Genomic DNA, 72,089 nt, shown 5'->3' with positions numbered 1-72,089 from the left:
ATTTACATTATGTAATTGATTTGACTAGATTTGGGCCATCCGGAGCCGGATATTCGTGGAAAGAGTATTGTTTCGGATTGAATTGAGCTTGGTTTGAGGTAAGTGGCTTGCCTAACCTTGTGTGTGGGAACTCACCTTAGGATTTGGTACTGTTTGATATATGATCATCGTGTACGTGAGGTGACGAGTACGTACACGAGCTATTTGTGGTAAAACTCTGTTTTTCACTTAGTCATAACCTACTTTCTCCTTATTTGAACTACACTAGCATATGTACTATTCTGTTTATATTAGAAAAGCATGCCTACGTGTTTAAACTGCCTATTTGGACTCTGTGCAACATGTTTAGTGAAATTACTTGCTTTTCCTTTGATTGAACTTAGTTTAAACTGTAGGTTTTCTTGCTGTAACTACTGTTTATATTAGTTGAGCTGCATATTTACTTTGGGACTATGAAACGGTATTCAGGGAGATCCCCCTTGTATTGTATAATTACTTTGGGACTACGGAACGGTATTCCGGGAGATCCCCCAGCACTGCATATTTACTTTGGGACTACAGAAAGATATTTCGGGAGATCCCCCTGCACATTTACATTTGGGACTACGGGACAGTATCCCGGGAAATCCCCTATTTCTATTACTGTGTTTTGAGCGGTTGGCTTTCATTGTATTCTATTCCTGTTAGATTTCCGTATTTATTTTATTGTAATATTTCTTTCTGTCTTATTTCATTATATTTATACCAGTAGGGCCCTGACCTGATCTCGTCACTACTCGACCGAGGTTAGGCTTGACACTTACTGGGTACCGTTGTGGTGTACTCATGCCCTTTCCTGCACATATTTTTGTGTGCAGATCCAGGTTCATCGTACCAGCCTCATCACTAGTTGCAGTCGCTGCTGCTTGTTGGAGACTTCAAAGTACATCTGCCCGCGCCCGCAGATCCTCGGAGTCCTCCTCTATCCCCCTATGTTCATTTCTCTTTCTTTCTTTCTGTAGAGATGATGTATAGAACAATTAAAACTCCTTAGTAGCTGTGACTTGCGACATTCCAGGTTTTGGGAAGAGTGATTATTGTATATGCCGAGTGGCATCGTTTCGTCTTATTAACAATATTTGTTAGATGGTATCTTGTGTTTTCATTACATTTTCCGCAACATTAGGCTTACCTAGTCGTAGAGACTAGGTGCCGTCACGACAGTTTACGGAGGGAGAACTTGGGTCGTGACAAGTTGGTATCAGAGCTCTAGGTTCATAGGAGCCGTGATTCACAAGACAATTTATTAGAGTCTCGCAGATCGGTACAGAAACATCTGTACTTATCTTTGGGAGTCTATGGAACTGTTAGGAAAATTCTGCTTCATTTGATTTCTTGTCGTGCGAGATTATTGACTTCGAAATTCTAAATTTTTGTCTTATATTCTCTCACAGATGGTGATGACACATGCTATTGGAGATGACCAGGCACCCGCGTCCCCTACTAGAGCCGCCAGAGACCGGGGCCGGGGTACAGGCTGAGGACGTACGTATGGTGCAGCCAGAGCTCCTGTGCGAGCTGCTACAGAGGAGCCACCGATAGCTCTAGCCGGAGCACAGGCACCTGATACGCCTACTACTGCTACTCCAGCTCTCTAGGAGACTCTTACACAGCTCATGAGCATGTACAACACTCTAGTTCAGGCAGGGTTGATTCCCTTTGCTGCAGCTACATCTTAGGCCGGGGGAGGAGCACAGACTCCTGTCGCCTGCACTCCAGAGTAGCGATTTCAGGTTGATCAGATTCTAGAGGTTATACCAGTACCACCTATAGCCCCAGTTCAGCCTGAGGGTAGGGTAGCAGTTTCAGAGGACGAGCAGCGTAGGCTTGATAGGTATAAAAAGACGCTGCTCAGGGATTTCTAGAGAAGTGCCACCATATCCTCCGCTCTATGGGCATAGCAGAGTCGAGTGGGGTTTCTTTCACTACCTTCCAGCTTTGAGGAGCAGCTTATCATTGCTGGCGTACTTATGAGTTGGACAATCCGTCTGAGGCAGCTTCCCTTACATGGACTCAGTTCTCTAATATGTTTTTGAGAGAGTATGTCCCTCAGAGCCTCAGGGACACATAGCGCGGGGAGTTTGAGCAGTTACACCAGGGTACCATGACTGTGTCGGAGTATGCAGTCTATTTCAGTGACTTGGCTAGACATGCACCAGCCTTGGTTTCTACAGTTCGAGAGAGGGTTCGCCGGTTTATTGAGGGACTCATTCCCAGCATTAGGACTAGCATGACCCGGGAGTTTGAGATGGATATCTCGTATCAGCAGGTGGTAAGTATTGCTAGGAGAGTAGATGGCATGCTTTCTCGGGATAGGGAGGAGAGAGAGGCCAAGAGGTCTCGAGAATCAGGTCATTATTCTAGTGCTCGTGCCCTAGCTATAGTTCATCATGGTAGGGGTTTTGTGAGTCGCCCCGTTCATTTAGCTCTTCCAGCCGCCAATGGTATTCCAGCTCCTCCTAGACCTCAGGAGCCTTATTATACACCTCCAGTATCTAGTGTTCCTCCTGCATGGGGTGCTATCAGCAATCTGTCTAGTAGATCTGGCCCGAGCCAGTCACAGCCGCCACGCCCTCCCAAAGCTTGTTTTGAGTATGGCGATACTCGCCATATGGTGAGGAATTTCCCCAAACTTAGGAGAGGTGTACCTCCACAGACTTCTCAGCCACAACGTACTCCACCCGGTCCTAAGGCTATGATTACAACACCAACTACCACCCCACTTGCTCAGTCATCCCAAGGTGGAGGTTCGGGTGGTAGAGGTCGCCCTAGAGGGGCAGGCCAGTTCAGATACTATGCCTTTCCTGCTCGTACAGAGGTCGTTGCTTGTGATTTTGTCATTACAGGTATTGTTCCACTCTGTTATAGAGATGTATTGGTTCTATATGATCCAGGCTCCGCTTATTCTTATGTGTCATCTTATTTTGCCCCACATTTGGGCGTAGCTCGGGATTCTTTGAGTTCCCATATTTATGTGTCTACTCGTGTGGGAGATTCTCTTGTTGTGGACCGCATATGTTGGTCATGTTTGATTACTCGTAGTGGTTTTGAGGCCAGAGCTAATTTATTATTGCTCAGTATGGTAGATTTTGATGGTATCTTTGGCATGGACTGGTTGTCGCCCCATTATGTTATTCTTGATTGTCACGCCAAGACCGTGACGCTGGCTATGCTAGGTTTACCGTGATTAGAGTGGAGGGGTACTTTAGATTACACTCCTAGTAGAGTTATTTCATTCCTTAAAGCTCAACGAATGGTTGAGAAAGGGTGTGACGCGTATCTAGCCTATGTGAGAGATGTCAGTATTGATACCCCTACAGTTGATTCAGTCCCAATAGTGAGGGATTTCCCTGATATGTTTCCAGCTGATCTTACATGCATCCCACCCGACAGAGACATTGATTTTGTCATTAATTTGTTGCCGAGCACTCAGCCCATATTTATTCCTCCTTATCGTATGGCCCCTCCTGAGTTGAAGGAGTTGAAGGAACAATTACAAGAATTGCTTCATAAGGGCTTCATTCGGCCCGGTGTATTGCCTTGGGGTGCTCATGTCTTCTTTTTTTTTTTAAGAAAAAGGATGGTTCTATGCGCATGCACATTGATTATTTCTAGTTAAACAAAGTTACAGTAAAGAACCGGTATCCCTTACCTCGTATTAATGACCTATTTGATTAGTTACAAGGTGCCCGAGTGTTTTCTAAGATTGATTTGCATTCAGGTTATCATCAGTTGAAGATTCGGGAGCCAGATATCCCGAAGACTACTTTCAGGACTCAGTATGGTCATTACGAGTTTCTTGTTATGTCATTGGGGATGAATAACGCCCCAACAACATTTATGCATTTGATGCACAATGTATTCTGGCCTTGTCTAGACTCGTTCATCATTGTCTTTATTGATGACATTCTTGTGTATTCCCGAAGTCGAGAATATCATGAGCAACACCTGAGGACAGTGCTTCAGACCTTGAGAGAAAAGAAATTATATGCAAATTTCTCAAAATGTGAGTTCTAGTTAGATTTCATGGCATTCTTAGGTCATGCGGTATCGAGTGAAGGGATCAAGGTGGATCCGAAGAAAGTCGAAGTTGTGCAGAGTTGGCCTAGACCATATTCAGCTATAGAGATTCGGAGCTTCCTAGGTTTGACGGGATATTATCGTCGATTTGTTGAGGGGTTCTCATCTATTGCAGCGCCTATGACCAGGCTGACCTAGAAAGGTGCTCGGTTCAGATGGATAGAGGAGTGTGAGGAGAGCCTTTAGAAGCTCAAGACAGCTTTGACTACATCCCCAGTATTGGTATTGCCTTCAGGTTTGAGGTCTTATACTGTTTATTGTGATGCGTCGCGAGTAGGCCTTGGCGCAGTGTTGATGCAGCACCGTAGGGTGATTGCCTATGCGTCTAGACAGTTGAAGGTTCATGAAAAAAACTATCCTATCCACGACCTTGAGTTAACTGCTATTGTTCATGCCTTGAATATTTGGAGGCACGATTTGTACGGTGTCCCTTGTGAGATCTATACTGATCACCGAAGTTTGCAGCATCTGGTCAAGCAGAAGGATCTTAATTTGCGTCAGAGGAGGTGGTTAGAGCTGCTTAAGGATTATGATATCATCATTTTGTACCACCCGGGGAAGGCCAATATAGTGGCCGATGCTTTGAGTCGCCGAGTAGAGAGTTTGGGGAGTTTAACTTATCTACCAGCAGCAGAGAGGCCCATGGCATTGGATGTTCAGGCCTTAGCCAGCCAGTTTGTGAGATTGGATTTCTAAGCCTAGTCGAGTATTGGCTTTTGTGGTCTCTTGGTATTCTCTTTATGATCGTATCAAGGAGCGTCAGTATGATGACCCCCATCTGCTTGTCCTTAGGGACACGGTCCAGCACGGTGATGCCAAGGAGGTCACTATTGGGGATGATGGTGCATTGAGAATGCAGGGCAGGCTATGTGTGCCTAATGTAGATGGTTTGCGTGAGTTAATTCTTTAGGAGGCTCATAGCTCGCGGTACTCTATTCATCCGGGTGTCGCGAAGATGTATCAGGACTTGAGGCAACATTATTGGTGGCGTAGAATAAAGAAGGATATAGTGGAGTGTGTTGATCGGTGCCTAAATTGCCATAAGGTGAAGTATGAGCATCAACGACCGGGTGGGTTTCTTCAGAAGCGGATCACTATGGATTTCGTTGTTGGACTCCCATGGACTCAGTGGAAGTTTGATGCAGTTTGGGTGATTGTGGATAGAATAACCAAGTCTGCTCATTTCTTTGTTGTGATGACTACCTATTCTTCCGAACAGTTGGCTTGAGTTTATATCCGTGAGATTGCCAGACTTTATGGCGTGTCGGTATCTATCATCTCTGACCAGGGTATGCAGTTTACATCACGGTTTTGGAGAGCCGTACAACATGAGTTGAGTACTCGGGTGGAGTTGAGCACAACATTTTACCCTCAGACGAACGGGCAGTCCGAGCGCACTATTTAGATTCTTGAGGATATGATCTGTGCGTATGTGATGGAGTTTGGGGGGGGGGTATTGGGATCAGTTCTTTACCCTTGTGGAGTTTGCCTACAACAATAATTATTAGTCCAACATTTAGATGGCACTTTATGAGGCTCTATATGGTAGGCGGTGTCGGTCCCCAGTGGGTTGGTTCGAGTTGGGCGAGGCCAGATTATTGGGTACTGACTTGGTTCATGATACCTTGGAGAAGGATAAGGTGATTCAGGATAGACTTCGCACAGCCCAGTCCAGACAGAAGAGTTATGCAGACCAGAAGGTTCGCGATGTGGCATTCATGGTCGGAGAACGGGTCTTGCTCCGGGTTTTGCCTATGAAAGACATTATGAGGTTCAGAAAGAAGGGCAAGCTGAGCCCAAGGTTTATTGGTTCTTTTGAGGTGTTGCGCCGTGTTAGGGAGGTTGCTTATGAGCTTGCCTTACCTCCCAGCCTAGCAGGAGTCTATCCGGTATTTCATGTTTCGATGCTCCGGAAGTATCACAACGATCCATCTCACGTGTTGGATTTTAGTTCAGTCCAGTTGGACAAGGATCTATCCTATGTTGAGGAGCCAGTGGCTATTATGGACAGGTAGGTTCGAAAGATGAGGTAAAAGAACATTGCATCAGTAAAGGTTCAGTGGCGGGGTCAGCCGGTCGAGGAGGCAACTTGGGAGACCGAACAGGATATGCGCAACCATTATCCTCATCTTTTCATCACTTCAGGTATGTCTCTATACTCGTTCGAGGATGAATGATTGTATTAAGAGAGGGGGGATGTAACGACCTGGCCGGTCGTCTTGAGAGTTAGAGCCCCGATCCCCCAGTAACTGCTTTCCCCGAATCTATTTCTGCTATTGTAACTTTTCGGGAAGATTTATTTGAGTTGCGGAGTGTTTTGGGATACTTAGTCCCTAAATGGGAGCTTAAGTCTTAGAATTTGGGCTGTAGTCGAAACTATGTGAAGACGGCTCCGGAATGGAATTCCGTCAATTCTGTTAGCTCCGCTGGGTGAATTTGGGCTTAGGGGCATGTCTGGATTGTGTTTTGGGGGTCCGTAGCTCATTTAGGCTTGAAATGATGAAAGTTGAATTTTTGGAGTTTCGGACTAGTGGTAGAATTTTTGATATCGAGGTTAGAATCCGATTTCGGAAATTGGAGTAGGTCCATAGTGTTGAATATGACTTGTGTGCAAAATTTGGGGTCAATCGGACGTGGGTTGGTTGGTTTTGGCATCGGTTGTAGAATTTTGAAATTTCAAGTTCTTTAAGTTTGAATTGGAGGGCGATTCGTGATTTTAGCGTTGTTTGATATGATTTGAGGGCTCGACTAAGTTCTTATGGTATTTTAGGATTGGTTGGTATGTTTGGTTGAGGTCCTGGGGGCCTCGGGGGTGTTTCGGATGTTCAACGGATCATTTTGGACTTTGGAGAGATAGCAGATTTTTGTTGGTTTTTGTTTGTTCTTCGCGTCCGCGAAGAGGAGCTCGCATTCGCGAAGAAAAGCTGGGTCAGGAAGAAAAATTGTTCTTAGCATTCACAAAGGGGAGCTCACATTCGCGAAGGTTGGCTAGTGGAAGCATCGTGAACGCAAGGAGTTGAACGCGTTCGCGAAGAGGAAAGGTGGAATAGCTGGAGCCCAAGGATTTCTTCTACGTGTTCGCGTAGAGGACAACGCGTTCGCGAGAGGGTACTCGCGTTTGCGGAAGAGGAAAATTTGAGCAGTGATTTTTGTGCTTCGCGAATGCGAGGCTTTGACCGCGTTCGCAAAGAAGGGCGTGCATGGGCAGAATTTAAAGTTCAAAAATGAGGGTTTGAGTTCATAACAAAAAATTTGATTGAGGGCTCGGTAGAAGGTGAAATTTGGAGAGATTTTCGGAAGAAGTTTTTGGGTAATGATTCCTAACTCCTTTATGATTAAATCCCACTAATCTATGCTTGATTTCATCAATTAATTTCGGATTTGGGGTGAAAAATTGAGAAAAATTTAGGCCGAATTTTGGGGTTTTGATCGAGATTTTGATATTTTAAGTAAATTTGGTAGGGTTAGACTCGTGAGTGAATGTGCGTTCATAATTTGTGACTTTTACCCGATTGCGAGACGTAGGCCCAAGGAGGCTTTTTGGGTATTTTTCTATTTTCTCGCCTTAGCTTTGATTTCATTAGCTAAATTAGTTGCTTGTATCTATATTTACATTATGTAATTGATTTGGCTAGATTTGGGCCATCTAGAGCCGGATATTTGTTGAAATAGCATTGTTTCGGATTGAATTGAGCTTGGTTCGAGGTAAGTGTCTTGCCTAACCTTGTGTGGGGGAACTCCCCTTAGGATTTGGTACTATTTTATATATGAGCGCCGTGTACGTGAGGTGATGAGTACATACACAGACTATTTGTGGTAAAACTCCATTTTTCACTTAGTCATTACCTGCTTTCTCCTTGTTAGAACTACACTAGCATATGTACTATCCTGTTTAGATTAGAAAAGCATGCCTACGTGTTTAAACTGCCTATTCGAACTCTGTGCAGCATGTTTAGTGAAATTACCTGCTTTTCCTTTGATTGAACTTAGTCTAAACTGTAGGTTTCTTGCTGTAACTGCTGTTTATATTGGTTGAGCTGCATATTTACTTTGGGACTATGGAACGGTATTCCGGGAGATCCCCAACACTGCATATTTACTTTGGAACTACGGAACGGTATTACGGGAGATCCCCCTGCACATTTACATTTGGGACTACGAGACGGTATTCCGGGAGATCCCCTGTTGCTATTACTATGTCTTGAGTTGTTGGCTTTCATTGTATTCTATTCCTGTTAGATTTCCGTATTTATTTTATTGTAATATTTCTTTCTGTCTTATTTCATTATATTTATACCAGTAGGGCCCTGACATGATCTCGTCACTACTCGACCGAGGTTAGGCTTGACACTTACTGGGTACCGTTGTAGTGTACTCATGCCCTTTCCTGCATATATTTTTCGTGTGCAGATCCAGGTTCATTGTACTAGCTTCATCACTAGTTGCATTCGTTGCTGCTCGTTGGAGACTTCAAGGTACATCTGCCCACGCCCGCAGATCCTCGGAGTCCCCCTCTATCCCCCTATGTTCATTTCTCTTTCATTCTATAGAGATGATGTATAAAACAATTAAAACTTCTTAGTAGCTGTGACTTGCGACATTCCGGGTTTTGGGAAGAGTGATTATTGTATATGCTGAATGACATCGTTTCTGCTTATTAACTATATTTGTTAGCTGGTATCTTGTGTTTTCATTTAATTTTCCACAATATTAGGCTTACCTAGTCGTAGAGACTAGGTGCCGTCATGACAGTTTACGGAGGGAGAACTTGGATCGTGATAATAAGGTCTGGGTGTTGAAATGCATGCGGTGAGATAAGGTGGTCTTGATACGCGTGGCTAGTAGGGGAACTATTAGAAGCCATGCGGTGTGATAAGGTGGGCTAAATCGTGGGGTGCTATTTCGGGAAAATTAATTTTCAAAACTAAATGTAAAGGCCCCCGCGGTGATATAAAGAAAGACTATGATTTACTTTTATGATTTGGGACTACGAGGAGGTACCTCGGGAATGCTCCTGTTGATCTTTCTCTATTTTGTTGTATTTTGTTTGGTTGTGGTTTTTCCTTAACATGTAAAATTCTTGTTTTCCTTTCGTGTTGTATTAGCTGCATTGATCCCGTATTGTTATCTTTCCGTAAATTCTTTATTGCTTCACTTCTTTGTAATTATCATTATACCATTATATCTTCTGTCTTGTTTTTATTATCTCCAGTAGATCCTTGACCTGATCTCGTCACTACTCTACCGAGGTTACGCTTGACACTTACTGGGTACCGTTGTGGTTTATTCATACTACGCTTCTGCACATATTTTGTGCATATCCAGGTACATCTTATCAGTCCCGGTATTAGCGCGCTGAGTTGCTTCATTTGTAGACTTCAAGGTATACCTGTCAGCGTCCGCAGGCCTCGGAGTCCCCTTCTACCCTGTTCTTCCTTGTTTCTATACATTTTTTTATAGAGAGTGATGTATAGGATTATTCGGTTTTGTAAACTTGTGACTTATATCTCACCAGGTTTTGGGGATTGTATGTATTGGGTTTTCAGTTTTAGTTATGATATTGTTGGTGTTTTGAAATTCTAAGCTTTTATCTACTGTTTCCACATATTGTTTAGGCTTACCCAATCTTAGAGATTAGGTATCGTCACGACATCCTACGGAGGGAAATTGGAGTCGTGACAGAAGCATATTATATTACCCGCATGACGACTGTTATCGTCGCAAGGTGATTGGAGAAGTTATTGTGGTGATTACTGATTATTGTTCCTGTTAAGCCAAAGGTTCCTTATGCTAAAGGAGAATAGGCCGTTCCTTCGACCACATTGAATGCCGGGCCACTCGACATTCATTGAAGATAAAAATACATAGAACCCATATGAAGTTTTATCATTAGCGGATTGTATCCATTGAGCAAATATAAGTTCAATCTAGATTTGCTTCTCCGTAAGTGTATATTGTATGCCCTGGTTAGAGGGTGGTGAGTCTACTTTTATTCCGTTACACTGCGCCAAAAAAGGTCCAAAATTGATAACGACAAAGGAATTGAAACGATAACTTGAACAATTGCACGACTTTCCCAAAATACAAGAAAAACAAAAACACACTTACTGTATGAAGATCACACATAGAAATATGGCACTAGACTTACTGAGTTACTAAACTACTGGGGAAGCAAACTCTAGGAGCTCTTTGTTACACTCAAATATTAACATATCAGCTTCTGTCAAAGTGATTAGCACATTTATCCCGTCTCCATTTGGAGAATCCAAGAAAATGAAGTTGTTCTTCATTGGATTTCTTGCAAGTGTCACTCTTATGGGCTCACCCCTCCAAAATCAATCTTATATACTCCTAAATTGCACAAGCTGATGCACATATAAAAATCAAATTTATTCTTCTCTGATTTGTTTGCACGCTCTTTGACATTTTCAAATACATGTGAGGCTAGCTGATTTGGATCCTTCGACTTGTCTTGAAGATATTGCTTAGCTTTTCGTAGTTGAGCAACGAAGTGGGGCAATTGTATCTCATCTTCCGTCGTTGTTATTGAGCCAAAGAAATAACAAGCGTTTCCAATGGTATTTTGGGGCAGTGGTGGACGAAAATTCATTAAATGGCACAGTAAAGATGGTTGGCACACGCCTAAATTCGTTATTGATACTGCCGCTACACATTTGTGAAAGAGTTCTATGGCAACTTCAACACGAGTTGGATTCTGCCATCTTGAATCCATTGCAACAATATCCTTGAGTCTGTCCAAACTAGAGGATGAGAAATGGTACATTCTTGACATGCGTTCTTGAGTTTCACGCACAATATCAGGCATAACCGGGGGAAGATTATTCATTGTATTGAAGAGAGGAATGGCACATGACAGTCATGTGAGTTAGTGTAGTTAGTTGGATAGTTAGTTATAACTAATTATAGGATTGGTTGTTAGATAGTTAGTGGAGGCAATAAGGTTTATTAGTGTAGTTATTAGGCATAGTGTATATAAATCAAACACATGTCATTGTATTCATTTTTTACAACACAGATTACTGAAATAATTTCAGCTCATATGCTCTCTAATGAAGTCTTCATTCTAGAACCTTCTGGTTCATCTTCTTCTCACCTTCAATCGAGCAGTTCTTCGATCATCATCATAGTATCAGAGTACGAGAGCTAGATGCATGCTCGCGGTGGTTGATATCTTCTATTTTTTGCAGAGTTATTTTGTTGCTGATTGTTCAAGCTTTTCCTCGATCGGTTAACCTAGTTTTGTTTTTTGATTTGCAATTGGCGAATCTGTAATTCTTTGAATCAAAGAGTTAATTCAACTGAATTTGTTAGCTATGGTGATTGGAGAAGAAACTTCAACTGTAATAAGCACAGGAACAAGCATAGATCATTATCATCCTTTGTATCTGCAGCCTTGTGATACTCCAGGTAGTTCCTTTATCTCTATTCAACTAACTGGATCTGAAAATTACGCATTGTGGAGTAGATATATGAAAATAGGTCTAATTGGTAAGTGTAAGCTAGGCTTTGTTGATGGCCGATGTATTAAGGATAAATTTGATCAATCCTTGCATGAGTTTTAGGAGAAATGTAATGCGATATTTCTATCATGGATTATGAATGCTGTGAGCAAAGAATTGCTTAGCGGAATTGTGTATAAATCTAGTGCTCACAAAGTCTGGACTGATTTGAAGGATAAATATGATAAGGTAGATGGATCTCGCATCTTCTTCCTGCACAAAGATATTGCTACTTTGTCGCAGGGAATTTCCTCAGTGTCTGCATATTTCTCCAAGTTGACAGACCTCTGGGAGGAATATGATGCCTTGCCCTAGGTGTGATTGCCCAGAATCTAAGAACTATTTTGAACATTTTGAGTACCAAAGGCTGTTGCAGTTCCTAATGGGGTTGAATGAAAAATATAGCCAACCTCGGAGTCAGATTTTGATGATGAGTCATGTTCCCACAGTTAATAAAGCTTATTCCATGATAGTTTTTGAAGAAAGCCAAAGAGTTTTAGGAAAGTTTTCTCAGACTGTAGACATAGGAGATGGGACAACATTGTTCACCAACAAAGGATTGAACTCAGGAAATAACTATAAGCCTAGGAGAGGGAATCTATTTTGTAAGTACTGCAATTATAAAGGGAACACAAGAGATACATGCTTCAAACTGCATGGATACCCAGCTGATTTTAAAATGAGGAAGAAAGCAACAGGTTTCCCTTAAAGACCTATGGCTAATGCAACTACACAAGAGGGACAACAATCAATGATGAAGTAGATGACTAATACAACTTCACAGGAAGGACAACAAGTGATGAACACACCTACTACAAATCTAGCACAAGGAATGCCAATCATGTTTACTCAGGAGCAATATGATCAAATCTTGAAGCTGATCAATAAAGACACAAGTGAAAATACAAGCTTTGCAGGTACAACAAAGATTCTTGTTACAAATGAAACAGTTAAAAATGAGAATTGGATAGTAGACTCTGGCGCAACCAATCATATTGTTCACACCAGAGAGTTGCTTGACAAGATAAACATAGACATTCTAGGCAATGCACCAAAGGTATACTTACCTGATAGGACCTCACTTGATGTTGAATGTACTGGAGAGAGTAGAATTGGTGAAAACAATGTTGTTAGGAATGTTTTGTATGTTCCAAATTTTAAATATAACTTGTTATCGTTATTCAAACTTACAAGGGACTTAAGATGCTTTATCTCATTTTATCCTGACTTTTGGATTATGCAGGACCTTTACAGTGGGAAGGTAAAGGGGATTGGTAAGGAACTGGAAGGTTTGTATAACTTGCAGCATCAGAAACTTGAAGCCAATGCTGCAAATGTACATCTTCAGGATCATTCAGTGCAAGAGGAGGATTTGAAAGTATGGCATGGAAGGCTTGGGCATGCTCCAGATAGAGTAGTGAAACAGATTCCAAACATGAAGTTCAAGGCTAGTAGAGATGGAATAAAGGAATGCACAATCTGTCATTTGGCTAGACAAGGCAGATTGCCTTTCCCTAAGAGTACAAGTAGATCAAATAAACCTTTTCAATTGATTCATGTAGATGTTTGGGGTCCATATAGAGTGCAAGCTCATAATGGACATAGATTTTTCCTTACTATAGTAGATGACTGCAGTAGAATGATATGGATTTACTTACTGAGGCTCAAGAGTAATGTGGTTGTATGTTTGAGACAATTTAACCTTAATAAAGACCCAATCTGATGTGAATGTGAAATATTAAGAAGTGATAATGGATCTGAGTTTTTAATTCTAAATGCAATAGCTTGTTTCAGTCTTGTGGAATGCCCCACTAGAGTTCCTGTGTTCACACCCCACAACAAAATGGGATAATGGAAAAGAAACAAAGATGCATACTGGAAGTGGCTAGAGCCATTAGGTTGCAAGGTTTTTTGCCTCTCAAATTCTAGGAGAAGTGTGTGCAGGCAGTTGCCTATGTAATAAACAGGTTACCTTTATCAGTGTTGTTAGGAAAATCATCCTTTGAGATGCTGTATGGAAGAGTGCCATCTCTACAGCACATGAGAACCATATGGTGTCTATGTTTTGCTAAGACAGTAGGAGAAGGAGACTAGTTAGCAGCCAGATCAGTTGGAGCTTTGCTGATGGGATATTCATCATCCCAGAAGGGCTACAGATTGTATAACATGTTAACTAACTCTTTCTTTGTAAGCAGCGATGTCAAATTTGTGGAGAATATCTTCCTATTCCAATTGCTTAAGGAAGGAAAGTTGCAACTATTTCCTAATGGTGTACTAGACTCTCCAGTTACTACTGATGCAGAACCATCTCAAGGTGAAAATGTCCCATAACAAACAAGCTCACTAGATGATGACACATCACTCTTAGCAATACCACCTGATGCAGATAACCATGTTGCTGATGCACAACCTTCATCACCACATCCTTTGTCCTTTGAGGACATACAAACTCAGCAATCACCTTTTTCAGAACAAGATACATTTGCTCCTGTAGAATACCAGCTGAGAAAATCAGCCAGAGTGCTAAAGAGCCTTTGTGGATGCAAGATTATGTCTGTAATGGTTCCTTAACAAGATCAGATGGCAAGCAGGTTTGTAAGTACACAATGCAGAACTATTTGACTCATACAGGATTATTAGCTAAGTATCAGTCTTATTTGTCCAAAATCACCAGCCTTAGGGAGCCTATGAATTATGTGGAAGGTGCATCAGACCCAAAATGGATTGATGCTATGAACCAAGAGTTAAATTCACTCAAGGACAATGGGACCTAGACTTTGGTAGACTTTCCAGCAGGGAAGACTCCTATTGGATGTAAGTGGGTGTTCAAGATAAAGTATAAGGCGAATATGGAGATTGAAAGATACAAGGCATGACTAGTAGCTAAAGGATACAATCAAATAGAAGGCCTAGACTATCAGAAAACATTTTCTCCTGTAGTCAAGATGGTGACAATAAGAGTAATCATAGCTTTGGCTGCAGCTAACAGCTGCAATCTACATTATATGGATGTCTATAATGCATTCCTACAAGGAGACCTCACTGAATAAGTCTATATGTCTACCTCAGGGATTTTCCAGCCAGGGGGAGAAATTTTGCAAGCTACATAAATCCCTGTATAGCTTCAAGCAGGCTTCAAGACAATAGAACCTAAAACTAACTGCGGCATTGCTCAATTCAGGCTTTGTGCAGAGTCACTTTGATTATTCCTTGATCACAAAGAAGCAAGGGACAAAACTAGCAATTATATTAGTATATGTAGATGATCTTCTCATAACTGGGAATGATCAAGGACTGATTTCTGAGGCAAAGACCATGTTGTAGGGTAACTTCAAGATCAAGGACTTAGGGGAATTGAAGTTCTTCCTTGGGATTGAGATAGCAAGATCCAAGGAAGGAATACTAATGAATCAAAGGAAGTTTACAATAGAGCTAATCACCGATCTTGGATTAGCAGGGTCAAAACTAGTGACCAGACCAATGGAATGCAACCAAAGATTCACTACTGTAGAGTATGATCAAGATATGAACTAGAAAGAAGATGAGAAGCTGGCAGACTCAGGACCATATAAGAGATTAGTTGGAAAGCTACTATATCTTACCATGATTAGACTAGATATATGCTATGCAGTTCATGTATTAAGTCAGTTCATGCACTGTCCAAAGAAATCCCACATGGAAGCTGTTATAAATGTTATCAAAGGAGCTCCAAATTTGGGGTTGATGATAATCTCTAAACAGTCCACTAAGTTGACAGCTTTTTGTTATGCTGATTGGGCATCATGTCCAGTTTCCAGGAGATCAGTAACAGGATATGCGATGAAATTGGAAAATTCATTAGTGTCATGGAAGTCCAAGAAACAATGTACAATCTCAAGGAGATCAGTAGAGGCAAAGTACAAGATCATGGCAATAGGAGTTGCAGAGATTTCATGGTTGGCAGGACTTTGTAAAGAGCTGGGTACATAGGTTGAACTGTCAGTGGAGCTACATTGTGACAGCAAAACAGCAATTCAAATTGCTGCAAATCTCATATTTCACGAGTGTACAAAGCACATAGAGATAGACCTACACTTCATATGAGAGAGGATTCAACAAGGGATTGTCAAAACCAAGTATGTGATGTCTAAGGACCAAGAAGCGGATTTATTCACAAAGGCATTAGGAAGATCACAACACGAGTACTTAATGAGAAAGCTAGAAGTGCTCAATCTATTTGCACAACCTAGCTTGAGGGGGAGTATTGAAGAGAGGAATGGCACATGACAGTCACGTGAGTTAGTGTAGTTAGTTGGATAGTTAGTTATAACTAATTATGAGATTGGTTGTTAGATACTTAGTTGAGGCAGTAAGATTGATTAGTGTAGTTGTTAGGCATAATGTATATAAATCAAACATATGTCATTGTATTCTTTTTTTATAACACAGATTACTGAAATAATTTCTGCTCATATGTTCTTTAATGAAGTCTTCATTCTAGAACCTTCTAGTTCATCTTCTTCTCACTTTCAATCGAGCAATTCTTCGATCTTCATCATTGCCATTGGTGGGAAGAAAGAATGTGCATCAAATTGAGTAGATGGTTCGAAATCAAACTCAAGTCGAGCAGTAGTAGCCCAATCCTTAAGGAATTTCAAGAGACTATATCCATCAGCAATCTTGTGTGATAGGCTTTACACTGATTGTTATTCCACCACAATCAAAATGGCTTAACTGAATCACCAGTGGACATTGACCAAAGAAGAAAAAACACACTTAACCTATATCAACTCAGCTTCCTCTACCTATACCAAATATGAGCCCTCCTCCTATGCCTCCTCGTCCTTCCATGCCAGCTTCACAGTTACCTGACTTTTTCAAAGTCCCTCCCCCATATAACTCGCTTCAGTATTACTCCATGCCATCTCATGGTGGCTCAGCTTCGACCACCATTAATTTTATACCCACGCCTCATTTTCCAGCTTCTTCCCCACGTGATCCTGCTAGTCAGTTCAGTGGCTCACCACCAATTGCATCTCTGAGCTATCATAGTAGCCAACATGGTGGTTCATCTTTTGTGCCTCATACATCACCTACTCAATTATCATCTCCATCATCATCCACTACTAGTATATATAACTTGGATATTGGAGGCTCTCACGCAGATGCATCCTCATCTACCAGTACTTCTATGGTCGCTGGTACCGTGAGACAGTATACTGGAGGGACTGTACAGTACGATCATCTTCATCGGCTGATTATTGTTCCCCATGGCGACAGGTGAGTTTTCCTTCAATTTCCTTTAAAAAGCTTTCAATAAAATTTTGCATATAACGAATGTAATGATATTTTATATGTTAAACTAAATGCAGGTTTTTGCCATCATTTCAGGCCGCGCATATGGTGAATGGAATCTATGAAGTTATTTTTTCATGAGTCGTGGAATTCCTGGAGATAGATACCATACCAGATCAGAATGAATATGTGGCAACAATTTAATGTAATAATAAACTAATTTTTATTAATACTTATCCTCATTCGTCTAATATTATTTATTCAATTTTGCAGGTTAGGTGCGTATGGAAGCCAGCACTTGAAAATCTGGTGAATGAGAACTTTGCGAAGAAAGCACAGAAGCGGATAATAGATCTGCATCATGTTGCTAGGAAAAGTGGCAACATGCCTGATTGGATACATGAAGATGTCTAGAATCAGCTCTTGGTGAAGTGGAACACCCTGAGTGGAAGAGGAAGAGTGAACATGCAAAGTTAGACAGAGCTTCTACTAAGGGTGGAGCATTGCATACTGGAGGTTCTATTAGTTTTGCAGCCCATCATTTGAGAATGGTAATTTCATTATAAATTATTCTTAGTTTTACAAGTATGCAAATTGAATATATATATATATATATATATATATATACACACACACATATATATATCTCTAATGACTTCTTAATTTTTAGGAAAAGGAATGTGGGGAGATATGACTTATGCTGAGGTCTTTGCGGAGACCCACAAGAAGAAGAAGAAGGACGACGCAAGAGAAGGATGGATCGAACCGCGTGCTTCAAAGACATTTGTATGATCCCAACACCAACACTATATTATTTTTCCTTCTTGGTTTATTTTATTTATATAACGTATATTATTTTTATTTCAGGACAAGTATCATATTGATCTTGATGTATGGCGACAAACTCAGCCTGAAGGAACTCAGTCGGCCCCCGAGGATATGACTGCAATTTGGACACAGGCGGCTGGTGGCGTGAATAAAGGTATAAATATTATGTAATTATCTATTTTGGTACTAATTTGAAAGTTGTTTGTTTGTTTTCTTACTTCTTTTATTTCTCGTGAAAATAGTAAATAAAGATCGAGTCTGCGGGATTGGAGTATAGCCATCCTCCAGCTGTCCGCCAACAACATTATTCAGTGGGGCATCGGTTTCCCAAGAAGACATGGAAGCTATGTGTCACAACTCCTTTTTACCTACACCCCCCGGAAGGGAGTATAAAGGAGTTTTTTCCAACTAAAGGACAATCGAAACGGGATTACTTATTAAAGATTAAGAGTCGCCACTTGGGATAATTTTATGGTGTCCCAAGTCATCGGTTTCAAATCCCGAATTGAGGAAAAATTGACTCTGTATTACAGTCTGCGAACACAGAAATCCGGGTAAGGAATTCTGTTAACCCGAGAGAAGGTGTTAGGCATTCCCGAATTCCGTGGTTCTAGCACGGTCGCTCAACTGTTATTATTGGCCTACTTACTTGATTTTAATACATGTTTTAGCCTATGGTGCAATTTTAACTTTTATAACCGCTTTATTTAATTAATTAAAGGAACATTATAATGTCATTTAAAATATGTTTCAAACCACGTCACATTAATGTACCCGCAGTCCGCAACACACTTTATCTAACGTTGAGATTCGAATTTGGGTCACATAAATGCGCACCCGAGTTTAGGGAAGTAATCTTCAAATAGAGCTCCTACAGCAACTACGCACTTTCAAGTTTGCGAGGGCCATGGAAAATTCAACTAAATGGCACACCTCGATTCCTAAAGGGAAAAGCATTTAACTACAGATGGTCATAGTTAACACTAAATTCGAAATTGAGTGTCGCAACTACGTCATGGGAACCATACCTATAGTCACGATTTATTCATTTGCGCTCCTAAAGTTTGCCTACACAACGCCGGCCAAAACCTGCTACTAACGGATCGAGCAAGTAAAATAAAATAATTAAAATGACAAATGCAATATTTCCATCATCCTTTTAACTACCCAAATCAATTCGAACCCGTATATCAAGCAACATAATGCCACGTCAATGTTCCAAAGGTGTAAGGATTTGTCCCTAATTAAAAGTCCTTAAAATAGCTTAATCAAGCAGATAGATATGTGCTATCATCGAATTTCAAGAAATTAACTTAATTTAATGAACTAATTCGTTTCAGTCACAGTATGCAACTAACAATGAAAAAGTCATTCAACATTCTTAACCATAAGAGATAAAGCAACAAACAGAACACTTTAGAAAGAACAAGGTTAAAGATAGACCTTAAAATGATGGCCTTTTTGATTACAATAATACTGTGTGAATAGGAACTAAAGCCGAAACTTGGCCAGAAAACCCCGTCGGCAACCTTAGACTACGACCTTCGGCGAACTCGGAACTCACCAGAAAACTCGAATTAAACCAAATAATGAAATCAACGGATTGAAATAGTGACTAGCGATTTGGATCTACTTCATACCATTTAGTGTGCTTTGTAGATGAGTTTCATAATCCTATCCGAAAATGGCATAGCTAATGGAAAACGGAAGAAGCAGTAACGACAGTCGGGGTGAAAACAGCAAACCAAGGAAGATCAACAGATTTGAGAGTGAAACAACCAAAGGACGTATTGAACGAGGAGGTCACATTGTTGTTCCGGAGGGGTCCGCTACTGCTCGTCGTTCTCAGAGATCGAGAGAGATTGGAGGGTCCGTTCTCGCTGGTTTTGTGTATGAGGCGACGACGGGAGGGTCTTCGGTCGTTTGGGATCGATGGCTGATGATGAAGGATGAGGTCAGGGGGCGGGGGGTCTGTGAAGAAGATGATCCGAAGGGGGGAGGAGTCCTGTATTCGCTGCGCAACTTTTTCTGTGTATATGCGTTCTTTTTCCACTTTTTGATTTTTTAAGCATTAATTTATAGGTAGAGTCTAGGTTTAGGTGTATTTTAGTGTATTTTGCCCATTAGTGCCTGGGTCTTTTGTGTTAAGTCCTTTGGGTCTTCTTTATTTGTTTTTTTTGTTCCAAAAAAGAGTGTAGAAGGGTCCCTAGGCTTAATGTACTAATCCAAGTTGGGCCAAAAACTGGGCTCTAAAACTCTTAAAATTGTGATCCAACACCTTAATTGACTCCTTTTAAAATAAGATAAAAATACTACACAATCCAAAGCTAATCCTAATTAATTAACTAAACATGAAACTATTTTTGTTTTTTCGAAATTATATAAATATAAAAATAAGGTACCATTTTTATATTTTTTTTAAAATTGTTTTTATGAAAAATACATAAACTAAAATATTTTTTGTGATTTTCATTTTTTTTGTAACAAAATAAAGTAAAAGAGTCAAAATAAGTTGAAATAGCTATATTAGGCCTAAACTAAATATTTACACGTTAAAATATACAAAATCCTGGGGAGGGTCAAAAATCACATGTCTACAGTTGCCCCTCTTTGACTGGAAACGCGAAGAGTTTTCAAACAAAGACTGACTAGACAGGTTTTTGACTCGACCCTTATTTGGAGAGACTAAAACTAAGAGAAAGGAGAATGTGACCGAGCCCTGGTGTCTAAGCTTCCTACATATCCTTGGCTATAAAGGAATCAGGTCAGTGTAGTTCGGAAAGTGAGTGAGATGATGGAGTATGCTGAGGTGAAGAGCCAGTCGAGGTGTCATTCCACCGAGGTTCCGATCCATAGTCCTGTTATTACATCAAAAATCAAAACATGAAAAAGACTAGCTAAATCTGTCAACTACGAGTTACAAGATTCCTATCTGTATGTCTTCTGAAGCTTGATCTTGAGTCTTGAATGGTTTTCATGCGGACCTTATATTTGAACCTTGACGCTTGCTAGTTGCAGGTGCTAGCTCGTTCTTCTACAGCTTTTTGGATCAAGACCAGACATGTAGTGCTTGTGACTTCCACCATGTCTTAAGCAGTTCACATCTTCCATCAACTTCTGCATTTGGATTCACTTCTTGCCTTTCTCTCTTTTTTTCTTTATTGTGACTAACTTCTATTGATCACCTTGGACTGTTGACTCACATTCTTGCCGTGAGATTCTTTGGTTGCTAACTTGAATTACAATCTGAGATGCTTTTCCTTTTCTTCAGATGGACGCCTGATTGTTGAACTCAAACTGTATTCCCTTGCTCTCCAAGTGGGCGCCTGACTGCTGAACTTGAATTATATTCCCATGCTTTCTAAGCGGTCTCCTGATTGCTAGACTTGAACGTATTCCCTGCTCTCCAGGCGGGCTCCTGACTGCTGACTTGAAATGTATCCCCTGCTCTCCAGCCGGGCTCCTGATTGCTGAACTTGAAATGTATTCCTTGCTCTCCAGGCGGGCTCCTGACTGCTGAACTTGAAATGTATTCCCTGCTCTCCAAGCAGGCTCCTGACTTCAACAAAATAGACAAAACAAAGAAAATTTTCTGCCCCTGTTTGGGTATCTGGGCACACATGTAACTGTAAAACGGATCATATTACCAAATATCAATAAGATCTTGAAAGCTAAAACTTGAATTGTACTCCCTTGTTCTCCAGGCGGGCTCCTTACTGCTGACTTGAAATGCATTCCCTGCTCTTCAGGCGGGCTCCAGACTGCTGACTTGAAATGTATTCCCTACTCTCCAGGCGGGCTCCTGACTGCTAACTTGAAATGTATTCTCTGCTCTCCAGGCGGGCTCCTAACTGTTGAACTGAAATGTATTCCCTGCTCTCTAGGCGGGCCTGACTGCTGACTTGGAATGTATTCCCTGCTCTCCAGGCGGGCTCCTGAATGTTGACTTGAAATGTATTCCCTGCTCTCCAGGCGGGCTCCTGACTGCTGACTTGAAATGTATTCCCTGCTCTCCATGCGGGCTCCTGACTTCAACAAAATAGACAAAAACAAAGAAAATTTTTCTGCCCCAGTTTGGGTATCTGGGCACATATGCAAGTGTTAAACAAACCACATTACCAAATATCAATAAGAGCTTGAAAACTAAAACTTGAGTTATACTCCCTTGTTCTCCAGGTGGGCTCCTGATTGCTGACTTGAAATGTATTCCCTGCTCTCCAGGAGGGCGCCTGGCTAAACTTGAATGTATTCCCTGCTCTCCAGGCGGGCTCCTGACTGCTAGACTTGAATGTATTCCCTGCTCTCCATGTGGGCTCCTGACTGCTAGACTTGAATGTATTCCCTGCTCTCCAGGCGGGCTCCTGACCACTAGACTTGAACTGCTTCTCCCTATTCTCCAAGTGGGTACCTGATTTCAATAAAATATAGACAAAACAAAGAAAATTTTTTGCCCCAGTTTGGTAACTGGGCACATATGTGAGTGTTAAACTGAATCATATTACCAAATATTACTAAAATTTGAAAGCTAGGTCCCATTATCCAGGGGGGTCCTGACAACTCTTAATTAAACGACAATTTTAAATCTAAGTTATATCTTCTAAAGGTGTGACTTATGCTAAGTTTTGCTATCCAAGCAAGTTTTAAAACTACATCTCATTATCCAGGAGGGTCCTGAAACTCAAAATCAAGTCTTGTCCTAAAAAATAACACTTTTATGACTGAATTATACTACCCTACGACAGAATTTACGATACATCTTGTGATCTAATGAAAATCTTAAAACTAGGTCCTATTATTCAGGGGGGAATCCTGAAAACTCCTAATTGAATTCTATCTTAAACATGCAAACTTTGAAACCAACTTACCTTCCTCTATGTTATTCATGATTGTTTTGAATTTTAACTAAGCCACATTTTCCAGGAAGGTCCTAAGAGTTTATGGTCAAACCTGTCTGGTGCTTGCTTTTCCTTGCGGAGGGTTTCTCCGAAACAAACGAAATTTTCTGCCCCTGTTTCAATCAAAGAAAAATATTGTCAGTTTAAAATGTAGTGGTTGGTTTGTGGCCTTGACTTTGAGGGCGATTGCTCCTTCACTTTCCATGATAATTGATTTCCACTCGAGGACTTTGCTTGCTTATGTAATAACCACTTTCTCTGTCATCCTTATCACAGAAAATACCCCTTCTCCGTTCAAACCCAATTCCCTTTATCTGTTGCATTGCTCATGAACTGACATTTACCAACCTTTGTGTTTTACCGAAAATACCTTTGATCCGTCCACCTAACACCCTCCATCTGTTGCATCGTGCTCTTGTGTTGACATGAATTCCAAAGCACGTTAATTGCCATCCACTTAGTGCGCATGTTGTTCCTTCCTGACTTAAATCACTAGCCTTGGCCTTGAAGTCTATTGTTCCCTCACTTGTCACGATAACTTTGATTTCTGCTTGGAATACCTTGCTTGTCACTGGTTAAACACTTTCTTTGTTGATCTCATCATAGAGAATACCTTTGACCCGTTCACCCAACATCCTCGATCTGTTGCACTGTTCACGAATTGAAATATACCAAACCTTTGTATTTCTCATGGACTCCAAAACATGTTGATTGCTACCAACTCAGTGCGCTTGTTGTTCTTTCCTAACTTATGCCATTTTGATGTGCTGTCCAGATCCCGTTTTGTGCAATTGGAAAGCTGGTGACAAATTTTGAAGTCATTTCTCACTTATTTTGACCAAATGGACTCAAGAAGAAGAAGTAAACAAGACAAAAGGAATAGAGTAAAGGACAAAGGAAAGAGATGATTCCTAACAAGAAAACTACAAAGTAGAAACCTATCAGATGTGGATACCAACTCTAATGACCATGACATGCACATGTTGATTAAGTGGCCTAATCTGTCAAACAAGTCTGATGTTCAACTCTTGTTATACCCCTGAACTGTGAAACTAGACTTCAGTGCTCCGATTATCCAATCTGATTCACAGTCCTTATTCGACTTGTAGTGCCCGAAGGATTTTCACCATCAAGCCTCTCTCATTCTATTCTTTCTCTCAACTTACCGTCACCTTACGGTGCCCGTGAGGGTTTTCACCAATAAGACTCTCTCATTTTTGGATTTCTCTCAACTCTCGTCGCCCTACGGTGCCCGTGAGGGTTTTCACCAATAAGACTCTCTCATTTTCATTATTTTTCTGCTTGGACCAGAGTGTTTCCCCTGATATGAATTACCTCTCCTTGCTTGTCTTGGCATCTCTCGAAGACTGATCAGAAGGTTTTTCTTTGGACCGTAACATGGTCTTTTGGATAGGGTTAAAAAGAAAGGATATCAAAGGCTAAAAACAATTCACATGGGTTCAAAATTACAACTTTCGGAATCAGATTTCTTACAACAACCACAACTTCTGCCCCAGTTTCTTGCTTGGGAACTTTTGGATTGTTATATTGATGAGACCGAACCGTGAGGCTGCCTACGTATTCTTAAAAGGAATCAGGTCGAATGTAGTTCATGACATAGGAATTAATTTGTTGTTGTGATTTTCTCTTTTCTCTTTCTTTTCTTTCTCTTTTTTTTCTTTCTTTTTCTCTTTTTGTTGTTTTCTTCTTCTTTTTTTTCATTCTTTTTTTTTCCTTTTTTTTCCTTTTTTTCTTTTTTTTTTGATTTTCATTTTTCTTCTCTCCCTTTTTGTTCTTTTCTTTTCTCCTTTTCCTTTACTTATCTTTCACGCTTGTGTTTCTAATCTTTGCTACTGATTCCGAAAGAGGGGTATGAAAGAAAATAAACAAGGCTCAAAGGGGTAACAAAGGATAAGGTGTTTAGATAGCAGAACAAAATGCCTTCGTCATTCCAATCTTCAAAACATGCCAAGTACAAGCAACACAATTAAACAAACTAAGGAAAACATTCGTAACATCTTTTGATTGCGCCAGACTTGATGACCATATCCACATATTCGCCTTCTACATCTGTTATATACAAAGCACCATTGGACAACACTCTCACTCTCACTACCACGAACGGCCCCCTACAAATTTGGGGCAATCTTGCCGTTATCTTCACCCGATGCAGCATGATGCATTTCGATAGTGTATTTTTATGTTCTATCTGCCCTAGTTTCACACAATTCGGGCTTGAAGTGATCTCAAAATGCCTTCACTTATTTCCCTCAAATGTCCCTACATCATCAACATTGTTTTGTTGCTTCGTGACTAAACTAATTTTTAAAACCAGGTTGAGAATTACGCGTGCATGTCATGTCACTAGAGTCAATCAGGAAAAGAACTATAAAAAGAAAAGGGAACTAAATGAAAATGACTAGAAATTACAGAAAACAAAAAATTGCATTAGACAGATGGTGAAAGGGTTTGAACAACAAAACAAACAAACTAAACTGGGGTCACAAACCTAGAACAAACCTAGACAACACTAGACGGGCTACTATGACTAAACAAACTAGGCAAAATAAAAGGATAGAAGGGTTTGAGTCACAAGACAATATCTGGATTACAACCCTGAAATAACCCGGACAACAGAAATGACAACAAAATAAGCCACCAAAACTCCTTCCTGACTAACCAAGAAATGAGCGTCTTTCCAATTGTCAAGCTCGACATCTTAGCCATTGAATTCCGCATCAACATTATTAGGACCCTCACAAACCTCCATCACATTGTTCTTAATAAATTGCTTTTGGGTTCCTTTGCTGGATCGTTCTTCCTTGTTTGTTCTTTAAGGATTTTTCTATGCCTTTCAGCCTCCTGGGTATCCCATCTCGCCCTTTTCTTCCTGTGAACTCTTCATTTGCAACATGAGGCCCATCCCGCGGACCCTGCTTGTATGAGTTGGGAACCTTGTGGGCAACCTCTGAGGGGTAATATTGGGCATCATGAGCTTTGAGTGGGTATTCATTGTTGTGGATGGTGGATAAGACCGGATGGAAATTTTTGGGAAAGGTAATTGGAAGATGAGTGATGGAGCTACTAGGGTGGTGGGGAAAGCCATGATAAGCGGGTGGATCTGGAGCGTATGAGGGATCATCTGGCACTGTGACCGGTGTTTGGGTAAGGGTAGCATTTAGGAAGCTAGGTGGTGGCGGGGTGGTGCCTTCCCAGTCATCCAGGCTTGATACATGTCCGCCATGTGTTGTCTTAACATCCTCACCTCTTCAACCAACCCATTGTCCTGTTCAACCAATTGCTTTTGGGCACCTGTATCAACCAACTCATTTTTGTTGTTATCTGCCATTGCCTTTTGACTTTATGTTGTGGAGAGGAGTTACTACTTCGAGGACCACAAACCAACCACCTTTCTGCTATGAAGATATCAAAAGGAACAAAATGGGGTCATCCCGTTAGCGTTAGGGCATTTAACACCAAAAATATCACATTGCGTGCAATGTACCTTGCAACAATTAATGGTTCTAGAATGACTTCGAGGGTCATAAGGTCACTTGGCATCATCCCAATCTGTCCATTTGAATCTTCTCTTTTCTTTTCTTTCCTCGCACTTCTTAGCTCGCTCATTTTCTTTCCCCTTTTCTTTCTGATTGTCGCTCTTTTCTTCCTTCTCAATTCTCACCTCCCATAATTTCACCATCTCTTTCTCTCTTTTTTTTTCTTTTTTTTTTCTTTTAAAAAATAAAAAAAAGGTTCGATCGAACCCTATGTAGGTTGTCTACGTATCATGACGCCGCATGAATCCGATCTTTACGTAGTTCGGGAAGATCAAGAATACAGGAAACAAACTGACATTCTCTGTTTCTTTTCTTTTTACCTTAATGACTACTCTGCTGAGAAAAGAGAAATAAATGAAGAAAATCTTTTTTTTTTGAATTTTCTAAACTTAATGTTCTATAACCTATTTTAAACTCAAGCATAACGGATTTTTTTTCTTTTATTTGAAACAAATACTCTATTAAGGAAAAACTCTAGAAGAGAAAGATATTTTTGATTCCTTTTTTTTAGAAAGAAAATCTAAAGAGTAAACCACAGAAAAATATTTAGAATTTTCATTTGATATTCTGATGCAAGGTTTCGAAACAAGCAATGAAAAAGATAAAACAAAATATTTTTGGATTTCAATTTTGATTGCCTAAAGAAAAATTTATAATGATAAACAAAGGATAAAGTATGTTTTTTTTCTATGTACAATATCCTAAAGTTCTAATGAAAATAAAAAGAAATTGTTTTTCATTTTTCACTAATTTCCCCAAGAAATACCTCAAAAGAAAATCTTTTTGGATTTTGGAATTAATACCTTAAAGAAAGATCTTAAAGAAGTACTAAAAGAAAATTCTCTTTTTTTTTGAATTTTGGTCCTAATATAGTAGAGGAAATATAAAAACAATTCATTTTAAGTCCTAGATATTAATTGCCTAAAGGAAAAACAATCTCAAAGGAGAATTGTTTTTATTTCTTATAACAAAAACGTAAAATTTCTTCTTTTTTTTCCTGGATTTTCGACTTGTAACACATTTCCACATACAAAATAAGAAATACAATAACAAAAGACTCAGCAAACTTAACCTAACTATTACAAACTCTAACATCACCTAAAAGACTAAATACTACTATACATGACTAGAAAATAAAACAAAAATAATTGACTCAAAAACATAAAATGGCTCCTCGAGCAGCTCCTGAATGCAGTGATCCTGGGGTATCTGTCATGCTCAAACTCCAGTAAGTAGATACATATATGTATGAGAAAACTTAAACTAGCACTATGTGAGACAATAACATTCCATTAGATACATGCACATGATTGAGGCTATTTTTGTAAAATGGCTTATTTGGCCAAAAGGTGGCTAGAAGTGCAAAATTTAGATATGACCCTACAAAGCCAAGAACCTAAGATTTACTAGGAAGACCGGACCCTATGTGGGTTGCCTACGTCTCATGTCCCGAAAGAAGAGAATCAAGTATGCGTAGTTCGGGCAGATAGGATACGGGCGAGAAATAAAAATAACAACTAATTTAGAGAAAATATGTTTTTTTTTCTCTCTTTTTTTTTCTGAAAAATGATGAAAAATGTAAACTCTTTTTTTTTATTTTCTTTTTCCCCTTTTTTGATTTTTGATTTTTGAGAAATGATGAAAAAGTACAAAAATCTTTTGAATTTTCCAAGCTCTTTTTTTTCTCTTAACAAAATGTAACAGAAAACATAATTAGGCCTCACTCGCTTTATCTTCACACTTCACCCTTTTTTTTTTCTTTCTTCCTTCTTTTTTCATTGTTTTTTTTCCATTTCTTCATTTACCCTCAGCTATCATTGGTCCGCCAAATGACCCTTTTACCCTTGAATAAATGCAACATGTAGCACATAAGATGCATCAGGATGGTCTTTTATTTTTTGGGTATACCTGTCCTAGACGGACCCAACTCCTGTGTTGAGTCCCCTAAATCAAGTGCACATGATGCAAACAAGCGTTGCTACTAGGGATCTGGCATAAAACTGAGTTATTCTAGGCTCAAAACCTGGGTATTTGTTCTAGACTTGTGTACTCGAGCGGACAACTCGAGCCGAGGAGGGGCCTACGTACCGGGAACCAAAAGGCCATCCGGCTTAGTAGCTTGTCCGAGCCTCTTTCTTATTTCAAGATATGACACTAACAGAATAAGGAGTCTCAACCAACGAGTACATCCTCGAAGATGAGAAAAGAAGGGTTTCGTAGCAGTTTATATACAGTTCAGATAATATCAAAGCGGTAAAAAGCAACACTTAGCACATTAGGCCCAAACATGTGAATAAAATCAGATAATAAATAATGCCAAATACAACAATTATTTTAAGCTCGAATTCTAAACCCTGAACGAGAGATTCTGGGTTCAATCCCCAGCAGAGTCGCCAGAGCTGTCACACCTCCTTTTTACCTACACCCCCGGAAGGGAGTATAAAGGAGTTTTTTCCAACTAAAGGACAATCGAAACGTGATTACTTATTAAAGATTCAGATTTGCCACTTGGGATAATTTTATGGTGTCCCAAGTCATCGGTTTCAAATTCCGAATCGAGGAAAAATTGACTCTATATTACAGTCCGCGAACACAGAAATCTGGGTAAGGAATTCTGTTAACCCGAGAGAAGGTATTAGGCATTCCCGAATTCCGTGGTTCTAGCATGGTCGCTCAACTATTATTATTCGCCTACTTACTTGATTTTAATACATGTTTTAGCCTATGGTGCAATTTTAACTTTTATAACTGCTTTATTTAATTAATTAAAGGAAGATTATAACGTCATTTAAAATATGTTTCAAATCACGTCACATAAATGCACCTGCAGTCCACAACACACTTTATCTAACGTTGAGATTCGAATTTGGGTCAAATAAATGCGAACCCGAGTTTAGGGAAGTAATCTTCAAATAACGCTCATAAAGTAACTACGCACTTTCAAGTTTGTGAGGGCCATGGAAAAGTCAACTAAATGGCACACCTCGATTCCTAAAGGGAAAAGCATTTAACTACAGATGGTCATAGTTAACACTAAATTCGAAATTGAGTGTCGCAACTACGTCACGAAAACCGTACCCGTAGTCACGATTTATTCATTTACGCTCCTAAAGTTTGCCTACACAACTTCGGCCTAAACATGCTACTAACGGATCGAGCAAGTAAAATAAAATAATTAAAATGACAAATGCAATATTTCCATCATCCTTTTAACTACCCAAATCAATTCGAACCCCTATATCAAGCAACATAATGCCACGTCAATGTTCCAAAGGTGTAAGGATTTGTCCCTAATTAAAGGTCCTTAAAATAGCTTAATCAAGCAGATAGATATGTGCTATCATCGAATTTCAAGAAATTAACTTAATTTAACGAACTAATTCGTTTCAGTCACAGTATGCAACTAACAATGAAAAAGTCATTCAACATTCTTAACCATATGAGATAAAGCAACAAACAGAACACTTTAGAAAAAACAAGGTTAAAGATGGACCTTAAAATGATGGCCTTTCCGATTGCAATAACACTGTGTGAATAGGAACTAAACCCGGAACTTGGCCGGAAAACCCCATCGGCAACCTCAGATTACGACCTTCGGCGAACTCGGAACTCGCCAGAAAACTCGAATTAAACCAAATAATGAAATCAACGGATTGCAACAGTGACTAGCGATTTGGATCTGCTCCATACCATTTAGTGTGCTTTGTAGCTGAGTTTCATAATCCTATCCGAAAGTGGCATAGCTAATGGCAAACGGAAGAAGAAGTAACGACAGTGGGGGTGAAAACAGCAAACCAAGGAAGATCAACAGATCTGAGAGTGAAACAGCCAAAGGACGTATTGAACGAGGAGGTCACACTGTTGTTCCGTCTATGTGTGTGTGCGTGAGGGTGAAGCTCGCCGGATATGGGGTCGTTGGCGGAGTGGACAGCGGCGAGGTGAGACGAGGTGAGGGAGTTGGGAGAAGGTCGGGCTGTTTTCGAATTTCCGGCGATGGGAGGGGTCCGCTACTGCTCGTCGTTCTTAGAGATCGAGAGAGATTGGAGGGTCCGTTCTCGCTGGTTTTGTGTAGGAGGCGATGACGGGAGGGTCTTCGGTCGTTTGGTATCGGTGGATGATGATGAAGGATGAGGTCAAGGGGGCGGGGGGTCTGTGAAGAAGACGATCCGAAAGGGGGAGGAGTCCTGTATTTGCTGCGCAGCTTTTTCTATGTATATGCGTTCTTTTTCCACTTTTAGATTTTTTTAAGCATTAATTTATAGTTAGAGTCTAGGTTTAGGTATATTTTTGTGTATTTTGCCCATTAGTCCCTGAGTCTTTTGTGTTAAGTCCTTAGGGTCTTCTTTATTTGTTTTTTTTTTCCAAAGAAGAGTCTAGAAGGGTCTCTAGGCTTAATGGACTAATCCAAATTGGGCCAAGAACTGGGCTCTAAACCTCTTAAAATTATGATCTAACACCTTAATTGACTCATTTTAAAATAAGATAAAAATACTACACAATCCAAAGCTAATCCTAATTAATTAAACTAAACATGAAACTATTTTTGTGTTTTCAAAATTATATAAAGATAAAAATAAGGTACCATTTTTATTATTTTTTTAAAAAAATTTATGAAAAATAAATAAACTAAAATATTTTTTGTGATTTTCATTTTTCTTGTAACAAAATAAAGTAAAAGAGTCAAAATTAGTTGAAATAGCTATATTAGGCCTAAACTAAATATTTACACGCTAAAATATATAAAATCCTAGGGAGGGTCAAAAATCACATGTCTACACTTTGCATTAAAAAGTGGATCAAATGTCGCAAGAAATTCAAGCAACTTAGGCTTTGATCCAAATATTATTTTAAAAAATAAAGTAAGAAAGAAGATGCAATAGAGTACTCTGAGTCCGAGGATGAGACTGATTCTGAATAGACCATTTGAATATTTTAGAGTTGAAGTTAGAGACATGTTTGATAGTTGGTTGTTTCATTAGTTGGTTGAATTGTTATAAATGTTATTGTTCATTTTGTAGTAAATATTGAATTTTTTATTGTTATATTAGGTTTTTGGTTAAATGTTAGGTGGTTGGTTGGTTGTTTTATTTGGCAGGTGTGTAATTAGAAATATAGCATGATTCTGCTTAAAAATGCCTAGATTTGCGACTGAATCAGTCGCAAATTTCACCAAGAATTACCCATATTTACGACTGATTCAGTCGCAACTTGAAAATTTCTAACAAAATTTGATAAAAATTTGCGACTAAATCCGTCGCAAATGCAGAATTTCTGAATTTTTTAATTAATTAATAATTCAATATGTACCACTGTTTCAGTCAGAATAATTAATTAAAAATTAATTTTATTTTTAAATTTTCCGACGGAATCGGTCGAGACTTTTAATTTGTATTTATTTTTTTATTTCTGGTCAGCGACTAAATCAGTCGCAAATTTTAGCGACCGAATCAGTCGCAAATTTTAGCGACTGATTCGGTCGCAAATCGCTTAAATTCAAATGTCCCCGTATTTTTCAATTGGCGATTGAATCCATCGCAAAATTTTGACTGATTCTGTCGCAAATATATTGTGACCACGTATTTTCAGACTAACACTTTCAATCGGAAATCCGTCAGAAAAACACAATTTTCGACTAATTTGACGGTCGCAAATTTACTGTTTTTTAGTAGTGAGGAGGGCTTGATCATCTTTCTGGAAAGAATCATTGATTCAACCATATCTAATTTATTTCAGATCTTAATTTGTTTTGTACAAATACAATAGGTCCTTTTTTGAAGAGCCCCTTGTACTTCCACACTTATGTACAAATCATTATGTCTTGCTTTTGCTTGGAATTAATTTTTTTAAGTTACAGAAGAAAAGAAGGATCCAGGTGAATCCCATATTACGTAATAATTAAATTTTTTTCAACGTGATCGATAGTGGCGTAGATATGTGTATTGTTTAAATGAAACAGATTGACAATCTTGATAGCATTATATATTGTAAGGGAAAGAGTTCCATTAATAATGAATGATGTGCGAGAAAGAGAGGACAGGGCCAAGTCAACATGGAAACTCCAATCTCAATTCACATGGATCATAATTAATGAACTTGAAATTGTCTCTTTATAAATTTGAACATACATATATCTGCGTCAGTATCAGAATTACTACTCCTAATTCGTTTTTACTTGTTCACTATTTTAAAAATACATTTTCACTTTTACTTATTCATTTTAGCAAATCAAGAGAAAGACAATTTTTTTTTTCTTGTTTTACCCTTATCATTAACTATTAATTTTCAAAATTATTTCCCAATACTCTTTAAAATATTATCATTATAAGGGATTATAAGGTAAAGTAGATATTACAATTATTATTTGTTAAGGGGCGTGAAAAATCTAAGGTGGATAAGTAAAAGTGATCGGTGAGAGTATTAATGTTGGGATTCACCCATATCCTTTTTTTCCTGCTGTAACTGAAAAATTAAATTCAAAGTCAAAATAACATATGGATTTCAAAGGCAACATTAATCCAGAAGTAACCAGTAGATGCAACTCATTTTAAAAATTATAATATAGAAAGAGTGGGTGTAGAACTACTAGAGAACGTGCAGTTCGTTTTCTCCGGGTAATAAATTAATTATTCTGCTGAGCTAATTAGATGGTTACAACCCTACTTAATTATTTATCTAATGCTCTCTGTATATACATAAATGTGGAAGTGCAAGAGGCTCTTCGAAAAACACCTATTGTACAGAACAAATTAAGAGCTGAAATAAATTAGATATGGTTGAATCAACGATTCTTTACAGAAAGATGATCAAGCCCTCCTCCCCGACCCCTTCTTCCCTTAGTCGTCACAGTCTTTATTTCATTGATCAAATAGCCACTTCTGCATACGTTCCAATTGCCAACTTCTACTCCAAACCTGCAAATAACATAAGCCAAATTCTTGAAAACTCCCTTTCAAAAGTATTGTCCTCTTATTATCCCTTTGCCGGAACAATCATGGATATTAAATATGTCGACTGCAACGACACAGGTGCTGAGTTTCTCAATGTGCGAATCAGTTGTCCAATGTCTGAAGTTCTCGACCACACCTATAATGATGCTATAAATATTGTCTTCCCACCTGATTTGCCTTGGACTAGTTCCTTTGGCCGAATTCCACTGGTGGTTCAATTAAGCCATTTCGATTCTGGTGGAATAGCAGTCAGTGTATGCCTTTCACACAAGATTGCTGATGGATATAGCCTCTGTAAGTTCCTTAAGGATTGGGCTGCTACAGTTCGACATGAGTTGGATTTCGAACCATCTACTCAATTTGATGTACATTCTTTCTTCCCACCAATCGATGATCTTCCAGTTGTACCCGATATTGTTCGTGAACCTCAACGACGCGTGTCAAGAATCTACCATTTCTAATCCTCTAGTTTGGACAGACTCAAGGATATTGTTGCAATGAATTCACATGTGCAGAATCCAACTCGTGTTGAAGTTGCCACAGCACTGCTTCATAAATGTGGAGCGGCAATATCATGGCGAATTTAGGCATGTTCCAACCATCTATATTGTTACATATATGAATTTTCGCCCCTCATTGCCCTTAAACACCATTGGAAATGTCTTGTGTTTCTTTAGCTCACTAGCATTGAAGGAAGATGAGATACAATTGCCCCAATTTGTTGCTCAACTAAGAAAAGCTAAAACACATCTTCAAGAAAAGTTGAACGATCCAAATCAGCTCGCCTCACATGTTCTTGAAAGAATCAAAGGGACAACAAATAAATCAGAGAAGAATAAAGTTGATTTTTATATGTGCAGCACTGGTGCAATTTTGGGTTATATAACATTGATTTTGGGTGGGGTAAGCCGGTAAGAGTGACCCTAGCAACAAATTCGATGAAGAATCACTTCATTTTCTTGGATTCTCCCAATGGAAAAGGGATAGATGCACTAATCACCTTGACAGAAGCTGATATGTTAATATTTGAGAGTAACAAAGAGCTCCTAGAGTTTGCTTCTCCGGTTGTTCTGCCACAGGAATGAGTTAAAGGCCATTTCCCCAAGCTATATATTATGCGTGATCTACTTAACTAATTATTGTTGTTTGTAAACTTTAATTTCTTATTTTGGGAGAAGTTGTATAATTATTTCATATATCTATTTCAATTTACTTTTGCCTTCTCTTTTGCATGAAGCAAGCAATAACACTGACGAACCTTTTTAGTTTGGCGTAGTATAACGGGATTTTATGTTTTAATGAATGTAATTTCGAAAAAAGTTGAATATATATATATATATGGAAACACCAAAAATTTACACCATTTTTTCATTTAGACAGTTCAAGTTTAATTTTTAATATGGTAATCAGAATAAGCAATTTACTAAAAAAAACTTATGAGAACTGCTTCATCTAAAAAACGCTAATCACACATTTTTTTTTTAAAAAAAGACAGTAAATATATAACTAACTTGAAAAGAAAGAAAAATAAAGAAAGAATCTGCAACCAGAAGTGTCTAGACAAGAGCAAGTAACGAAGGATGATACATTTTTGCTTTGTCGTTTACAAATTGATAATTTTTCTTTCACTCGGTAGAAGAGGAAAAGAAAGAATAAAAATTAAGACTAAGAATTAAGGAAATCTTTTGGCTTTTAAGTTTTTTTGATTTTTTAAAATTTAATAACAAGATGGCTTTTGTGTCTTTTCCTGGTATTAAATTAAGGACTTATTTAGCAATTTTTATTCTAGTTTAGAGAGAACTTGCTCATGTCCCAAAGAAAAAACTCGTTCAACACCCAGGTGTACGCCCAGAACACTTGGACTTACGCTTCGCGTTCGCCCCTCTACGTTTTTACAACGCCCGCCCTAAGGTTAGCCCCGGTAATCGCCCCAGAAACGCCTTTTAAAATACTGGATTGGATTGATAGCAAGCTTCAATTCTGGGTAAAGTATAAATTAATGCTAATGAATCCAAAGGGTCATCAAACCATTTTAACAAATTATAAAATGGGCACAGGTAAAAAGAAAAACATTAAAATACAATACGTACAACACAAATTTATTTGTTAACAAATTCAACAAGAAAAACATGACAACTGATCACACCCGTGTTAACTCCAAGAATCAGGTCATTCAATGCTTTCCAAGATGATCCACCTTGTTTTACAGCATTAGTGGCAGCTTCCCTAATTCCTTCACTTTGTTCCTTACCTCTTTACCTTTCACTCCTTCCATCAACTCCCTTGTCGGCTTTTCCAAACCTTCCCAATTCACAAACCCTCTCACTGACTCATCGCATGTCTCAACTCTTATCCCAATCTTGATTTCCTCCACTACCAGTCTAGCGTTTAGATGTTGTTCCCCATCATAGGCCATGCTAGTATTGGAACATTTGCGCATATGCTCTCTATTATCGAGTTCCAACCACAATGGCTTAAAAACCCTTGAACGCTCTCGTGACTCAGGATTTCGATTTGATCAACCCACTCTGTCACCACCAGTCCCCTATTCTTCACTCTATCTTTAAAATCAAACCCTACTCTATCGTTAACTTCATCAGCTATAGTATTTCTCCTGACAACCCACAAGAAATTGACTTGGGATTTCTCCAACTCAATTTTAATTTCCTTGAATTGTTCAGGTGATATCTGTGCTTGGGTCCCGAATGCCACGTACAAAACTAGCTTCCCTTGTTGTAGCATTTCGTCAAGCCATTTCATGATGTGCGAAGCTGGTTTCACTAATTGTGCTTTTTGTTGCTCACAAGATGGTCCAATGCACCATGCTAGGACTACATCTAGTATTAAAGTAGTCTACATAAATAGATTCGAGCTCATAAAAGTTGTTAAAAAGAACACCATAACTTTTCGAGGTAGCAATGATTGACTCCATAACAAACTGGAAAAAGGGGCCCTTTTGTTCACGCTCTCTGAGGGGTGAATCAAAATCTTTTCGGGTGAGTTTAATCTAGGGGAAGTCAGGGACTGTAAAAGGCTCATTGTCGGACAATTCTATCCGAAGAAGTGCACAGGAGGAACGTCCCATGCACGTGGAAAATGGGCTCATTGTATGATAGGAGAGCCTTGGGATATCAAATTTGTTTGCAGAGTCTAAAGTCCAGCTGAGAGCTCTATCAGTAATCATGAAAGTAATAGGCGGAATAAGAGACATTAACGCCATTTCAAAATGTGGTTTCATGGACTTAGTCGCGTTGGCAAAGGGAGGAAAACGGGACATGGATGGAAGTTTGAAGTGCTAGTTTATATGAGTCCACCGAACTATGTAGTACCTGCTTCTATATGAGTTTCCACTGAGAATTCTAATGAAACAGTAAGTAAGAGAGACACGGGATTCTTACGTGGAAAAATCCTACTCAAGGGGACAAAAACCACGACCTACACTTGTAGGCTTTCAACTTCAATAACTTGTAATTACACTATTACAAGCCACTTTGTAATGACTCCATTACAAAGATTTCAACTTAACTAACTTGTGCTACACTTACCACAAGCCATTTTGTCACTCACTAGTTACAAAGACTTTGACTTATGACTAACTCTAGTTACAACACAATCTCAGAAAGTTTATGATTTTGAGTTTCCTAAAGCACCGCTTCTAAGAAAGTAAGATAGGAGTTACAATGAAGAACAAATAACAAGATTACAACTCAACTACGGATACACATAGACTCATTATGAAACTGATCATTTAGTGGAGTTATCTTCTTGTTCTTGATGCACCAGTGACTTCAATACTTGATCAACTCTTTAGTGCTAGAGAGAATATCACTAAATGCTCAAGTTAATATCTGGTGCCTTGCACCATGTTGTTATACTACAATGACATCACAAGGATGATGTCAATTCTTGGTTGGTACAAATCTCTTCCCAATGGGAAGTGACCGCTGCACTGTCTGCTGCACTGTCACGTGTACAGTAGCAGACAGTCACTTCTTGTAATTGCTTTCCAGATGTATAGTTGACTTGTACATCTGTCACAGAACACCAAGGGATCAGGTTCCTGTCTTGTTCCTTTTTGCTCTTTATTTGCATCAGTTCATAGTTCAGGCTGGACTTTGTTCATTTGTTCAGACTTGTCAGGTTCCCTTATCTAGTTCTTAACATTATGTTTGTTAGATCATCAAAACATAAGGTAAGGACATTAAAAGATCATCAATTTCCCCCTTTTTGATGATGACAAACTTAGGCACAAATAATGTTTATTAGAGCGAAAATGACCAGATGAGGTAACAGGAACTTCACAAGTTCCCCTTAGCGAAAATGACCAGATGAGGTAACAGGAACTTCACAAGTTCCCCCTGACCTTTTGCTTTTGATTCCCCCTTAATCAGATCCCCCTGTCTCAATCAATGTTCATTGGCATTTTTAATACTAGGCTATATTATACTACTATACTTCCCCCTTTTTGCATCATTAAAAATACACAAACAGGCAAGCCAACTCATGCCACATTTGTGCCCACAACATGACAGAAAAGAGAAGACAAAGGAAAACAGCATTGTAGAAGCAAAAAAGAAGAGCTGTTTCATTGATATAAACAATAGACAGAGCAAAACAGGAGCAGTAATGGTGAAGTCCAACATGCCATCAGCAAAAAGACCAACATAAATAGAAACAGCAGCCACAAAACATCATAACAAAAGATAACTAGTCACTGAGAGATTTCTAAGGGGCACTAGAAGAGAGAGACTTGGAGAGAGAGGCAGCAAGAGTTTTGAGAACCAGATCCAGATGGGCATTTGCAGACAACTGCTCTTCAAGCAGTTTTGCATGAAGCTCAACATTTTCTTTTGTCAAGCGGGCAACTTATTCATTTGTGGGTTTAACGGAACCAGGTCCTCTACCAGCTTGACTGAGCTGAGTTTCCAGTATGGCATTCAGAGCCCTCAATCCCCTGATCTCTTATGAAGCAGCATTTTGAGCATTGATTAGCTGAGAAATGATCGAGATGCTTCCACCAACCTTTTTTACGCACTCACATTCTTCCAGAGTGGTTTTGGAGAAGGTTTGCTTGTGTGTGCCCACTTTGGGATTATCCAAAGGAACCTTGTTGAACTCAAACCCTCGAGTGAGGAGAAAACCATATGGGAGCCCATGATTGCCACCCTTAAAATTTGCCACCTTTTGCATATGGTCTATCATGATTGCTGGTAGATTGATCGGGACAAACTCATCAAGAGCCTCCATTAAGACCAGATCAGACTTTGTAGTGATAGACCGCCTCTCAACACGAAGTAAAAACACCTTATTGACCAGCTCAAAAAGAAGCTGATACTCAGGAAGTAGTACCTTCTTAAGCACCTGTTCCCCCTGTTGAACTGCTTGCTCTTTCATGATAGTTCTCCTAAAGTTAGCACTACATACACCCTTGACTGAGGATGTTCCTTCACATGGAATTTTGAGAACCTTCCCCAATGCTGAAGCATCAAGCACAATGTCTACTCCATTTACCAACACACAAATATAATCCCCCTCAATAGTAAAAAGAGATGCGTAGAAATTTTGGATTGCATCTTTGTACACCTTAGGCATATCCTCCTGAAACAAATGCTTCCATTGCTGAAATTCTACCATCTCCAAAACTTGCCTCATACCTGCCATCTATGAGATCACCGGATCAAAAATATGACCCCACAAGACTTTCTGAGTTCTCAATCTCTCCTGCCAGGGACCACTATCACTAGGTATGACCTTCAGAGAACCAGGTTCTATTACAGTTTCCCTTTTTCGTTTTGTAGATCTTTCAATAGAATTCCCTTTCCAACTTACAAACCCTACAATATCTCCTACACTCTTTTCAGACTTACTGCTACCCTTCACAAATGTTCCATTTTGTTTTTCAATGGCTTCATCGGAAGCTTCATCCACAAAATTATGGGTTTTTGTAAATTGTTTTACTGAGGAACTAGGTTCCTCTAGAGCATCTTTGTCAACCTCACCCATTGGAATGATTTTGTCAGTCACAAACTCCCCTTGTTTCATCAACCTTTCTTCTTTGTCTTAACACTCATTTTTCCTTTCTGCAAGGTAGACTCAAAAGCCTCTCTCTACTGCAACCTAGTAGTGGGTGATTTGGGAGAGGAATCTAAGGGCTTAGGATAAATAGGAGGTTCTTGAGTTAATTTAACTAGAAAAGAGTCAGGTCCTCCAACAGGTTTTTCTGTGACTATTTCATGGACTGGAGACTCGAAGAGTATCGTAGTTCTTTCATCGCGTAGGAATGAAGTTTCTTCCCCCTGATACTCAGACAAGAGATAGGCTCTTTCATTCAAAATACTCTTAGCAATGATAGCCATGATATTGTGCGCTGCTTCCTTTTCAGTTGACTCTATGAGAGCCACTGAGTCTAAAATGGAGGAGCTCAGATACTAATCAAGGTCATCCTAAGAGACCTCTGACACCTGAGAGGTAACACTTCCTGAGTGTTCTTTGGTGAGGTCAGAAGAAGGAGGAGACATGGGGTTTTCAACACATGGAATGAAGATAGAGTTTGACGGAGAAAAAAAACAATAGGAAAAGTGGAAGAGTGAATTTTTGGAGATGACTTTAAAGAAGATAGGGAAGTGGGAGTGGTGTTAATGGTGGGAGAAGGAAGCGTTTGTTCGATAGCCATTGTAAGAGTATTTGGTAGGGAAGGTGAGTGAGAGAGAAGTTAGGAGAGGATCAAATAGTTACAAAAGAGATGAAGGTTCATGACTTGCTGTGAGGGAAAAGGAGAGCTTTATGGAAAGAAGGGCTAATGATGATGAGGAGGAGAGAGAGAGAGAAACAAGTTCTGAAGGGTCTTGAAAACGGAGGTAGGTTTGTGGGAAAACTTTATCGTGCAAAGAAGGTGAAGGGATTTGAAAGACAAGACATGACATGCAGACTTTGAAAAGTCAGATGATGTGACAGTTGAATTAATTTTGTTAACCTTTTAAGAAGGCATGCAAAGACAACATATTACTACTAACCTGTGGTACAGGAACCTGATTCCTGAATGTTTCTTGAAAAAGATTTTAACAGCTCTTCTTTTGCAGTTCGTCATTGTACTTTTAGCTTCTATGATCGTCATGTGTGTTTACCTACAACTGTATCGATGTGAGTTAGTCTTGGTCAGAAAATACTTTAGTTAGTTTTACCTGAAGGAGATTTTCATAGCCAAATGATGAGGTATCAGGTTCTCAATTTAGCTTTAATAGACCCAGCTTCACCCTCTTTCCTTCAAAGTGATTCCTCACTCAGCTGTTGAGAGAACCGTTGTGTTGTATTTCCTTGCACCCCATAAGATTAAGCATGATACAATAGAAGGAGTCATTACAGATGTGTTTTTCCTATCAACAAAATAACCTGCATAGTCAGCATCAACATACCAAATGAGACTGCAACTGTCACCTGAGGGGTAATACATGACCAGGTCCTGTGTTCCTTTAAGGTATCTCAGAATTCTTTTGGCCGCCTTCAAGAGAAATTCCTTGGGATTTGATTTTGAGTTCTATCTGGGATGGAAATACAGAAAGGACTAGGGATTTTCGGCTTTTTATCTTGTATGAATCCAAAATCAAGGGGGGGGGGGTGATTATGTTATCGAGTGGATGGGAGCTATTGTGTTTCCAAATGAGGACTGAGGTTTGATTGGTAGAGGAACTGGGTAGTTTAAGTGGATTTTCCTGCACTCCTTGTTCTGCTACTTGTGGAGTCTTTTGCACTATAACTCCTGCTTCAGTTGATAATAATTGAAGTACCAGGTTGGCTCCAACTCTGTCTCTTTCATCTGACTCATCATATTCCCTTGCCATTGAAACTTTAGATATTTCACGAGAGCCAAAAGTGGTTTGTCATCTTGAGCATCACCGTTTCCTCCTTTGTTAGAAGAAGGAGTCTTGTCGAATAGCTCATGACCACTTTCTTCCACACATTGTGTCCTTTTGTTGCAGACTTTGTAGACTTTGCCTTTTAGAGGGATATCTCAGAAGGATTCCTTCACCATTTTTGCATCAGACTTCCTAAGTTGGTCCTTCCCATTGTTGAGATCATACAGCTTGCATCCAAAGATTCTCAGATGAATTATCTTTTGGATTTCTTCCGCTGAGTAGCTCAAGGAGGGTTTTGTTAAAGGGGGGACCTGATCGTACACCTGTTCACCAAGTAGTAAGCAGTGTTTATTGCTTCTGCCCAGAATTTTGGCGATTCCACTGTCAATGAGCATTGTCCGTGCCATCTCTTCCAGAGTTTTGTTCTTTCTTTCAACAATACCATTTTGCTGTGGAGTCCTTGGTGCTTAGAGGTTGTGAGTGATCTCATTTTTACTACAAAACTTCTCAGGCTTTGCGTTGTCAAATTGTAACACCCCGTAAATTCGGCTTAGGTATGAATGAGCTAAAGGAGTAGTAAGGATATATTTTGAACATGTGAAGTCCCATCGGGATGATTATGGGTGAAAATAGTTGTTTCAAAATCAAGATGGAAAGTGAGGTGCATAAGATTTGACAAAATCGACTAAGTTTTGCAGAAGGTCTGTCTTCCAGCAGGGTTTAGTGAAAGTGTGTAAGAAATTGGGAAAAATGCAAAGCATGAAAGTTGTAGGAATTTGAAATAGCTTTCCAAAGATATATTTTGGAGCCCATATGGAACTCTGTGCAAAACGTTATGCCCGTTTTACAGAATGGTGTGCAACCACCATGGTCCTGCTGCGTTTTTACCGCGACCGCGGTGGTGAGGCAATGTCCCAACGATTTACCATGGTCGGTACCACGGTCGCACCAACCGGGATGCGGTGGACGACTTGGGAAGTCGTTGTTTTAGCCCTATTTCGTCCTCCACAGACCTAAAACAAGAAAACTTGCTCTAGAAAGTAAAGCTCTCAAAACCTAACTCCTTAAGGGTCCCTCCACCACCCAAGGTAAGTTTTAATGGTGATTCTAACTTAGTTTCAATTTTCCAACATCTTATTAACATGGGTAAACCCTGCATATCATTAGATATTCGATTGGGACATCATTGTTGAGAGAAGGAAGCCTAAAACTCGAATTCAAAGGGTTTGAACTTCAAAAAGGTAATGTCTTCACCCTCTAATTGATTCTAGCATTGGTTTAATGATTATAAACCCTAGTTCATGAGATATGAGTTGATGGGTTTGATAGAAAAGCATGAACGATTATTGGGTTGGGGTGTTGAGTGTTGATTATTGGTTAAGGGTGTTGCTTACCTTATGGGTGATGAAGAATAATGTTGATATAATCATTTGAGACTTTAGAATTTATCTAGGAACAAGAGAATGGGTTGTTGGGTGTAGAGACACCATTAATAAGGACTATGAAGCTTTATTTTCACCAAGTGTTTGATAAAATGCTTAAGTGACCAAAACATGAGCACCATAACTAATATGGAATTCCTTTGACTTGTATTTCTATAGATTAAAATTGAAAGGGTTGACAAATGTTGTATTACGCTCAAGGGAAGGAAGTTAAGGTATGTAAGACTAACTCTTTACGTTTGGGAAAGTCTATGATTCTCCCTACGTCCCATTCATTATGACCATTACCAGTTTCCTTAGAAAGTAACTATGCCTTAGTTCCTTGAATAGTAGTAGAACTTCCATTCTCTAGATGGCATAGTCTCATAATCATTCGATATTCTATGAGTTTCAGTTATGACAAATCAATTTCTTATGAATACTCATCTCAGTCTAATCGTATTCATTTTTACAGTATCATGTAACTTGGTATGGCTCATTATTTCAGTATCATGTACTGCAATATGATTCTCAGTTCCTGGTTTTAAATTCCTAAATGTTGAATACCTGTATTTGGGCCTGAGGCCTTAGTTTATTCTTTACGCATTTTTGGGCCTGAGGCCGTAGCTATGTATATTTATACTTGGGCCTGAGGTCGTAGCTTGTGCACACACATACACACACACACACACACACACACACACACACACACATATATATATATATATATATATATATATTAGGCCTAAGGCCGTAGTTTATCAGATAAACAAGTTGTTCATCGTTCAGAAGAGGGAGTATTTATCCTTACTTCCTTGTTCAGTTATAAGTTTATTAGTTAGCAATTCAGTTTCAGTATTTACAATTCTTTTGTTCAGCTATTTTACATACCAGTACAATTCAAATGTATGTCTCTTTTGCTCGGGGCTTGCATCTCGCAATGCAAGTAACGATTTTCAGGTTGACGATTCTTCTTGCTAGGACATCTTGTATCAGCTATTGGTGAGACCCAGCCTTTCGGGGCCTTATCTCTATTTTATTTTACTCATTATAGTATTTCAATTAATAAGGTATACCAGGGACCTTGTCCCGGTAGACAGTTAGCATTTTCAGTATTCTTTAGAGGCTTCGTAGACTATAACCCAGTCAGTCAGATATTAGCAGGCCTTCATGTGTTAGCCTTGTCGGCTACTTGTTTATACTTGTAGACCTATCAGTATTTTCCGCATCTATGACATTTCAGTCAGACTCTTTAGTAGATTATCATGTTTTACATTTACCTCTAGCTCATAGTTATACCACATGTTGATCCATCCATGCAGTTGGTTCGCTCGGTCACATGCAGTCAGGCACCGAGTGTCGTGTTATGCCCAGACCATGGTTCGGGGCGTGACAAAGCTTGGTATCAGAGCCCTAAGTTCAAGAGTCCTAGGGAGTCTATGAAGCCATGTCCAGTGGGGTCTCTTTTATGTGCGTGTACGTGCCACACATGTAAATAGTTGACTACCAAGACATCTAGGATTGTTCCATTTCTTTCATACTCTAGATCGTGCAGTTAGAGCTATGCTTTCAGGAATCTTTTTAACCCGTGTGAATTGCGTATTTCAGAAAAATGCCTGCAAAAAGAAAGTACACTAGGAGGGCCTCAGCTACTAGACAGGGGGCCACAACTAATGCTGCTCAGGAGGAGGACACTCCGGCCCAGGGGGTTGCACTAGGCTTAGTGCCAAGTGCTTCAGACATGGATGTCAGGGGAGCTATCCAGTTGCTCACCCAGATTGTTGCTACTCAGGCTCAAAGGCAGGGAACAAGTGATGTTCATGAGTCGGGTAGTTCCAGGTCTAGGGAATTCCTCAACATGAAACCTCCCGTCTTCACAGGGTCCAAAAAGGATGAGGATCCGCAAAACTTCATTGATGAGGTTCAGAAGATATTTCGAGTGATGCATGCTACAGACATTGAGGCAGCAGAGCTTGCTGCGTACCAGCTGAAGGATGTTTCCAACACTTGGTATGAAAGAGTCTTGAGGGGAGGATGGGAATCCTGCGACTTGGAAGGAGTTTGCGGATGCGTTCCTTGAGCACTTTCTACCCATTGAGGTCTTGGAAGCTAAGGCTTTGGAGTTTGAGAGACTCAGACAAAATGATATGAGTGTGAATGAGTACTACCTCAAGTTCGTCTCTCTGGACAAGTATGCTCCGGAAATGGTACGTGATATGAGGGCCAGAGTTAGGCAATTTGTGTTGGGGCTTTCAGATGATTTGTTTGTTGATGCTAATATAGCTGCTCAGAATAATGACATGACCATCACTAAGATTGTTGCATTTGTTCAAGGGAACGAAGACAGGTTGAAAGAAGAAGAGCGACTACAGAAAGAGAAGGACATGGAATTCAGTAAGAGAGCTAAGTCTGCAGGAAATTTCAGCCATGGGGAATCTCAAGCAGGAGAATTAGGACCCGCTCCATCTTCAGCTAGTGCACCGGTTTAGAGGTCCATTTTTAACAAGAAAAACCAAAATTTCAGAGCAGCAGGCTCACAGACACAGACTAGTGTAGGCTACAGAGGCCTTGAGTACCCTACTTGCAACACATGTGGTAAGAAGAATCCAGGGTTGTGTCGTTTAGGCACAAATGGTTGCTTTAGGTGCGGTCAGTAGGGCCACTTTTTGAGGGATTATCCATCAACAAAGTAGAATAATAGAGGCAATGTAGCTCGATCCACTAATTCAGCAGCCCCTCATAACTCTCAGGCCCAACAAGGGCGCAGTGCAACAAAGTCTAGTAATGCAGGCGGTGGTTGAAACCGCTTGTATGCACTAGCAGACCATCAGGATACCGAGGCTCGTGTGGAGATATTGTCACAGGTATGCTAACAATATTCACTTTTGATGTCTATGCTCTTATAGATCCGGGATCCACCCTATCTTATGTAACCCCATATATTGCTAAGAAATTTAGGATAGAACCAGAAAAGTTGTGTGAACCCTTTGAAGTGTCCACTCCAGTTGGAGAATTAGTTATAGCAAGGTGTATTTATAGGGGATGTCCAGTCAAAGTGCATCATCATCTTACTGTAGCATACTTAGTAGAATTGGGGATGGTAGACTTCGATGTGATCATGGGCATGGATTGGTTAGAGTCATGTTATGCCACAGTGGGTTGTAGAACCAAAATAGTAAGTTTTTAATTTCCCGGTGAACCAGTCTTATAATGGAAGGGTGATGCAGTAACACTTTGGGGTAGGTTTATTTCCTATCTTAAAGCCAGAAAGATGATCTCCAAGGGATATATCTATCACCTGGTTCGAGTTAAGGATGCAAATGCTTATATCCCCACTCTCCAGTCAGTACCAATTGTAAATGAGTTTCCAGAAGTGTTTCCTAAAGATCTCTCTAGAGTCCCTCCCGATTGTCACACCTCCTTTTCCTACCCCGAGGGGTATAAGAGAGTTTTTCCAATTAATGTGACAATCGAAACGGGATTTATTTCAATTAAAGATTCAGAGTCGCCACTTGGGATAATTTATGGCGTCCCAAGTCACCGGTTCGAATCCCGAATCGAGGAAAATATTGACTCTATTTATAGTCTGCGAACACAGAAATTCGGGTAAGGAATTTTATTAACCCGGGAGAAGGTGTTAGGCACTCCCGAGTTCCGTGGTTCTTGCACGGTCGCTTTGATCATACTTGGCTTATTAAAATTGTTTAATTACTCATTTTTGAACCTATGTGCATTTACCTTTTTACCACTTTTAATTAAGAAATTAACCTGAAACGAGTCACGCGTACGTGTACTCATTTTGGGTTAATTTCTTAATTAAAAGCGGTAAAAAGGTAAATGAACATAGGTTTCTAAAATGAGTAATTAAACAATTTTAATAAGCCAAGTATGATAAAAGCGACCGTGCTAGAACCATGAAACTTGGGAGTGCCTAACACCTTCTCCCAGGTTAATAGAATTCCTTACCCGGATTTCTGTATTCGCAGACTGTAAACAGAGTCAATATTTTCCTCAATTCGGGATTCGAACTAGTGACTTGGGACGCCACAAATTATCTCAAGTGGTGACTCTGAATCTTTAATTGAAATAAATCCCATTTCGATTGTCACTTTAATTGGAAAAACTCCCTTATACCTCCCGGGGTAGGAAAAAGGAGATGTGACAGCTCTGGTGACTCTGCTGGGGATCGAACCCAGAATCTCTGGTTTAGGGTTCAAGAATTCGAGCTTGTTAATGATTTTTACTTAGCTTCATTTATCGTTGATATTACTGTATTTCGTGAAACTTTTGTGCTAATCGTTGTCTATTTATCGCTTTATTATTGTTTGAATTATATATAAATGTTTTCTTATGCCACCTCTCCGAGTCTTCTGAAAATGGTGCACACGTTCGCGTGGCCTGCTTTTTCTGTAGAAATTATACCAAATAGAATGAGGCTTGGCAAGCGACAAGGCCGGGTAGACTTCAGTGCTCTCGGTACGTCGCCCCCTCTTCGGCCCAAGTTGTCCGCTCGGGTACCCCCAACTCTAGACCAAAACCCTAGGATTTAACCCTAGAAAAACATAGCTTCATGCCGGATCCCTAGTAGGAAAGTTTATTTGCATCATGTTCATTTGACTTAGGGGACTCAACACAGGGGTTGGGTCCATCTAGGACAGGTGTGCCCGAAATAACAGACTATCCTGAAGCATTCTATGTGCTATGTGAGCATTTACTTGTTTCGGCTTGCATGCTGACGGCTAAGGAAAATAAAGCAAAGAGAAAACCAAGAGTGATATAGGGAAGAAATAAAGCCCAGTTCTAAAAACCCGGTATTTGAAACATCCCGAAACTCTGCCAAATTTTTTCGAAAAGAGTTATTCCAAGACGAGTCAAACAATGTGTTCTTCCAAATGTGTCAAAACTGACCGAACTACGCATGTCTGATTCTCACCGGATGTGGGATACGTAGGCAACCTGCATAAGGTTTGGCCTTATTTTTGAAAAAAAAACAAGAAAAAGAGAGTCAGTAGTCAAGTGAATACAGTCTGGATTTTTGGTCAAAATAAGCTGATCTAGCTTCGGCAATGTCTTAGACCGTTCTTGCCGAGATAGCCTTAGAGTATTTTTCAGTTGTCGAAAGGCTATCTTCTTAAAAGAACGGTCGAGTTTGTGAAGTGTCATAAAATAATCCTCCCCCGCCTCAAAATTCATGTGAAATTGGGAAGGGGCCACATTTGCAAAAACAGTCATTTGGATAAAATTGGCATATAGGGGAAGAAATCATGGTCCTTTGATTTGTTTTTTTTCTTCGGAAACCTGTTTACAAAAAGTTCCCCTAGATTCAACCCTAACCTTAACCTTCCAAAGGAACAAATGAATACCATCCAGGATCTGCCAGAAGTGGTCAGGGAACAGGCTCAGCTGCACTTGCGTATGTGGTGGAATGATCTAGATGAAGATGGTCAGAAATGGGTGTAAAAGCAATTGGGTGCCCTTATAAATATTTTTGAGATTAAACCACGGGAAGATCTGATCAAGGCTTTAGTAACTTTCTGGGATCCTGTCCACAATATCTTTCGTTTCTCGGACTTTGATATCACCCCTACTTTGGAGGAAATGGCCGGGTACATTGAGTTTGGACGGGCTTTGAGGAAGCAACAACTTATATTCCCAAAGGCTCCGTTGGTGCACAAGTTCCTTGACCTCCTGAATATTAGTAAGCAGACTAATAAAGGCCGCGTGAGCAACGTGTGTTGTGCTTTCCATTTCTTATACCTCAGGTTTGGGTACTCTACTAGTTTTGAAACGCATGAAAAGGGTCTGAGTAGGAAACAAGACAAGGGCCTTTGGCAAATTCATCGCCGGTTCGCATTTATTTTGGCATTCTTGGGGATCATGGTTTTTCCAAATGAGAAGGGACGGTGGATATTCGTATGGCTAGAATTGCACAAATCCTCACTACCAAAGAAGATCATACACTTGCCTCGTTCGTGCTGACAGATATTTATCGGGCACTGAATTTATGCAAAACAGGGGCTCAATTCTTTGAAGGTTGTAATATCCTTCTGCAAATGTGGGTGATCGAGCACCTTCGCCATCATCCCAGATTCATGAGTTATGGTTCGAGCCCAGGTAACTTCATCACTAGCTACGAAGAGAGGGTAAAGGATTACAACGCACTAGAAGGGTTTGCAGCATGGGTCTCCCACTTGAAAGTTCTCAACGCAGGTCAGATCGAGTGGACTATAGGATGGCTCCCGAGGACAGAAGCCATATATATGACTGCTACCAAGGGCTACCTGAGGTTAATGCACCGCAGAGGGTCTTGAGGCAATTGGGAAGGTATCAGATTGTTCCCGAAGATGAAGAACTAAGAACCCAGGTCATAGAGTTACATCCAGAAGCTACATTGCCCGAGGCTGTAGTTCAGCAGGATTGGAATAGCTGTCGGTATATAAAAAATGGCACTCAGGTACCGGACATCGCCAAGGGGGAAGTAGATCCAAACTATGCTGCTTGGTTTGATAAAATGTCTTGTGTAAATAACGAGCCAGAGCCCAAGAGGACCGCCAAAAGGCCTCATGTTCAAGCCTTTGATGATAAAATTCGGGAAAGATTAACCTGGGGGGAGAATGAAAAGGAATATAAGGCCACCATCCATGATCTACAAGAAGAGTTGAGAAAAGTCACCTTCAACAATGATTTACAGGCACATGAGGCCGAGGGTAAGAGGAGAAGATTGGTGCGAGAAAATGAATCTCTCAGAGCCCAGGTTCGACAGTTGAAAACTAAAGCCGAGAACCCCAGGCCGAAGCAGGAAAGATGAAAGGCTCATTTATAACCTTACTCAAAAGGTACGTGACTATGAAGACGACCTGCAGAAAGCTGAGTTTGAACTAGCAAAAGCACAAGCAAGGTTGGATAAAAGTGCCGAAAGGCGTGCAACTTTCATTCAACAGATGAAAGAAAAATATGAAAGAGGGGTCACAGGTTGGTAAAAGGCAATTGGCAACCTCGAGGGTGAAATGGCTAAACAAGCCAAAAATTTTAAGGGTGAAAGAGAACATTGTTACGCCTTGATGGCGCGGTTGGAAGAGGACTTGCGGCACTTGCAAAAACAAAACCACACTGCCACTCAGGTCTTAGAGGCTAGATCCTGTCAGATTGGCCGTCTGTTGCAAGAGAAGGGCATTATGAGAGAGAGAGTTCGAAGGATTGTTGACTACATTACTATGAAGTGCAGTGCGTGTAAGGACATGACGAGGTCCATGTTTTTCGCCACTGTAATGATCTTCGTTCGTCAGATGATGGGGTAGCTCTATTGGCTTCAAGATGACATGGCAAGTAGGCCCGCTGCAAGACTGGTTGGTGTTCCTAAGGCAGGGTTGGAGGGACTGATGTATTCGTGATTTTTACTTGAGTCTGTCATTTGTTTTCGAGTCTGTACTTTCTTTTTTTGATAGCTTATTTTAGAGTCTGTAGTTCATCCTTTCATCAGAGTCTGTTAGTTTCTTTTGAGTCTATTAGTGTTGAGTCTTTGTAATCAAAGCGTTTGCTTTTTATGAAAATTGAAAATCCCAAAATATTTTGTTATTTATTTTACATTTATCTCTCCCAGAACTACGCTTGGTCTGATTCATGCGGGGTCATAATACGTAGGCAATCTCCATAGGATTTGACCATAACCCAAAAGAAAGAAAAGAGTGATAAGTAAAAAGATAAAGAAAATAAAAGGAGAGAAAAAATAAGTGCGAAAGGAAAAGGAAGACAGAAAAAGAAACCGTGAGAAGGAAACAATGACAAAACAAGAGAGGAAAATGAGAGAGTAAAGGAAATCAAGCAAAGGAAGGAAAAGAAAGAAAAAGATAAAAAAGAGAGAAAAGAAAAAAAGAAGAGAAAAAGAGAGATAAAAGAGAAGTTGCAAATGGAAATAATGAAAAGCCCAAATGACGCAAGCAACCGATCAAATGCATAATAGAAACGGTTAACTGCTTAGGTGCATTCACTCCTCAAATGTGTGGTTGCCTATCTTTTGAAGCCCTAATCGCTAACAAGTTTGTTATTGATGAGATTCAGTCAGGCAGGTGGTTAGTTTGATTGGCATTCTGGCAACTCACTCCCACAACACCCGGTCCAAAAACAAGTTGAACATGGCCAACCAGGAACTTGAGGCAAGTATTGTCTATCCGTCAAAAGAGGTTGAGGAATCAGAGGTTAATCTGAAAGATGAGTTGTATAAGCTGAAGCAGCAGATGGCTGAAATGTACCAAGCATGGGCAAAAGGGCACCCACCGCCAGTTTACCTGCCAACCCTACTTTTATCCCACCATTGGCTCAAACCCAGGAACCTCCCACTGTGAACTCATCTCCAGCCTTTCCCCTCTACCAACAGTGCTATGGCACCACTTCCTGTACATCACAAGCTCCACCACCCGAACAAGTCCCGCACCCTCCTCCACTAATTACTCTTGTTTTTATGGCATCTCCACCTGCTGCATTACACCAATCCTCCTGTGACCCTCTGTTCCAGACTCACGACAACCACTATTACCCCCCGGAGCCCACATTCAAGGTTCCCGAACCCTATTCCTACACTCCTCATTTTGACCTCCCTGCGGAAACTGAAAAACCATCTAAAAATCCCGAACAGGAGGAGATGTTCAGGAAAGTTAAAAGCTTGGAACAGTCATTCAGGGACATGCGGGGGTTGGGAGGTCAAGTAAGTGTGGCTTACAAAGATCTATGTCTATTTCCAGATGTGCAATTGCCGGCAGGGTTTAAGATGCCTAAGTTTGATTTGTATGATGGGCACGATGATCTAGTGGCTCATTTGAGAGGTTTTTGTAGAAAAATGAGGGGAGCTGGCAGGAAAGACGAGCTGCTAATGGCATATTTCAGTCAGAGTCTGAGTGGATCAGCGCTAGAATGGTATACTCAGCAGGATCACAGAAGATGGTACACATGAGATGATCTAGCCCAGGCATTTGCTTGCCACTTCCAGTACAATATTGAGATTATTCTGGATCGTCTGTCTTTGACAAAACTTGAGAAAAAGCACAATGAAAGTTTCAGGGAATATGGTTTTAGGTGGAGAGAACAGGCAGCAAGGGTTGACCCTCCAATGAAAGAAAGTGAAATGGTGGATTATTTTCTGCAGGCCTTAGAACCTACTTACTACGGTCATCTGGTATCAGCTGTAGGCAAGTCCTTAAATGAAGTAGTAAAGATGGGCAGTATGGTAGAAGAAGGGCTAAAGACAAACAAAATCATGAGTTACTCGGCTATTAAGGCAACCACCCAGGCCATTCAAAATGGAAATGGGGGAGCAATTGGAAAGAAGAAGAAATAGGATGTAGCAACGATTGATTCAGGAGCTTGGTTCGGACCCAGGGGTCCATCACATTACTATAACTAGCCTCAACCCCACCACCGAACCTACCCTCATACCCCATATATCCCACCACAACACTAACCCACCACCAGTCCCCCATTTTTCTGTCCACCATGCCCAAACATATAGCCAACCTCCGGCCCACGCACAATGGCGTGCGCCCGGTCCCACAAAATACATACCCAGCTCCACAAAATGCCTATCCACCCCCAAGAGCATACCGAAACCCTCCTGTATCAGGTTTCCCGCCCAACCAAGCATTTAAGAACGAGAGGTTACAGAAGAAGAAAACCTTCACTCCATTGGGAGAATCCTATACCAGTTTGTTCTACAGGTTGAGACAATTGGGTATGCTAAGTACGATCGAGCAAAACTGCCAAATCCTCCTCCGAGGATTCTTGATCACTCTGTGAGTTGCGAATATTGTTCTGGTACTCCGGGGCATGACACAGAGAAATGCTGCCAACTGAAAACAGCTATTCAAGAGCTCATTGATACTAATCGGATTGAGGTCCAAGCTTCGAAGGCACCTAATATCAACCATAACCTATTGACGGCCCATTATGAGACAAATATGATTGAGATAGTGCATAAGGAAGGGGGGCCTAAGAAGCCTTCACAAACTGTCATGATGATTCGGTCTAGTAAAGCCAGTCTATTTGAAAAGTCAACAAATGAGAAGTCTGTGATAAAGTTGAATGGGGTAAATAGTGAACCATCTGTGGTGGTCAAGAAGGGGTCCTCAAGTGACGTTGCAGGGAAACATGAAAGAGCGAAAGTGGTTGTGCCAGGAGTGGCGAATAAACCTGTGGTAATTGTGGAGGGTGCCCGCATAGAGCCTGTCATTATCAAGCTGGTAACTCAATCACCGATATTCAACAGCAGGGCAGTCCCGTGGAATTATGAACAAGTGACAGTGACTTACAGAGGGAAAGAAGTTAAAGAAGAAGTTTGTGAGACCCATGGTTTGACTCGATCGGGGAGATGCTTTGCCCCCAATGAATTGAGAAAAGCTAAAAGCTCCAAAGACAACCCAGTGCTAGTGAAAAAAGTTGTGACCGAAGAAGAAGAAGAGGAATTCTTGAGAAAGATGAGAGTGCAGGACTATTCCATTGTGGAGCAATTGATGAAGACACTGGCTCAGATTTCACTATTGTCATTATTGATCCATTCAGACGAGCACCGTCGGGCTTTGATGAAGATCCTGAATGAGGCCCACGTTCCTGACAAAATCTCAGTAAACCACTTGGAAAAGATAGCTAACAAGATATTTGAGGTAAACAGAGTCACTTTTTCTGATGATGAGTTGCTTATGGAGGGTACTGAGCACAATAGAGCCCTTTATCTTACGTTGAAATGCGAAGATGTCGTGGTTACTCGGGTACTGGTCGACAATGGTTCTAGTGCAAACATTTGTCTTCTCTCCACTCTGAACAAATTGAAGGTGGACGATGAAAGAATTCACAAGAACAGTATTTGCGTTCGGGGATTCGACGGTGGAGGGAAAGATTCAGTGGGGGATATAGTGCTTGAGCTTACAATAGGGACAGTTGAATTTACCATGGAATTCCAGGTGCTCGATGTGGCTGTTTCTTACAATCTGGTTTTAGGTCGACCGTGGATTCATGCTGCCAAAGAGGTCCCGTCTACTCTGCATCAAATGGTCAAGTTTGAATGGGATAGACAGGAAATTGTTGTGCACGGCGAAGACAATTTGTGTGTTCTCAGTGATGCCATTGTTCAATTCATAGAGTTTGAAGACGATAAGGGGCCATGGGTTTATCAGGTTTTTGACACGGTATCGGTAGAGAAAATTCCAGAAGGGAAGTGCATTCCAACTCCGAGGGTAGATGCTGCATCAGTCATGGTAGCCGTTGAAATGTTGAAAAATGGTTTTGTACCGGGCAAAGGTTTGGGTGCATCTCTGCAAGGTATCGTACAACCGGTGTCCCTCTCTAAAAACTTGGATACATTTGGCGTGGGGTTCAAGCCCACAGATTCGGACATAAAAAGAGCCAAAAAGTTGAAACAGAGGGCATGGGTCCTCCCAAAGCCCATCCCACGTCTCTCCAGTTCATTTGTCAGGCCCGACACCAAGAAACGCCCAGCAACAACAATTCCCAGTTCTGTGGTTAGTCCTGCTAAGTAGTTGCTTGAAAGGTTTGAGAAATTATTCGACGAGGTGAACATGGTGGAAGCTGGAGAGGGTTCTAGCAAGGCAGATGTGAAATTTGTCCGTTCCAGTGCAAAGATTAACAATTGGGAAGCTACTCCTCTCCCCACCAAGAAGGAGTTTTGGTAGTTTGCTTTGATTTTCTTTCAGTTTATCTGGATTATTCCAAGGTTTTAATTCAAATTCTGTCCGTTTGGATGTATAAACCTTGTTATCTTTCAATTTCCATAAAATGCAATTTCCCTTTTTCATCATTTCTGATAGTTTTATTTTTGCTTTTCTTTTCTTTCTTGTACAGTTCTTTTTATGCTGGTTTCAATAACATGACATGCATGAGGAATCTTCGGCCCAGTCTTAAAGCCAATCTAATTCTGAAATAGTAATTCAAGAAATAGAGTGTGATGATGAATCGGAATACGACAAGGATGAGGCTTTTGAAGAGATTAGTAAAGAACTAAGTCATTTTGAAGAAAAACCCAAGCCTAACCTGAGTGATACAGAAGCAATCAATTTAGGGGACCCAGATAATATCAGAGAAACTAAGATAAGTGTCCATCTTGAACCTCAACTCAGGGAGGAGATAATTAAAGTGTTACTTGAGTACAAAGACGTCTTTTCATGGTCATATAACGACATGCCGGGTTTAAGCACTGACTTGGTGGTTCACAAATTTCCCACTGACCCGGCATTCCCTTCTGTCAAGCAGAAGCTGAGGAAATTTAAAACTGATATGAGTGTGAAGATCAAAGAGGAGGTCACCAAGCAGTTCGATGCAAAAGTCATTTGGGTCACTCGGTATTCCACTTGGTTAGCCAATGTAGTACCTATGCCAAAGAAAGATGGCAAGACTAAGGTGTATGTTTATTACCGTGATCTCAACAAGGTAAGCCCCAAGGACAACTTTCCACTACCAAATATCCACATTCTGATTGACAGTTGTGCTAAACATGAGATTGGGTCCTTTGTGGATTGCTATGTGGGCTATCATCATATCCTAATGGATGAGGAAGATGCAGAGAAGACAACATTCATCACGCCATGGGGAACATACTACTACAGGGTCATGCCTTTCGGTTTGAAAAATGCTGGGGCAATTTACATGAGGGAAATGACAACTATATTCCACGACATGATACATAAGGAGATCGAGGTTTATGTGGATGATGTGATCATAAAGTCTAGAAAGCGATCTGACCATGTCAAGGATTTGAGAAAGTTCTTCCAAAGGCTTCACAGGTACAATCTTAAGCTCAATCCTGCAAAATGCGCATTTGGTGTACCATATGGGAAATTGTTAGGATTCGTAGTCAGTCGTCGAGGTATTGAATTGGACCCGTCAAAGATCAAAGCTATCCAAGAACTGCCACTCCCACGGAACAAAACTGAGGTGATGAGTTTATTAAGGAGGTTGAATTACATCAGCAGGTTTATTGCTCAGCTTACAACTACTTGTGAGCCTATCTTCAAACTATTGAAGAAGGATACTGCAGTCAAATGGACAGATGGGTGTCAAGAAGCATTTAATAAGATAAAGGGGTACTTGTCAAATCCACCCGTGTTGGTGCCACCAGAACTAGGAAGACCTTTGATTCTATATTTGACGGTCCTGGACAATTCATTTGGTTGTGTGTTGGGTCAGCATGGCATCACTGGCAGAAAGGAGCAGGCCATTTATTATCTCAGCAAGAAGTTCACTTGAGAGGACATGTTGCGCCCTAACTTGGGTAGCACAAAAGTTGAAGCACTATTTGTCATCTTACACTACTTACCTCATCTCTCGTTTGGATCCGTTAAAGTATATCTTTCAGAAGCCTATGCCTACAGGGAGGCTCGCAAAGTGGCAGATCTTGCTCACATAATTTGACATCGTTTATGTGACCAGGACCGCGATGAAAACCCAGGCATTGGCCGATCATTTGGCTGAAAACCCAGTGGATGAAGAATATGAGCCTTTGAAGACTTACTTCCCTGATGCAAAGGTAATGCATATTGATGAGTTGGAACAAGTTGGAGAGCCAGGCTGGAAACTTTTCTTTGATGGAGCTGCTAACATGAAAGGCGTTGGGATAGGAGATGTATTGATTTCTGAAACAGGACATCACTACCCTGTTACGGCTCAGCTTCGTTTCTACTGTACTAACAACATGGCTGAATAGGACACATGCATTTTGGGTTTGAGGTTGGCTACAGACATAGGTTTCCAGAAAGTCTTGGTCTTGGGAGACTTGGACCTTCTGGTGCACTAGATCCAATGGGAATGGGAAACAAAGGATTTAAAACTCATACCGTACCAGCAATGTTTGCATAATCTTTATCAGCGGTTTCGATCAGTAGATTTAAGGCATATTCCAAGGATCCATAATGAGGTTGTCGATGCTTTGGCTACTCTGGTGTCAATGTTACATCACCCAAATAAGGCTTATGTTGACCCTTTGCATATTCAGGTCCATGATCAGCATGCTTATTGTAATGTGGTGGAAGAAGAACTTGACAGTGAGCCTTGGTTTCATGATATCAAGGAATACATCAGGATGGGGGTGTATCCAGTACAAGCCATAGGTGGTCAAAAGAGAACAATTAGGCGGTTGGCAAGCGGATTTTTCTTCAGCGGAGGGGTTTTGTACAAAAGGACTGCAGATCTTGGACTGCTGAGATGCATAGATGCTAGGCAGGCCATAACTATTATGACCGAAGTACATTCTAGAGTCTGTGGGCTTCACATGAGTGGGTACGTGCTGGCAAAGAAGATTCTCCGAGCATGTTATTATTGTCTCACTATGGAGCGAGATTGTATCATTTTCGTGCGCAAGTGTCATCAGTGCCAAGTGCACAGAGATTTGATTCATTCTCCACCATCTGAATTGCACACAATGTCTGCACCATGGCCTTTTGTTGCGTGGGGCATGGATGTCATTGGACCAATTGAGCCAGCAGCGTCCAATGGGCACAGGTTTATTTTGGTGGCTATTGATTATTTCACCAAGTGGGTTGAAGCTAAAACTTTCAAGTCTGTGACCAAGAAAGCAATGGTCGATTTTGTGCACTCAAATCCATTTGTTGGTTCGGGATCCCAGAGGTGATCATCACAGATAACGGTGCTAATCTCATTAGTCATTTGATGAAAGAGGTGTGTCAACAGTTTAAGATTACACATTGCAATTCCACCCCATATCACCCCAAGGCGAATGGAGCAGTCGAGGCAGCCAACAAGAACATAAAGAAGATACTTCGGAAAATGGTGGAAGGTTTCAGGCAATGGCATGAGAAGCTGCCTTTTGCATTGTTGGGTTATCGCACTACTATTCGTACTTCAGTAGGGGCAACTCCTTATTTGTTGGTATATGGCACGGAAGCAGTGATACCCGCAGAAGTTCAAACCCCATCCGTTCGGTTTGTCACAGAAGCCGAAATTGATGATGTATGATTTCTTTGAATATTAATGTCACACCTCCTTTTTACACACCCGGAAGGGGTATAAGGGAGTTTTTTCCAATTTAAGTAACAATCGAAACATGATTATTTATTCAATTCAGAGTCGCCACTTGGGATAATTTATGGTGTCCCATGTCACCAGTTTAAAATCCCGAATCGAGGAAGTTTGACTCTATTTACGGTCTGCGAACACAGAAATTCAGGTAAGGAATTCTGTTAACTCGGGAAAAGGTGTGAGGCATTCCCCGGTTCCGTGGTACTAGCACGGTCTCTTTGATCATACTTGTCTTAATCAAATTGTCTAATTACTGATTTTAGAACCTATGTGCATTTACCTTTTACCGCATTTTAATTAAGAATATTATCTTGAAACGGGTTACGCGTACGTATACCCATTTGTTTGGCGCGTCAAAAATCATGTCACACGAACGTGTCCACAATTAATAATGCTTTAATATTATTAGGAAAGTTTGGCCAAAGTTGCACGAACGCATACTCCGATTTTGTTTTTAGAAGTCACAATCATGTCACGCGAACGTGTCCACAACCACAATGATATATTAAATCGCGCCTAAAGCAAACTATGAACATTTGTTATTTGTTATATCTAAATTATGAAATTAATAGAGGGCCATATGTGATTTAATTGTGGATGGCACACCTCGAACTGCAAGAACTAAATTAAATTGAAAGGAACTGTATTACTAACAAATTTATTATTAAGAAAAAGGTTTGACCGAAGTTGCGCGAACGCATTCTTCAAATTGATTTTAGAACCGTAATTATGTCACGCGAATGTGTATACAATCACGATTGTATATTAAACGGCCTTAATGGCTTTTCTACGAATGTTCAAGGATTATATAATTTCTAATTCGATGATTAAGTGAAAGGGCATGTGATTAAGGGGTACTTATTCCTTTTAAACTTCTTATTTCAAGAACTTGGCCTAACCTATTCCTAAATACATGACCACTATTAAATACTAATGGGCCTAAATAATTCGCTGAAGACTAAAGGAAAATCCTACTTTATTCTAAAGAAATGCTCGAACCCAAGAAATGACAGCCCTATTTGCGATTTCCCTCTGAATTGGGCCTGGGACAAGTCTGAATTTGAGCAAGAGGGGAGTCGAGTTTGAGTCTGGGCAATACCAAGTCCATTTGGGCTTCAAGAGGCCCTGGGCTCCGAATGGTAGTACAAACCCCAAGCAACTCACTTGGTTTCAGCAGTGAACCAGTAAACCATTAACTACTGGGAATACTCAAACACGTAGAATTGAGGCAACCCTTCGATTGAGCATTCTAGAAACTGTTGTTACAATTCCCATACATAATTACTTTACTCAATGATATACAGATTAATATGATTCCCTCAAAATCAGCATACATGCATTAACATATGTTTCTTTATCACCCATCTTCATGCCTTAAATCCTCATTCTAAATGATTTTAAATCAAAAATTATCTTGCGAAGCAACGAGAGGTTTGATATAACATGTTCTATACTAACATGCTGAATACAGAATCTAGCCAAGAGCCCAATTGGCAAATTCCTACTTCTTAACAATTCAGGCTAACAAAACTCTAAACCTGATAATTGCAACAATTCTAACTCATGCAAACCAAAAGAGCTAAACTCCTAATTTACTCCACTAATACAGACCAAACTCACAGCTAAAAACAAAGATGAGCACACAAGGCCAAAATCCAACATTGGTGACAGAATATGATGACAAAAATTATAAGAGAACAACATTTACTAACCAACATTGATCTAGACTTCAGTTACAACCCATTACCTGATAACTACATCAATAAGAAACTTTCTAAACCAAATATTACCAACTAGTCATGAAATTGAAAGAAGAAAAGATGAAGTTCAGATAAAAGCCACATAAAATTTTATCTCATTTTCAAACCCATACTTCGAGTTACACATCAAGTGATATCCATAGGACTGAAGATTACCTGGAAATGAAAGGAAAATAGGTAAGACAACAATAAACTGCAGCAGCCCAGCGATCAGGAAAACAAAGCAAGGAAACCAGCTTACTTTAGGCAATGGAACAGTAAAACCAGACACTAAACAGCTTTAAACCAGCCTTTCAAGTCCCAGAAATCAAACCATCTTTCAACCAAATGCAGAATCTGATATTTTCAGTAGTTTTGACTAACTTATGAAGATCAAAAGACCAAAAACCAAGTAGAATTTTTTAAGATCTTCACAAAGAAATGCAGGTCAATCAGTGTGTTTTTTAGAATATTCTTCAAAAATGACTCAGCCGTTTTTGTTTTCAGAAAATTTCAGTCTCTATTTTCTCTCCCAAAAGTCTTCCCTTGAATGCCAAGTAAAGGTGCCTTTATAGGCAAGGCATTAGGGCTGCATAAATAAACTATGTTTTGCACTTAAAACCTTCTAGAGTTTTCATTTTTGCTCAAATACCCCTAATCAACTACCAGAATTTCAATCACAGCCCCCCATCCTATTTCCTGGAAGCTTCCTAAGGTTGTTACATAATATTTCCCTACCTATACTACCCACATTACCCCTGGACCCCTGTTAATTAACCAGATAGACCAAACGGGTATGGGTCAAGTTGACCCTGGGTTGAATTAACTCAAAACCCAGGCCAGAACATGAGCCCGAGCCTAAAGGTATGAAACCCCAGGCCCAAATACAATCAGAACCAACTAGATTCTGAGTCTACCAATAAGTAAACACTTATTTGAAAACTAAACTTGAATTGTACGACTAACTAATTACAAGAACAAGCAAAGAGTGGATTAGATTATTAAAATGAGACGGCCTAACTATATTAACTTATGTGACTAAATCGAGAGCAAAATCAAAGGTTCGAGCATGTTGTTAACAAAAAAATCAGCAAATGGACCTTTAATCCTTGACAAGAAAACTGAGCGACAACATGAACACAAAATTTAACGCCATTCGGAACCTTGCTCTAATTAGTCTACTTCAAGAACGATGAGAAAAAAGAAAAAGAAGAGGAGTAGGACATGAATCAAAAGCGGACAAGAGGAAAAGACAAGGAAAGCTTACCGACTACAACTAAACCCCAACGATGGACTCCCTGATTTAACACAATCAGTGTTAGTTGCTTATTCTTTGTTAAGAACAAACGACCAACACTACTTATGCCAAATTAAACTTGAAAATCTTGAAATTTCGGACGGCTGTGGTTATGCAAGCAACAGAATCATAGACAAAGCGATTTGGCTTCTTAGGGCTTCGAACTTTGATTCGAGATTCGAAGGGATTGAGGAAGATTCGATGGGAGCTATGCTGAGATTGGGGGAGAGGAGGATGAGAGGGTTTAGGGGTGTGGTTTTGAAGCTGGTTTGAAACGGCGTTAGGGTTCATCAGGAGAGAGATGAGGGAGATGACCGGGGCGGGGGATATTTGGATTTGAACTGGTCTTTGAAGGTTCTGGACAGTCTTAAACAAAAATGGTGAAGTGCTCTAGGCCGTTGGATGAAACGAGATGAATGACCATGATTTGTTGGAGTTTATTGAACTCAAAACGACGTAGTTACACGCCTGTACTACGTCGTTTCCCTGGTCTTGGGGAATGAAGGCTTTGGGCCGGGTACGGGCATGGTTTGGACGGGTTCTACGAATCTATGTTTGGGTCTGAATGAATTAAAATGAAAATGGCCCAACATCAAATTCAATTCCCTTCTCTTTTCAATTTCTTTTCATTTTTTCTAATTTCTTTTAAATTAAAATTAAAAATAAACCTAAATTATTTTCTAATCAAATTATCCTATCAAATTAAATTAACTGACTCTAAATAATAATTACCACAACTAATTAAATACCAAATTAGAGAAAAACTACCAAAATTCGAAACTAAAATTTAAAAATGCAAAAATAAGTGATTTTTCCATTTTATATAACACTAAATTACTAATTAATTTAATAATGCAAAAATTAGATCCTAAATGCAAATGCAGTGTATTTTTGTATTTTCATGAATTAAATAAAATAAACATGCACAGACAAATGTAAACAATAACAAAAATGCTACGAAAATCTACGAAATTACAAATAATGAAAAAATTTATTTTTCTTGAATCTATGAGAATAATTCTTATAGGGCAAAAATCACGTGCTCACAGCTGCCCCTCTTTACCCGGAAACATGAAGAGTTTTCGTGCAAAGATAAAGTGAGCGGTTACGAGCGATTTTTGCCCGTTTGAATACTCCGTGAGAAGCATTTTTGAAAGATTTGACTGCACCTTGCTTCCGAGGTTGCCTACATATCCTTGGCTATAAAGGAATCAGGTCAGTATAATTCGAGAATGTTTGGTAGCTGGGACTACCATGAAGCTGTGATTTCACTGTTGTTGTTGCTGCTGCTACTGCTTGCTGAACCCCTTATTACACCATGATAAAATAAAAAGAAGCTAGACTAGACTATGATCTGTGCATTACAAAATCCTATCTATATCTTCACATTTGCTCTTGTGGTTCTTGTTGCCTGGTTGACTTGTATTTTTCTAGTGGAATCCCCTTGTTGCCGCCTTGAATTGTAAGCTGAGATGTTTTCCTTTTCTCCAAGTGGACGCCTGCTTGCTGAAACTTGAATGTATTCCCTTGTTCTCTAGGTGGGCGCCTGATTGCTGAATTGGAAATGTATTCCCTTGTTCTCCAGGTGGGCGCCTGATTGCTGAACTTGAAATGTATTCCTTTGTTCTCCAGGTGGGCGCCTGATTTCCACAAAATAGACAAAAATAAAGAAAACTTCTGCCCCAGTTTGGCATGTTACCAAACATCAGTAAGAACTTTGAAAACTGAAACTTGAACTATACTCCCTTGTTCTCCAGGTGGGTGACTAATTGCTGAACTTGAAAATGTATTCCCTTGTTCTCTAGGTGGGCGCTTGATTAGTGAACTTGAAACGTATCCCCTTGTTCTCCAGGTGGGCACCTGATTGCTGAACTTGAAATGTATTCCCTTGTTCTCCAGGTGGGCGCCCGATTGCTGAACTTGAAATGTATTCCCTTGTTTTCCAGGTAGGCGCCTGATGCCAAAACTTAAAATGTATTCCCTTGTTCTCCAGGTGGGCGCCTGATTGCTGAACTTGAAATGTATTCCCTTGTTCTCCAGGTGGGCGCCTGATTGCTGAACTTGAAATGTATTCCTTTGTTCTCCAGGTGGGCGCCTGATTGCTGAACTTGAAATGTATTCCCTTGTTCTCCAGGTAGGCGCTTGATTGCTGAACTTGAAATGTATTCCCTTGCTCTCCAGGTGGGTGCCTGATTGCTGAACTTGAAATGTATTCCCTTGTTCTCCAGGTGGGTGCCTGATTTCCACAAAATGGACAAAACAAAGAAAACTTTTGCCCCAGTTTGGAAGCTGGGCACATATGTGAGTGTTAAACTGACTCATATTACCAAATATTACTAAGAATTTGACAGCTAGGTCCCGTTATTCAGGAGGGTCATGAAACTCCTAATTAAATGATGGTTTTAAAATCTAAATTATATCTTCTAAAGGTATGACTTACGCTAAATCTTGTTATCTAAGAAGGTCTTAAACTACATCCCATTATCCAGGAGGGTCTTGAAAATCAAACATCAAGTCTTATCTTAAGAGTGACAACTTTTACGGCTGACTTATACTACCCTACAACAGAACTTACGCTAAATGTTGTTATCTAATTGAAATATTAAAACTAAGTCCCATTATTTCGGAGGGTCCTGAAAACTCCTAATTGAATCCTGTCTTGAACATGAAAACTTTGAAACCATCTTATATTCCTTGGGGTACATTTATGCTAGATCTTACTGCTCATGATTGTTTTGAACTTTAAATTAGGTCCCATTTTTCAGGAGGGTCCTGAGAACTTCAAATTAAATCTCATTATCCAGGCGGGACCTGAAAATAATAAATCAAAACTGTCTGGTGCTTGCCTTTCCCCTGCGGAGGATTTCTCCGAAACAACCGAAATTTTCTGCCCCTGTTTCAATAAAAGAGAAATCTTGTCAGTTTAAAATGTGTTGGTTAGTTGATGGCATTCTTTGCTGAAGGTCTCTCCGCTGCCATGCTTTGTTTTGATTGGCTCCCTCTGAACTGGCTAAGAATCGCTTGACTTCTCGGCTGACTTTCAAACCCCCATGATCTTGGATGACTCGAGTGTTCTATACTTAAAACGTTGTGTTACATCTCTGACCCATCTGTTTGAACCCCTGCATTTCCCACGAAATTACCAAATCGTTTCACCGATGGAATTTTCACTGACCTTTTATACCTTATTTCACATCATACTACCTCTAGCAATGCCCTGGCCACCCTGCACCTTGTGCAACTTTGGAAGCTGGTAATAATTTTTGAAATTCCTTCTTATTTGATTAAACAGAACTGACACTGGGAGCATCTTAGAGAAATAAACCCAAAATAAATGAAATGCAATGACTTTCAGAGTTAAGGATAACCAGAATCCAAAACTGGAAGACTATCTGAAGGGGAAAAATAAAAGGGACTTATCTAAGTGGAGCAGTTGGCATCAATGATCATAACATGCATTTCGGATTAATCGACCCAATCTGTCCTCCCAATTAACTTTCAGTTGCCATACTTTGTTGCCCCGGAATTTCCATAACCTGATTTCTTCACCAAAATCTTGACCTTGCTCAACCTGTGGTGCCTGAAGGGTTTTCATGAACAAGCCTCTCTCATTTGTTCATCTCTCAACTTACTTTTGCCTTACGGTGCCTATGAGGGTTTTCACCAACAAGACTCTCTCATTTTTTATTTCTCTCAGCTCTCGTCGCCTTACGGTGCCCGTGAAGGTTTTCACCAATAAGACTCTCTCATTTTTTATTTCTTTCAGCTCCATCACCTTACGGTGCCCGTGAGGGTTTTCACCGATAAGACTCTCTCATTTTTCATTTTCCTTGTTTGGCCCGGAATGTTGCCCCTGATACGAATCACTCTACTTGATCGACTTGGCATCTCTTAAAAACTGATCTGAAGGCCTTTCTTTGGACCGTAATGTGGGTTTTTGGATAGCGTTACAAAGAAAAGGCATCAAAGGCTGAAAACAATTCAAGTGGGTTAAAAATTACAACTTTTGGAATCAGATTTCTTGCAAAAACCACAACTTATGCCCCAGTTTCTTTGCTTGGGGACTTTTGAGATTTTATTTTGATGGGACCGAACCGTGAGTCTACCTATGTTTCCTTAAAAGGAATCAGGTCGAACGTAGTTCATGTCGTATAAATTGCTTTGTTATTATGATTTTTCTTTTCTGTTCTTCTTCTTTCTCTTCTTTCTTTTCTTTCTTCTTTTTCTCTTTTTGTTGTTTTGTTGTCTTTTTTTTCTTTTCTTTTTCCTTTACTCATCTTTCGCACTTGCGCTTTCGATCTTTGCTACTGATTCCAAAAGAGGGGTATGAAAGAAAATAAATAAGGCTCAAAGGGATAACAAAGGATAAAGTGTTTAGATAGTAGAACAAAATGTCTTCGTCATTCCAATCTTCAAAACATACCAGGTACAAACAAATACAATTTAAACAAAGAAATCATACATAATAGAAGTTATAATATTAATGTGAGGGCCATAGATTATGGGATCTATTCGTGAATGGCACGCCTCGAACTGCAAGAACTAAATTAAATTGAAAGGAACTGTATTACTAACAAATTTATTATTAAGAAAAAGGTTTGAACGAAGTTGCACGAACGCATACTTCGAATTGATTTTAGAACCGTAATTATGTCAAGCGAATATGTACACAATCACGATTGTATATTAAACAGCCTTAATGGCTTTTCTACGAATGTTCAAGGATTATATAATTCCTAATTCGATGATTAAGTGAAAGGGCATGTGATTAAGGGGTACTTATTCCTTTTAAACTTCTTATTTCAAGCACTTGGCCCAAACTATTCCTAAAACATGAACAATATTAAATACTAATGGGCCTAAATAATTCGCTGAAGACTAAAGGAAAATCCTACTTTATTCTAAAGAAATGCTCGAACCTAAGAAATGACAGCCTTATTTGCGATTTCCCTCTGAATTGGGCCTGGGACAAGTCCGAATTTGAGCAAGAGGGACTCGAGTTCGAGTCTGGGCAATACCAAGTCCATTTAGTCTTCAAGAGGCCTTGGGCTCCGAATGGTAGTACAAACCCCAAGCAACTCACTTGGTTTCAGCAGTGAACCAGTAAACCATTAACTACTGGGAATACTCAAACACGTAGAATTGAGGCAACCGTTCGATTGAGCATTCTAGAAACTGCTGTTACAATTCCCATACATAATTACTTTACTCAATAATATACAGATTAATATGATTCCCTCAAATTCAACATACATGCATTAACATATGTTTCTCTATCACCCATCTTCATGCCTTAAATCCTCATTCTAAATGATTGTAAATCAAAAATTATCTTGCGAAGCAATGAGAGGTTTGATATAACATGTTTTATACTAACATGCTGAATACAAAATCTAGCCACCCAATTGACAAATTCCTACTTCTCAACAATTCAGGCTAACAAAACTCTAAACCTGATAATTGCAACAATTCTAACTCATGCAAACCAAAATATCTAAACTCCTCATTTACTCCACTAATACAGACCAAACTCACAGGTAAAAACAAAGATGAGCACACAAGGCCAAAATCCAACATTGGTGACAGAATATGATGACAAAAATCATAAGAGAACAATATTTACTAACCAGCATTGATCTAGACTTCAGCTACAACCCATTACCTGATAAATACATCAATCAGAATCTTTCTAAACCAAATATTACCAACTAATCATGAAATTGAAAGAAGAAAAGATGAAGTTCAGATAAAAGCCGCATCAAATTTTATCTCATTTTCAAACCCATACTTCGAGTTACACATCAAGTGATATCCAAAGGACTGAAGATTACCTGGAAATGAAAGGAAACGAGGTAAGAAAACAATAAACTACAGCATCCCAACGATCAGGAAAACAAAGCAAGGAAACCAGCTTGCTTTAGGCAATGGAATAGTGAAACCAGACACTAAACTGCTTTAAACCAGCCTTTCAAGTCCCAAAAATCAAACCATTTTTCAACCAAATGCAGAATCTGATATTTTCTATAGTTTTGACTAACTTATGAAGATCAAAAGACCAAAAACCAAGCATAATATTTTGAGATCTTCACAAAGAAATGCAGGGCAATCAGTGTGTTTTTTTAGAGTTTTCTTCAAAAATGACTCAGCCGTTTTTGTTTTCAGAAAATTTTAGTCTCTATTTTCTCTCCCAAAAATCTTCCCTTGAATGCCAAGTAAAGGTGCCTTTATAGGCAAGGCATTAGGACTGCAGAAATAAACTATGTTTTGCACTTAAAACCTTCTAGAGTTTTCATTTTTGCTCAAATACCCCTAATCAACTATCAGAATTTCCAACACAGCCCCCATCCCATTTCCTGGAAGCTTCCTAAGGTTGTTACATAAGATTCCCCTACCTATACTACCCACATTACCCCTGGACCCCTGTTAATTAACCAGATAGACCAAATGAGTATGGGTCAAGTTGACCCTGGGTTGAATTAACTCAAAACCCAGGCCAGAACATGAGCCCGAACCTAAAGGCATGAAACCCCAGGCCCAAATACAATCAGAACCAACTAGATTCTGAGTCTACCAATAAGTAAACACTTATTTGAAAACTAAACTTGAATTGTACGACTGACTAATTACAAGAACAAGCAAAAAGTGGATTAGATTATTAAAATGAGACGACCTAACTATATTAACTTATGAGACTAAATCAAGAGCAAAATCAAAGGTTCGAGCATGTTGTTAACAAAAAAATTAGCAAATGGACCTTTAAACCTTGACAAGAAAACTGAGCACCAACATGAACACAAAATTTAACGCCATTCGGAATCTTGCTCTAATTAGTCTACTTCAAGAAATATGAGACAAAAGAAAAAGAAAAGGAGTAGGACATGAATCAAAAGCGGACATGAGCAAAAGATAAGGAAAGCTTACCGATTACAACTCGACCCCAACGCTGGACTCCCTGATTTAACACAATCAGTGTTAATCACTTGTCCTTTATTAAGAACAAACAACACTGCTTATGCCTAATTAGACTCGAAAATCTCGAGACTTTGGATGCCTGTGGTCATGCAAGCCACAAAATCATAGACAAAGTGATTTGGCTTCTTAGGGCTTCGATCTTTGATTTGAGATTCGAAGGGATTGAGGAAGATTCGATGGGAGATGTGCTGAGATTTGGGGAGAGGAGGATGAGAGGGTTCAGGGGTGTGGTTTTGAAGCTGGTTTGAAGCGGCGTTAGGGTTCATCAGGAGAGAGATGACCGAAGGGGGGGGGCTGTTTGGATTTGAACTGGTCTTTGAAGGTTCTGGACAATCTCAAACGAAAATGGTGAAGTGCTCTGGGCCGTTGGATGAAACTAGACGAACGACCATGATTTGTTGGAGTTTATTGAACTCAAAACGACGTAGTTACACGCCTGTACTACGTCGTTTCCCTGGTCTTGGGGAATGAAGGCTTTGGGCCGGGTACGGGCATGGTTTGGACGGGTTCTACGGATCTATGTTTGGGTCTGAATGAATTAAAATGAAAATGGCCCAACATCAAATTCAATTCCCTTCTCTTTTTAGTTTCTTTTCATTTTTTCTAATTTCTTTTAAATTAAAATTAAAAATAAACCTAAATTAATTCCTAATCAAATTATCCTATCAAATTAAATTAACTGACTCTAAATAATAATTACCATAACTAATTAAATACCAAATTAAAGAAAAACTACCAAAATTAGAAACTAAAATTTAAAACTGCAAAAATAAGTGATTTTTTTGTGATTTTTCCATTTTATAAAACACTAAATTACTAATTAATTTAATAATGCAAAAATTAGATCCTAAATGCAAATGCAGTGTATTTTTGCATTTTCTTGAATTAAATAAAATAAACATGCATAGACAAATGCAAACAATAACAAAAATGCTACGAAGATCTACGAAATTTCAAATAATGAAAATTTTTATTTTTCTTGAATCTATGGGAATAATTCTTATAGGGCAAAAATCACGTGCTCACACCGATAGAGAGATTGACTTTGGAATTGATTTACTTCCAGGCACTAAGTCGATATCTATTCCGCCTTATAGAGTGGCTCCTGCAGAGTTGAAAGAGTTAAAAGTCCAATTGAAAGATCTTCTAGATAAGGGATTTATAAGGCTAAGTGTATCACCTTCGGGCGCACCGGTCTTGTTTATCCGAAAGAAGGATGGGTGTTTGTGTATGTGTATTGACTATCGTCAGTTGAATAAAGTCACCATCAAGAACAAGTACCCTCTTCCCAGAATAGATGATTTATTTGATCAACTTTAGGGTGCCCACTGTTATTCCAAGATTGACCTCAGATCGGGATACCATCAGTTGAAGGTTAAGGAAGTTGATATTCCAAAAACAGCCTTTAGGACTCGATATGGGCATTTCGAATTTTTGGTAATGTCATTTGGTTTAACGAATGCACCAGCAGCTTTCATGGACCTTATGAATAGGGTCTTCAAGCCTTATCTTGATTTGTTTGTTATGGTGTTTATTCATGACATCTTGATTTATTCCCGGAGCGAGACTGGCCATGCAGAACATCTCAGAATTGTGTTGCAGACACTGCAGGATCACAAGCTATATGCAAAATTTTCTAAGTGTGAATTCTAGTTGAAATCAGTAGCGTTTTTGGGCCATGTCATCTTAGGGGAAGGCGTGAAGGTGGACTTTCAGAAAATAGAGGCAGTGAAAAATTGGCCTAGATCCACCTCTGTATCCGATATAAGGAGTTTCTTGGGTCTAGTAGGCTATTATAAGCGTTTCGTAGAGGGATTTTCTTCTATCTCATCCCTTTTGACTAGATTAAATCAGAAGAAAGTCAAGTTTCAATGGTCGGACGCGTGCGAGAAAAGTTTTGAGGAGTTAAAGAAGAGGTTGACTTCAGATCCAGTCCTGACACTACCGGAAGGAACCGAAGGGTTCGTTGTTTATTGTGATGCTTCAGGGGTTGGTCTTGGGTGTGTATTAATGCAGCATGGTAAAGTGATAGCCTACGCATCAAGGCAACTCAAGGCTCACGAGAAGAATTATCCGACTCATGATCTTGAATTAGCAGTCGTGGTGTTTGCACTTAAGATCTAGCGCCATTATTTGTATGGGGTACATGTTGACATTTTTACAAACCACAAGAGTCTCCAGTACATCTTCAAGCAAAGAGAATTAAATCTAAGTCAGAGGAGGTGGCTCGAATTACTTAAAGACTATGATGTTGATATCCTCTACCATCCGGAGAAGGAAAACGTTGTAGATGATACTCTCAGTCGGCGTTCTATGAGAAGCTTAGCTCACGTTAAGGCAGACAAGTGAACTATGATGAAGGAAGTCCACTGCTTAGCAAATCTAGGAGTTCGACTTTTAGACTCCGAAGATAGTGGCGTTGTTCTCCAGAACAGGGCTTAATCTTCCTTAGTAGCCGAAGTAAAAGAAAAACATTTCAGTGATCCCTACTTATTGCAGGTAAAGGAAGGAATTCACAAACATAAGACTATGGCTTTTGAACAAGGGGGAGATGATGGTACTTTGAGATACAGAGACAGGCTATACGTTCTAGACGTAGATGGGCTCAGAGAGTGGATTATGTCAGAAGCCCACAATTCCAGGTATTTTATTCACCCAGGTTCCACAAAGATGTATCATGATCTTAAGGAGGTTTATTGGTAGAACGATATGAAAAAGAATATAGCAGATTTCATGGCGAAGTGTCCAAATTGTCAGCAGGTGAAAGTCGAATACCAGAGACATGGCGGTTTAACTCAGAATATAGAAATTCCCATTTGGAAATGGGAGATGATAAACATGGACTTCATAATAGGTCTACCTCGTTCGTTCCAGAAGCATGATTCGATTTGGGTGATTGTAAACTAACTTACCAAGTCAGCTCACTTCTTGCCAGTGAAGACTATAGATTCGGCCGAGGATTATGCCAAGCTGTATATCAAAGAAATTGTCCGATTTCATGGGACTCCTTTGTCCATTATCTCAGATCGTGGTGCCCAGTTCACATCGAACTTTTGGAAATCCTTTCAGAAGGGATTGGGCATAAGGGCGAACCTCAGAACCGCCTTTCATCCTCAGACAGATGGCCAGGCAGAACACGCCATTCAAACTCTTGAGGATATGTTGAGGGCGTGTGTTATTGATTTTAAAGGTAATTGGGATGATCATCCACCTCTCATTGAGTTTACTTATAATAACAACTATCACTCTAGTATCAAGATGGCACCGTACGAAGCTCTGTATGGGTGAAGGTGTAGATCACCAATTGGTTGGTTCGAAGTCGAAGAAGCTGAGATGTTAGGACCCGATTTGGTGTATCAGGCTATGGAGAAAGTCAACTTGATACAAAGGCATTTGAAGACAGCTCAAAGTCGCCAAAAGTCCTATTCGGACGTACGGCGTAGATACTTAGAGTTCCAAGTTGATGATTGGGTGTTTCTGAAAGTATCACAAATGAAAGGCGTTATGAGATTTGGGAAGAAGGGGAAACTTTGTCCCCGCTATATTGGTCCATATAGAATCCTGCGAAGGATCAGACAGGTGGCTTATGAGTTAGAATTGCCACAAGAACTAGCTGTTGTACACCCAGTGTTTCATGTGTCCATGTTGAAGAAATTCATGGGAGACCCATCACTTGTGGTTCCTACAGAGGTTATAAGGGTTAAAGACAGCCTGTCTTACGAAGAAATTCCAGTGGCTATCCTTGATCGTCAAATTCGCAAGCTCAAAACTAAGGAAATTGCTTCAGTAAAAGTGCTTTGGAGGAACCAAAAGGTTGAAGAGGCTACATGTGAAGCCGAGGAGGACATGAAGTCCAGATATCCCTATCTCTTTGAAGAGCAAAAGGAAAATATAGAAGGTAATTAACCTTTTCATTCAGGCCTTATATTATAATCTCCAAAACCTTTAGTATTTACTCAGCTTAGTATTTAGTGATCACGTGCTCGTTCAGTTTGATATACATGTATTCATGATATTTCAGTATCCTCATATCTCTATCACACCCGTTTAATATCCATAGATAGCCGTAGTTGCATCCAGGACCATCATTCGAGGACGAATGATTCCAAGGGGAGATAATGTAATACCCCGTAAATTCGACTTAGGTATGAATGAGCTAAAGGAGTAGTAAGGATATATTTTAAATATGTGAAGTCCCATCGGGATGATTATGGGTGAAAATAGTTGTTTCAAAATCAAGATGGAAAGTGAGATGCATAAGATTTGACAAAATCGATTAAGTTTTGCAGAAGGTTTGTCTTCCAGCAGGGTTTAGTGAAAGTGTGTAAGGAATTGGGAAACACTCAAAGCATGAATGTTGTAGGCCTTTGAAATATATTTCTAAAGATATATTGTGGAGCCCAAAAGGAGCTCTGTAAAAAAGGTTATGCCCGTTTTACAGAATGGTGTGCAACCACTGCGATCCTTCTGTGTTTTTACTGCGACCGCGGTGGTGAGGCAGTGTCCCAGCAATTTACCACGGTTGGTACAACGGTCGCGCCAACCGGGAAGTGGTGGACGACTTGAGAAGTCATTTTTAACCCTATTTCGTCCTCCGCAGCCCCAAAACAAGAGAACTTACTCTAGAAAGTAAA

The 72,089-nt window shown here is 39.9% G+C and overlaps 1 protein-coding gene, 1 long non-coding RNA gene and 1 pseudogene across 2 annotated transcripts in view; 2 read left to right on the top strand and 1 right to left on the bottom strand.

Annotated features, from left to right (window-relative positions):
• The window catches only part of LOC138882600 (uncharacterized), an 18,124-nt gene extending 17,082 nt beyond the window's left edge, over positions 1-1,042 (top strand). Inside the window, exon 3 of the long non-coding RNA XR_011404148.1 lies at positions 858-1,042. This is a non-coding gene — a long non-coding RNA (uncharacterized lncRNA). The remainder of the gene's footprint in view (positions 1-857) is intronic.
• A 31,920-nt stretch (positions 1,043-32,962) lies between these two features.
• LOC104231587 (acylsugar acyltransferase 3-like) lies at positions 32,963-34,225 on the top strand. Its single transcript, XM_009784594.2, has 3 exons — positions 32,963-33,556; positions 33,656-33,706; positions 34,001-34,225. The coding sequence occupies exons 1-3, from the start codon at positions 32,963-32,965 to the stop codon at positions 34,223-34,225; spliced, it is 870 nt and encodes a 289-aa protein (XP_009782896.2).
• Positions 34,226-35,239: 1,014 nt separating this feature from the next.
• On the bottom strand, positions 35,240-36,417 carry LOC104231588 (UDP-glycosyltransferase 90A1-like; annotated as a pseudogene).
• Between the last annotated feature and the right edge of the window lie 35,672 nt (positions 36,418-72,089).

Source organism: Nicotiana sylvestris, chromosome 12 (genome assembly GCF_000393655.2).
Source record: "Nicotiana sylvestris chromosome 12, ASM39365v2, whole genome shotgun sequence".
In the NCBI taxonomy this organism is placed as follows: Eukaryota; Viridiplantae; Streptophyta; class Magnoliopsida; order Solanales; family Solanaceae; genus Nicotiana; species Nicotiana sylvestris.
The sequence above is the reverse complement of the archived record's forward strand: the minus strand, read 5'-3'. Positions and strand labels throughout refer to the sequence as shown.

Bases quoted from the DNA above. Each gene is read 5' to 3' on its own strand.
- LOC104231587 (XM_009784594.2), top strand. From the start codon at position 32,963: ATGGTTGAATCAACGATTCTTTACAGAAAGATGATCAAGCCCTCCTCC. The intron at 33,557-33,655 runs GTTCGTGAACCT...TCACATGTGCAG, and splicing joins TTCCAGTTGTACCCGATATT to AATCCAACTCGTGTTGAAGT. The intron at 33,707-34,000 runs GCAATATCATGG...TTATATGTGCAG, and splicing joins TGCTTCATAAATGTGGAGCG to CACTGGTGCAATTTTGGGTT.